This window comes from Patagioenas fasciata, unplaced genomic scaffold (assembly GCF_037038585.1).
Source record: "Patagioenas fasciata isolate bPatFas1 unplaced genomic scaffold, bPatFas1.hap1 Unplaced_113, whole genome shotgun sequence".
In the NCBI taxonomy this organism is placed as follows: domain Eukaryota; kingdom Metazoa; phylum Chordata; class Aves; order Columbiformes; family Columbidae; genus Patagioenas; species Patagioenas fasciata.
The window spans coordinates 96,940-167,600 of record NW_027288526.1 but is presented as its reverse complement, the minus strand read 5'-3'; the positions used below and the strand labels follow the sequence as shown (position 1 = coordinate 167,600).

The 70,661-nt window shown below is 52.1% G+C and overlaps 4 protein-coding genes across 4 annotated transcripts; 2 read left to right on the top strand and 2 right to left on the bottom strand.

Annotated features, from left to right (window-relative positions):
* Positions 1-22,584: 22,584 nt before the first annotated feature.
* On the bottom strand, positions 22,585-23,538 carry LOC136106414 (olfactory receptor 14J1-like). Its single transcript, XM_065846749.2, has one exon. The coding sequence runs from the start codon at positions 23,536-23,538 to the stop codon at positions 22,585-22,587; it is 954 nt and encodes a 317-aa protein (XP_065702821.2).
* Positions 23,539-33,518: 9,980 nt separating this feature from the next.
* LOC139826735 (olfactory receptor 14J1-like) lies at positions 33,519-34,478 on the top strand. The gene has a single exon (XM_071803134.1). It carries the CDS (start codon positions 33,519-33,521, stop codon positions 34,476-34,478), a length of 960 nt encoding a protein of 319 aa, XP_071659235.1.
* A 1,486-nt stretch (positions 34,479-35,964) lies between these two features.
* LOC139826734 (olfactory receptor 14J1-like) lies at positions 35,965-44,176 on the top strand. The gene is made up of 2 exons (XM_071803133.1): positions 35,965-35,977; positions 43,221-44,176. The coding sequence occupies exons 1-2, from the start codon at positions 35,965-35,967 to the stop codon at positions 44,174-44,176; spliced, it is 969 nt and encodes a 322-aa protein (XP_071659234.1).
* Positions 44,177-55,960: 11,784 nt separating this feature from the next.
* LOC136106069 (olfactory receptor 14J1-like) lies at positions 55,961-56,905 on the bottom strand. Its single transcript, XM_065846104.2, has one exon. It carries the CDS (start codon positions 56,903-56,905, stop codon positions 55,961-55,963), a length of 945 nt encoding a protein of 314 aa, XP_065702176.2.
* Between the last annotated feature and the right edge of the window lie 13,756 nt (positions 56,906-70,661).

Genomic DNA, 70,661 nt, shown 5'->3' with positions numbered 1-70,661 from the left:
CTGGTGGTGTCTGTTCTGTACTCGGTGGTGCCTCCAGCAGTGAACCCCCTCATCTACAGCATGAGGAACCAGGAGATCAAGGATGCCCTGTGCAAACTGATGACTGATATTTTCCTGAAGCAATAGTCTTCTCCTCAGCTTCTGCATAGCAGTTATAAAACAATTTACTGCATTACATCTTCTTTTTTTTTGTGTGGTTTGTTTGTTTCTTTGTTTGTGGTTTGTTTTTCTTCTTTAATTTTTCCTTTTTTTTTTTTTTTTGTGATGGTGGTTTATTTTTAGTCACTAGAATATTGTCATCCCCTTTGTAATTCACTCTCTTATGTGCCTTTCTGTCTGAGTGGATTTTTAAATAAAGAGTTGTTTTTATGTGTTTAACCATAATAAAGACCACCACAAATATTTGGGAATATTTCCTGAAATCCTTACTCCAAGGTATTTTTGGAGCTGCAGGGACAGTTTGTGCATTTGTATGGAAGGAAATAAAGTGCAGGTACGGCAGTGTCACTGGGGAGCACCATCTCTGGATCTTCGGGGGGCTGTTTTTTTTCCACTTCCACAGTTTCCTTCCCACCCCTTGTGTTGGTTCAAGGCTTGAGTGCTCTGGCAGCTTGGTCACCATCCTGCTGTGTGTGAGACCTGTAACCGCAGGGAAGGACAGGCGATGGGCACTGCTGTGACAGAGCTGGCATGCATAATGAAGGGTGATCTCCTCAGGACAGTGCCTGTATGTTTATGTGTTTTTACAGAGTTTCTCTCAAGAACAAGCCCAAGAAAGTTGCTCACGGATGCAAACACCATTGTACAGCTGAGCACTGTGTGTGTGCAGGGCTGGCACACAGCAGTGTCCCCTCACAGCCAGGCCTCCTGCCAGAGACCTGCAGGACCAGCAGAGCAGGGTACGACTGGTGCCCGTGTGCACTGGACACCCCTTTGGAAGGAGCCTCAGGTCAATCATCATGCATTGGCCCCTCAGGACTACCGTTTCTAACCCTGGCCTCCCACCTTAGCTCAGAGAGGTTGTTCTTCTTTCCATGAAGATACATTGAATGAGTAGGTCTGAAGTCCATGTTGCACTGTACAGGTGAGTTGTAAACATGCACATCATGTATGTGAGGTGAGATGAACCCAAGTGAGCACACATGCCATCAGCTGTTCCTTGGGGGTACCATGAAGGCCTGCTTCCTGAACTGGGATCTTCTTCCTTCAACCAAGGTCCATGTGTCCATTCCTCATGATGTGGGAAATCTGAGATGAGTACAGAGCAGGTGACACACCAAAGGGATGAGATACTTCCCATCCTTTGAGTGTCGTACCAGGAGGCCAGAGGGACACTGTGACTCCTGCCTCTGTGTGAAAAAGGGACAGACTCAGTCCCTGAACATCCCTGGGTGCATAAGGAGTCCAGGAGGGCAGCTCAGATGCGGATGCTTGATGGAACCCTGATATTTGTTTGTGACTCCAGGAACAAACCTCGTTGGATCAATGAGATTCATCTCAGCTATCTTGGACAGGATCATTGCAAGTGCTCCAGTCTGCTACGTCACCCTTAGCCGTGATTCCGGATTGTGCTCTCAAATGTGTCATAGAAACCAGAATGATTCTGGGGTCTTCAGAAAATGCAGACCCATCTTGAAGTAGAGCAGGAATAGGAACTCGGAGAATTACAGGCTGGCCACCCTACCTCCCTCCCTGGGAAGGGGATGGGACAGGTGGTCCTGAAGCCATTTCCAGGAATGTGAAGGACAAGGAAGGGATTGCTGAACCCAAATGGACAGGGGAAAGAAAGGCATGTTGTGTACAGGGTGTTTGCAAAGCTCAGCCATGGTCTCCTTCTGGCCAGAGTGGTGCTGATGGGGCTCAAGAAGTGGATGCTAGGTGGGATGTTGTCTGGGTGGGAAGCTGGCACAAATATCATCAGTGGTACAAAGTCCTCCATGCAGCCAGTTACTGGTGTCATCTCTCAGTGATCAGCACTTGGACAACACTGTTGAACATCTTTATTCTCATCTTCTATGATATGTCATAGAAGATGACACAGAGCACGAGAAATCACCCAGAAGGAGCATGAGATCAGTCCATCTCCTTGTGTTTCAAGGAACAGAGCATGAGAGTGGAGACACATCAGTCAATGTATGGAAATACCAGGGTGAGAGCAAGGGAAGGAAGCAAGATGGGTGTTTACAGCCCGCAGGGAAACAGAAGCAGCTGTGGGACAGTGTAGGACAACTTGTGGTGGAGATGGCAAAGGGCACTGTCAAGGTTGGATGTCACCAAGATGACCCAAGTCTTTGTTCCCTTGGCTATGGCCATCACCTCTGCCACCAAGGCCTGTGAGGAGACATGTTGTCCTCAGGCACTGGGGCACCTCATGGCCTCCTTGCACACCCCCAGTAAGGCTGGGAACTGTCACACCATTGTCCTTCACTCAGCATCACACAGCCCACATCCCCCTGGCCCAGGAAGAGCCCTGAGCAATGTGTGAGGGACAGGATCTGCCTTCCCAGGGGCTGGGGGTCAGGCCTTGACCTCTCGGCTTCACCCAACAAAACCAGGGTTTTCTCAGCACCTCAGCTGCCTGCACATTTCCCTTTGTTTATCTGCCATCATGGCCTCCAATTCTCTGCTCTAACGAGTCCCTGGGGAGGCTTTGCTGGTACTTGCCCTCAGTGGAACTCATTAATACTTCAAGGTACTTCGTACTTTTTTCTTCTGACTTTGTCTCTTTGTGTAATTTCCTTTTAGCCTTGTACAGTTAATTAAAGAGTTTTCCTAGTCTAGTTACAGAGAAAGATTTCAAAAGCCTTCTAATAAAATTATTTTTTCTTTCTAGTAAAGTGTATAGTTTATTATTTTTCAGTGTGGAGAAGAGGTGATTGCAGCATTGATGCTGATCTAGGGTCTCTCCTATGTTCTAGAGTCTTCTCCTGCAGCCTCACCTGGAGCACTGTTTGCAGGGCTGGGTGCCACAGTATTAAAAAGATATTACGTGCTAGAGAGTGTCCAGAAGAGGCTATGAACTTATTGCAGGGGTTGGAGGGGAAGCTGTATGAGAAGTGGCTGAAGTCACTTCTTTTTTTCAGCCTGGAGAAAACTGAGAGTTGAGCTCATCATGGTCTACAGCTTCCTCACAAGGGGAGGAGGAAGGGCAGGCTTTGAACTCTTGTCTTTAGTGACCAGTGACAGGACCCGAGGGAATGGCAGAATATGATCTGGGAGAGGTTTAGGTTGGACATGAGGAAAAGGTTCTTCACCCAGAAGTGCTGCACACTGAACAGGCTCCCAGGGAGGTGTCACGGCCCCAACCTGACAGTGTTCAAGAAGAGACTGGACAACGTCCTCAGACACACGGGGTGACCTGTGGGGTGTCCTGTGCAGGGACAGGAGTTGGACTCGATGAGGGTGGTCAGCAGAATTGCTACTTTGGCCTTCCGAAAGGCAGACTTTGATCTGTTCAGAAGGCTGGTTGGCAGAGTCCCTTGGGAGGCAGTCCAGAAAGACAACGGAGTCCAGGAAGGGTGTTCTCTCTTCAGGAAGGTGATCTCAGAGGTGCAGGAGCGGCTGTGCCCTTGTGCCAGAAGGCGAGCTCTCAGGGATGAAGTTCCGGCCCGGCTGAACAGAGCTGTGGCTGGAACTTGGGAATAAAAGGAGAATGTATAACTTTTGGAAGAACTGGCAGGAGACTCAAGGGGACTACAGGGATGCTTTAGCTGGGCCCAAAGAGTTGTGTTGAATGAAGTCAAATCCAGTTGGTGACCGATTATGAGTGGTGTCCTCAGGGCTCAGTATTGGGGTCAGTTGTGTTTAATCTCTTTATCAATGGTCTGGATGAGAGGATCAAGTGAATCCTCAGTAAGTTTGCAAATGACACAAAATTGGGTGGGAGTGTTCATCTGCTGGACGGTAGGAAGGCTCTGCAGAGGGATCCGACTGGCTGGAGGGTTGGGCTGAGGCCACTTGTGTGAGGTTCAACAAGGCCAAGTGCCGCATCCTGCACTTGGGTCAGAACAACCACAGGCAACGCTACAGTCTCAGGGAGAGTGGTTGGAAAGCTGCCTGGAAGGGAGGGACCTGCGGTGTTGATTGACAGCAGCTGAACATTAGCCAGTGTGTGCCCAGGTGGCCACCAGCCTCCTGACTTCTTTCAGCAATAGTGTTGCCAGCAGGACTAGAGGAGTGATCATTCCCTCGTACTCGGCACTGGTGAGGTCGCACTTTAAATGACAAGGAAGACATCGACGTGCAGGAGAAAGATCAGAGGAGGGTGACAATGCTGTTAAAGGGACTGGAGCACAAGTGTGATGGGGAGCAGTTGAGGGACCTTGGGGGATTGAGTCTGGAGAAAAGAAGGCTGAGGAGAGACCTTATCACTCTCTACAGCTATCTGAAAGGAGGTTGGAGCATGGAGGGTGTTGGTCTCTTCTGCCAAGTACCAAGTGACAGGACAAGAGGAAATGGCCTCAGGTTGTGCCAGGGGAGGTTCAGATTGGATAGTGGGAAACTTTTCTTCACCGAGAGGTTTTGAAGCAATGGAACAGACTGCTCAGAGAGGTGGTGGAGTCACCATCACTGAAGGTGTCTAAAAGACAGATAGATGAGGCTCTTAGGGACATGGTTTAGTGCCAGATTTAGGTTATGGTTGGACTCAATGATCTTGAGGATCTCTTCCAACCACAATTATTCTATGATTCTATGATAAGTCATTTTGGATATTTTCTTTCTCAGAGGACCATGCATCCTCCCTGAGAGCCAGGACTTTTCTGAGGTGTTGGAGAGATGTCTCACGGTCACACCAGCCAGTTCCACCAGCACCTGTCTGTCCCTTCCCGCACCAAAAGTTTTCTCTATATTTCAACCTTCCAGGTGAGTTTCTGGAACACAGCAAATGCTGTCCAGGTCCTCTGGGCCTGTTCAGAAGAGAGCAGCAGGCCAGCATGTTGATGGGCTCTCTGTGCACCTCAAAGCTTTCCTGACCATTTTTCTCAATGCCTCACTTGTACTCAACCTTTCTGGTCCTTAAGCTGTGGATGAGGGGATTGAGCAGGGATGTGGGGATGGTGTAGAAAAAAACCTGTGTCGAACTGTCTTGTGAGGGCTGTTTGGGCATCCCACAGTCAAGGATGAGAGTGCCGTAGAAAACAGTGGCACTGGTGAGGTTAGAGGAGCTGGTGGAGAAGGTCTTGTGCCTGTCTACACTGGGGTAGAGAGCAGTGATGCACTCATGCGATGCCCATGTGAACAGGGAGGAGACAAATGGCTCTAAAATGCAAACAGTACATGCGAGAGTTGCAGGAAATAATCCTAACATGTCTGTGAGCAGAGATGGTGCCGCTGTCAGTCACAAAACTGGGCAGCAGCTGGGTCTGGATGGTGGAGCTGTATCGGGTCTCCAGGGAGATCACACTGACCTTGGTTCAAGGAAGCACATTCCAGTACTGCATTCAGGTGGTTTCTTGGGGAAGTCAGTTTCAACATGAAGTAACATTAATACACCACCCCACAGGCCTCCATGGCCCCCACATGAATAGCTGATGGCATTTGTGCTCATTTGGGTTCATTTCTCCCCACACAGGATGTGGATGCTCACATGTCCCCTCAGTGCACACCTGGACTTCTGACCTAGTCATCTGCTGTCCTTCCATGGGGGGAAGAACAAGCTCTCTGAGCTGTGGTGAGAGGACAGTGATCAAAACGGTGGCTGCAAGAGGCAACAGCCCCAAGCTAGCACCCGGCAGCATGACAGACTGTTTCCATGTCTCTCTTGCACACACACTGTGTCCTGCTCTTCACCTGGGACATCCCATCTCCCACAAAGCCTTTGCCCAAGGAGAGTACACCTGCACTGGCCTGGCTGCCATTCCTGCCCCCTGTCCCCATGCTCCCTACAGCCCAGAGCTGGGGGTTTTGCTCTGTAGATCAAGTGGGCTGTGGTGCCCGGGCTGTGGTGACTCTGCGGGGCCATACTGGTCAGGCTGGGAGGCAGCCCCAGCTGATGGTGGTCACTGCCACTAACAACCTCCCACACAAACTCTTGGGTGGCCATGGAGGGTGCTCAGAGGGACCCTGCCTTATTCACCATCTGTGTGGGTGCTGGACACCAACAAGCGACACCTGAACAAACAGCCTGAAGTCCCTCAAAAGCCACACTGGGACCCTGATTTCATCACACGGAGTCCACAGAGAAACAAGCAAAGCAACGAGCATCTTCAGAGTCTATTCCTTAGGCATGTTCTTTAAAGCAGCTCTGGAAGAAGATCTAACCCTTCAGACACTGTACTAAGGAGATGCCCTTGCTGATGGAGATGCTGTTCTGAGGCCAGCTCTGTCACAGCAGTGCCCATTGCCTGTCCTGGTCACAGCACTGACACACAGCAGGACGGTGACCAAGCCTTGGGAGCGCTCGGGCCTTGCACCAACACAATGGCTGAGAAGGAGAGTGTGGGAGTGGAAAGAGAAGGATTCTGGAAAGAACAAGGCTGGTGCTGCCTGGCAGAGCTGCTCTGCTGGGACTGTTTGCTCCATCTTTCCACACAGAGGAAAGATCTCAGACAAACATTTCAATGCAGGGTCATTTATTTTGATTAAATACACAGAGAGCAAGACTTCTCGTTTACAAGGTCTATGACTTGAACTATAAATGTGGACAGAGAATTAGAAGTGGGATGATTAATGACATCTCTTTGTGGGCAATATGATCATAGTTTAAAAAGCAAACCAATCAATCCTTGCTCCAACTCCAAACAGTCTTCTACGACTACAAACTATAAAAAAGACAGGTAGGATTTGTCATGAGTTTTGTCATGAGTGATATGCAGAAGATGGAATGTTTAATGCCTTTGAAAAGAATCCAGTGATCAGTTTCTTCAGGACATCCTTGAGCTCCTGGTTCCTCATGCTGTAGATGAGGGGGTTCACTGCTGGAGGCACCACCGAGTACAGAACAGACACCACCAGATCCACGGAAGGAGAAGAGATGGAGTTGGGCTTCAGGTGCACAAACATGGCAGTGCTGAGGAACAGAGAGACCACGGCCAGGTGAGGGAGGCAGGTGGAAAAGGCTTTGTGCTGTCCCTGCTCAGAGGGGATCCTCAGCACGGCCCTGAAGATCTGCACATAGGACACCACAATGAACACAAAACACGAAAATGCTAAACAGGCACTGACCACAAGAAGCCCAAGTTCCCTGAGGTAGAAGTGTGAGCAGGAGAGCTTGAGGATCTGGGGGATTTCACAGAAGAACTGGCCAAGGGCATTGCCCTTGCACAGTGGCAGTGAAAATGTATTGGCCGTGTGCAGCAGAGCATGGAGAAACCCAGTGGCCCAGGCAGCTGCTGCCATGTGGACACAAGCTCTGCTGCCCAGGAGGGTCCCGTAGTGCAGGGGTTTGCAGATGGCAGCATAGCGGTCGTAGGACATGATGGTGAGAAGATAAAATTCTGCTGAAATGAAAAACAAAAACAGACAGAGTTGGGCAGCACATCCTGTGTAGGAGATGGCTCTGGTGTCCCAGAGGGAATTGGCCATGGACTTGGGGACAATGCTGGAGATGGTGCCTAGGTCGAGGAGGGCGAGGTTGAGCAGGAAGAAGTACATGGGGGTGTGGAGGTGCCGGTCCCAGGCTATGGTGGTGATGATGAGGCCGTTGCCCAGGAGGGCAGCCAGGTAGATGCCCAGGAAGAGCCAGAAGTGCAAGAGCTGCAGCTCCCATGTGTCTGTGAACGGCAGGAGGAGGAACTGGGTGATGGAGCTGCTGTTGGACATTTGCTGCCTGTGGGCGTGAGGACCTGTGCAAGGAGCAAAAGACTGTGACAAGTTAGGGGAGACATCTCTGAAGAAAATAAATGGGCTGTTTCTCATGGAAAACCTTGTCCACAATGGAGGGATGTTTCTGCTCATTCTCTCTTTCTACCAAGTGAGAAAAACAGTTCATCACAGTTTAAAATGCAGTTGGGCATGCAGTTTCCATGAACACAGCTCTGGGGCAAGACCCCCTGAGGTGGTGTCAGAACAAAAACTGACCCACACTCCCACCCCAAGCCCAGAGAGCAAGAGCACCAGGGACAGGTGGAGAAACAGGGAAGGACACTGCAGTGCTACCAGATAATAAAGCAAGGACAGAAAGGCAGACGGGCATGCTGTGGAACCTTCTCCTTACCCGGCTGTGCTGCTGCGACTCACATAATGACACTGTAGAGCAAGTACTTTTAGCACCTTATTTGTGCACCACGTTCCAGGAACCCTTCCCCTGGAGGTCCAGCTGCTGAGGTGGAGACTGGTGACCTGGACCCTATTGCTTCGGGGCAGAGGCTCTGCTGGAGAGGAGAGGAGACCAGGGGATTGCACTGGGAAATGTGTCTGCACTGCAGGGGATGTGAGAGAGGTTCCTAAATTCTGTCCCCAGCATTTCTGGTAACAGTTAATTCTCCCTGCCCATGTCTGTGCTGCCTGCAGCTGTGCCTCTGTCCCTGGATCTGCTCCCTGTCAATGTCACAGACCCCGTCCCACCCACTGGGTGCTCAGCTCTGTCCTGCTCACACCTCCTGGCACTGCCCAGGGGCAGCTCTGTGTGTGCAGGGGCTCAGGAGCAGCTCAGACAAGTCCTAACGAGAACTGGGGTCTCAATGTCTTCTCCAAAGTGAGAAATAAATCCCCATCTCCCACTGCACACCCAGACAACCAAGAGTGGGAAACTCAAAGCACAGACTCCTTCCCTTGCAGCTGTTGCTGTCTTGATGTCGTTGTTCAGAAGGACCCTCTGCCATGTCTGTGGGGTTGATCAGGAGCTCTGAGCAGCCCTGACCCACACAGCACCCTTCAACCCCACAATCTCCCTGCCTGCCCTGCCGGGGGTCGCTCCTTCCACCCACAGCTGCTGCCATGGGATCTCCCCGGTCAGGCTGAGCGCTGACCCTGGCAGGCGGCAGAGTCCCTGCCCTGTCACAGCCCTGGGGTGCAGGGACCCTGCTCTGCAGGACAGCCCTGGGCACCCCTAGGTGCACAACTTGCTTCTCAGATTTTCGAAGTTGCTGAAAAAGATCCCCGTCCTTACAGATCCCGCCAGCTGTGCCTGTGCCAGTTTGAGGAGATGCCTCCAGGAGCTACAGCTGCATTGCCCTGCACCCACAGACTTACCATGGCAAGGGCTGCAAAGGTTTCTCCTCCAGTGAGCTCTCAGTCATCCTCCCAGTCCTGACCACCTTTAATCTCTCTCTGCCTTGCTCGTCTCCCTGAGATCCCCAGGCAGAGCCCTCAGCCCTGCTGCGCTGTGCAGAGGAGCTGCTCCTGGGCAGAGCTGTCTCTCTGCAGCGCTGCCGCTTGCCAGGAGCTCCCTGTGTCCCAGGAGCCCAGCCCAGCTCAGCAGCACAGGAGCAGCCCAAGGAGCTTTAATGACCCCTCTGGTGGGTTTGGTGCTGAGTCCATGGACCTCAGACCCTGGAGGAAGATGAAGAAACTTCTCAGAAGTCAAAGTCAGATACAAGCTCCAAAGTTTCTTGTAATGTTAATGAGTCCCACTGAGGGAACCTACTGAGAAACCATATCCAGGATCTGGGTAGAGCAGAAAATTGGAGGCAGTGATGACAGGTCAGCAAAAGCAAAGTAAAGGTCTCTTTGATACTGATTAAACCTGGATGTGTTTCTTTAACCAAAGGGCCAAGACCTGACCCCAACCCTGGGCTCTTCCTGGGACAGTGTGATGTGGGGCTGTGCAAGGCCAAGGGCAGGACTATGGTCCTACACCTCCTAGGTTCCTGGCTGGGGACAAGGAGGCCATGAGGCCCCTGTGCTGGAAGGACAAGGTGTCTCCTCACAGGCATCAGAGGTGGACACAACAACCATAGCCAAGGGGAGAAGGAGCTCATGTCTGGTGGGGTTTTTGGCGTTTACATCCCTTGCTCATCTCCACCACAGCCTGTCCTGTGCTGTGGCATCCCCTGCACCTCTTTCCCTGCAGGCTGGAGACATCCCCCCTGCTGCCCCACCTTGCTCTTGTCTGAGCATCTTCCTTCCTTTGCTGAGATCTCTGCATCCTCCCCAGCTGTTCCTTGGAGCACAAAGCCTTGGGCTGATGCAGACTCCCTCTGCTGACCTGCTCCACCACAGCACTGCCCTTCCAGTCACATTCCTTTCTGCTCATCTCCAGCCTGGACCTCCCCAGCTGCTCTTTGTGCCATTATTTCTTCCTCAAGCTCTTTCCCACTATGAAGAAACCTCCACCAGCTCTGAAACCACCCTTCAAGCACTCTCAGGCTACTCCTGCACTGCTGCAGCCTCCCCAGCGCTGCTGGGCCAAAGCAGCCCAGGTCCCTCAGCATCCCACACCATGTGCACAAGGTGCTGAACCTGCCTTGGCAGAGCCCTGCACTCTCCAGTTCGTCCCTGCTTCTCCAAACTGGGAAGCCGCACACTGGCACACCCCCTTGTGTGTGGGGGGTCACACCAGTGCTGAACCGAATGGGATGAGAACTCCAGGTGTCTGGGTCCCCACACTCCTCCTCATGCAGCCCTGTGTGCAGCTGCCTTGTTCATGGTGAGCGTGCCCCACGGGCTGGTGTGGGGACCTTGGAGTGCCCAGGGCTTTCTCCTCAGGGTCACTGCTCACAGTCTCAGTTCCTGCTCTGTCCTCATGGATGGGGTTATTGTCCCACCCTGATACGGAACTGATCACTTCATCTTGTCAAAATTCAGAGCTTTCTGATGGGTAAATAGCAAATGCGAGGATCTCTACCTGGGGACAGACAATGTCAGCTAAAGGCTGAGGAGTCAGCATGGGAGGGCAGAACATCGGCAATGTTGTGGTCACTGGACATCAGCTACAGACTCACTGATCAGGAAGAGGAATTAGATGAGGCCTCCTTCAGACAAATGAAAGAAACCTCATGTTTCCAGGTCTCTGTCCCTCTGGCAGACCTGAGATATCCCAATATCTGCAAGGTACCAGCCATCCAGGAGGGGTTGGAGCTCATTGACAACATCTTCCTGACACGGGTGACTGAGGAATCAGTGGGTTGAGGTGCCCTGTCGGACTTCACACTTACAAACCAGAAAGAGTTGGTCAGGATGGAACAGTCAGGGATGGGAAAGTGGAGCTGAGGCTCCTGGGAGATGATCACAAGGCCAAGAGCAGGATTTCAGGAGAGCAAGCTTTGGCCTGCTGAGGGACCTGCTTGGGTCCTATGGCTATGACCTTGGTGTCTGCAGTGCTTTTCTCTCACATCTGCTCCCTCCTCTCTCCCACCTGCTGTTGTGCAGTGTTTTTTACCCTTTCTCAAATATAATATCCCAGAGGTGCTGCCAGCATCACTGAGTGGCTCAGATTTGGCAAGGAGTGAGTCGAACCTGGAGCCAGCTGAAATCAGCTCTGTCTGACATCCGTCAGACTCCTGTTGTCTTCTTAGAGAGGTGACAACTGTAGCAAATCCACACCCACCCCCCAGTTCCAAGAATTTGCCATGTAAACCCTGTACAGGGTTACAACATGTTGGATGTTACAAAATAATTGATGATGGAGAATAAATTGTAAAGATCTTCTTTCAGCAACGCATGAAAGTCTCCAGTGAAGAGCAGGTTCCTATGGGGCACTGCAGTTGCCGTGACAGTCACTGGCCAGGCAAAGCTGCAGGTGCCAACAGTCCAAAGGATCTTGGGCCAAATGCTTAAGAGAGCTGCCTGATGGGCCAACAAGGGTGATGCTCACCTGCATCTGGTACCAACGAAGAAGGAAGAGCTGGTGAGGGATGTGAACAGCAGTGTCCACCTTGGCTGTCGTGACGAGGGAGCAGTGGGGTCCCAGGCGCCAGAGGGAAAGGAGGAAGGTCAGCAGCAGAGCACAGTCTGGTGGGCTCCAGAGGAGAAGACTTGGACATACTCGGGGATGGCAGGTAGAGGTGGTAACATGAGAAAGTCACGGAGGGTGAAGGAGCTCAGGAAATCCGAGACGCCTTACAGGACAACCTGCTCCAAGTACAAAAATGATCTCTCCGAGTACCCGTGAAAAGAAGCATTTACCTCGTGAGGCTGCTTGTCTGAACTGATGGAGCTGCAGGGCAAAAAGGCAGCACACAGGAGGTGGAAGCAGGGGAAGCTGCAAGGGAGGAATTTGGAAACCTTGTCCATGGATGTGGGGATGATGCCAAAGCTCTCCTGGACTTGATACCTACAGGGGAGGCTGAGGGCAGCAAGATGAGCTGATACAGCTTCCTTACAAACAAAAAAAAATAGGGAGAACATGGGCTTGCTGCTGAACTTCATACGAGCAGAATCAGACAGGACTGAGGTTCTTCATGGCTTCGTTGTCTTCATCTTGAGCAGTAAGGTCTCCTGGGACTTTGTTCCTGAAGGCAGGAGTCTGGAGAACACCCAGCAGTGGATAGGGCTCAAGTCAGGGGTGACCTGAGCAAACTCAGACACCATTACAGAACAGGAGATGGCTCATTTGACCAGCTCCCAAACACAAGTATCACTGTGCTGTGGCACCTGAGATTGCCAGGAACACCCACCTCTTGGTACAGAGGAGTGTGTCTCCTCTTGAGGTGTCCTGGTCTTTCCCCTCACTCACACGGTGATTTGGGCACCCACTTTTCTGACAAATTAAGTCTTTTTCAAGAGACGCTCCACATCAATGTGAACTGAAGGCTGCTGATACCATCTCTTCTGGAAAAGGATGGAAGGGCGAGCAAGGAAAGAAATAGAACAAATTTGGCTTTATTGCTTTTTATTGTGGAAATACCCTCTGTTTGGCTATTCCTGAAATCTCTTTAATCATCAACAGTAGACTTCAAGCCTTTAGAAAAATACTGCAGAGAGCCTTGGCTTGTAAGAGCATTTTAGATGTTAGTGAGCCCTCTGCTGCCATGATCCCAAACTGCAGCTACTGAAAGAACGAACAAACCTCTAGGGAAGTGAAAGACAGAAGCAAACCACAAGTTTCTGAGGGTGTTCGGGACCCCATGAAGGGCCATCACTGACACAGCTATGAAGGAAACAACAAGTGCAGGTCCCTGTCCCTGGAGGCTGGTGAAGGAAAGACTTGGAGACACTGGTTACAGGTGGTGAGGGCCATGTGGAGGTGGCTCTGATGCCATGTGAGCCCTTGATGCTTGTTCATCACCAGAATGGCTGAGCCCTGACCCCTGGGACCTGGTAGATTTTTCTCAAATGTTTTTCAAGGCTTTTCCTGTGGTCACTGTGAGTGTCTTGTGTTTTGGGGGTGAGTTTTATGTCAAGTGCTGTTGCTTTAACTGCAAGGCCCTGCTTTCTGTGGAGTTGAAAATGCCTGTGAGTTCCTCACCACTCATCCAGCTTCCTTCATACACCTGGTGATGGTCACCAAACACCTCAATGTCCCAGTCCCAAACTTGCTTGAATCCTCTATTTGGATCCATACCCCATCACTCCAGGAGTTTCATGGATCCACCAGGTTCATGGATGATTCCTGAGGACCATCCAAGTGTGGGCAGTGGAAGAGAGGAGCAGAGCAGGGTCAGCTCATGGGCCATGACTGAGCACAAACACCCCAGCAGCAACCATTCCCCATCTCCCAGGCACAGCCATGCCCACAGGAGGGAAATGTCACTACCATATATGATTGGCCCAAGAAAGGCCTTTCTTCCTTCCATATTCCCAGGAAAATCTTCTTCCCGTTCCTCCTCCACCTGCAGACATCAACTGCTTTCCATTTCTTGGCTCAGACATGGCTGGAAGGGTTCACTAAAGCCATCAGCCATCTCATTGCTTCTCCCTGACATGCCCTGACCCTCTCCCACACCTACACATGGCCAATCACGGCTGCTCAGGGCCTCCCACTCTTTAGAAGAGACCTTGATCTTCTTGGTTCTTGCTGGTGCTTATTGTAAACTTCCTCACCCTCTCCAGAGTTCATGGTGAGCTTTCTTGTCCATAACAGCCCCTTTCCGACCATGTCTTACTAAATGGTTGTCTTTGTATGATCATTTGTGCAGAAAGGGCAGTCACAGGACAGCACCCAATGTGTCAAACTGATACTGAGTGAAATGCTGTAAAGACCTGATGAGTTCCCCCTGTGTCTGTGTCTCTCCTGGAAGGAGTCTGTCCCGAGAAGGGGATCCAGCTCCTGCCACTCTCTGCAGAGGCACATGGGCAGTGTCCCTGCGCCTGGGGACACAAAGGGTGACTTTTCCTAGACCACCCTTTTCCAAACTAAATGATTCTATGATGTTATGATTCCATGATTTGGTTTGAAACCATTTCAATTCCCACTACCCGCAGCTTTCTTCAAGGGTGGTTGTTCCGTGGCACAACTGTCCTGGCTCTCCAGGCAGGTTGGGCACTGGTTTGGTGCCTGCACTGGGAGTTTTCCCCTTCCTGGCGTAGAAGGCTGTTGAGGAGAGACAGTTGTAGAGATTTGGGTCACAGGGGTTTGGAGCAATCCTTTCAAACTCTGAGCAGGCTGAGCTTTGGAGCCAAGGGAAAACTGATATGCTCTGAAGGATGTTTTTAAACAGTGGTACCGTCACTAATAACAGTAACAGGGAACTCCTTATTCTCAACAACACTGTCACCTGGATTTCCAGTCTCTGCAGTCCCAGCTGTGCAGCAGAGTCTGGAGTTCTGAGCTCCCTTCATCTGCCCTGTGTGACACGTGGAAAATGGAACTACCCCAGTCAAATGGCTGATTTTGATTCTCTTCACAGCCTGAAGCACCACATGGGTCAGGAGATGAACCAGGATACCCAAAGAGGACTCACATGCTCTGCACTTACAGTTTAGGTGTTCCCGGGAATCTCGGCAGACATGTCACGCTGATATCTGGGTTCAAGGAGCTGGTCAAGAGCCTCGTCTGCATTTCTGTAATGGTGGCTTTGCTGCCTGGCTGACGTGCAGACTCTGTACGTGGATGCTGACACCTCTTGAACAACCTGCCCTGAAAGGGTTAACAACATGGGCTATGTGGGACAGGATTTGGCAGCCCTCAGCAAAACTCCCAGCACTTACCAACTGGTAAAAGGAGATGTGCTGGAACTTGTTGGTCACAGGCCATGGGAAGGATAGAGGCGAGAATCTTAATTGGAAGGAATGGAGAGTGTTGATTTCATATTTAGATAAGGTTCACAAGTTAATAAAGTTGTCCTGTAAAAGGGGACTCTTGTTTTTGCACAGGGAAGACTGCTTAGGTTGAGGTAGCAACAGTTTAAGAAAATGTCCTAGAACAGCCTTCTGTGAATGTCTGGTGCACAGTGTGAACTCATCAGCCTGCACCGCACGAACAGAAACACCGATCAGCTCAAAGCACGTTGCTGAGGAGAAGTATAAAAATACGTGAAGCACATGAATAAAGCGGACGTTTTGTTTGCATCAAACTGCATCCCGTCTCTCAATCGCGGCAGGTGTCCCCAGGATGTCACAACAGGGCCCTGGGGACAAGGGGGGTCCCCACGGTGTCACAATGAGCGCTGAGGACAAAGGAGGGTCCCCAGGATATCACAATGGGTCCCCAGTGACAAGGGGTTCCCCATGGTGTCAAAATGGGCCCTGGGGACGAAGGGGGGTCCTGGGAAGTGACAATGGGCCCTGGAGACAAAGGGGGGTCCCCATGGTGTCACAATGGGCTCTGGGGACAAGGGGGGTCCCCACGTTGTCACAATGCACCCTGAGGACAAGCAGGGCCCCACGGTGTCACAATGGGTCCTGGGGACAACGCGGTTCCCACGGAGTCACAATGGGCCCTGGGTACAACAGTGGGTGCCCAGGATGTCACAATGGGCCCTGAGGACAAAGGGAGTCCTGGGACATCACAATGGGCCCTGGTGACAATGGGGGTCCCCACAGAGTCACAATGGGCCCTGGGGATAAAGGGGGTTCCCACGGTGTCACTATGGGCCCTGGGGACAAGGGGGGGGCCCGAGGATGTCACAAGGGGCCCTGGGATGTCACAATGGGCCCTGGGGACAAGGGGGGTCCCCACGGTGTCACAATGGGCCCTGGGGATAAAGGGGGGTCCCCAGGATGTCACAATGGGCCCTGGAGACAAAGAGGGTCCTGGGACGTCACAATGGGTCCCCAGTGACAACGGGGGTCCCCAGGATGTCACAATGAGCCCTAGAGACAAAGGAGGGTCCCCAGGATGTCACAATGGGTCCCCAGTGACAAGTGAAGTCCACATGATGCCACTATGGGCCCTGGGGACAAAGAGGGGTCCCCAGGATGTCACAATGGGCCCTGGGGACAAAGGGGGCTCCCCAGGATGTCGCAATGTGCCCTGGGGACAATGGGGGGTCCTGCGATGTCACAATGGGCCCTGGGGACAAAGGGGGTCCCCAGGATGTCACAATGAGCCCTGGTGACAAGGGGGGTGCCCATGGTGCCACAATGGGCCCTGTGGACAAAGAGGGGTCCCCTGAATGTCACAATGGGCCCTGGGGACAAGCGGGGTCCGCACGGTGTCACAATGTGCCCTGGGGACAAAGTGGGGTCCTGGGACGTCACAATGGGCCCTGGGGACAAAGGGGGTCCCCAGAATGTCACAATGGGCCCTGGGGATAAAGGGGGTCCCCAGGATGTCACAATGGGCTCTGGGGACAAGGAGGGTCCCCACGGTTTCACAATGGGCCCTAGGGACAAAGGGGGTCCCCAGGATGTCACAATGGGCACTGGGGACAAAGTGGGGTCCTGGGACGTCACAATCAGCCCTGGGGACAAGGGGAGGTCCCCAGGAAGTCACAGTGGGCCCTGGGGACAAAGAGGGGTCCCCTGAATGTCACAATGGACGTTGGTGACAAGGGGGGTCCCCACAGTAGTCAGAATGGGCCGTGGGGACAAAGTGGGGTCCTGGGATGTCACAATGGGCACTGGGGACAACGGAGGGTCCTGGGACGTCACAATGGGCCCTAGGGAGAAAGGGGGTCCCCCGGATGTCACAATGGGTCCACAGTGACAAGGGTGGTACCCATGGTGTCATGATGGGCCCTGGGGATAAAGGGGGTCCCCAGGATGTCACAATTGGCCCTGGGGATAAAAGAGGGTCCCCTGGATGTCACAATGGGCACTGGATACAAAGGGGAGTTCCCCACGGGGCATTCCCCGCTTGTCCCCAGGGCCCTTTGTGACATTCAGGGGACCCCTCTTTGTCCCCAGTGCTTATTGTGACATCCTGGGGAGCCCCTTTTGTCACAATGGGCCCTGGGACAAGGCGGGTCCCACGCTGTCACAATGAGCACTGGGGACAAAAGGAGTCCCCACGATATCACAATGGGCCTTGGGGACAAAGGGGGGCTCCCCAGGATGTCACAATGGGCTCTGGGGACAAGGGAGGTCCCCAGGATGTCACAATGGGCACTGGATACAAAGGGGGGTTCCCCACGGGGCCACGATGGGCCCTGAGGACAAGCGGGTCCCCAGGATGTCACAATGGGCCCGGGGGACAAAGAGGGGTCCTTGGACGTCACAATGGACCCTGGGGACAAGGAAGGGTCCTGGGATGTCACAATGGGTCCTAGGGACAAAGGGAGGTCCCCTGAATGTCACAATGGGCCCTGGGGACAAAGGGGGTCCCCGTGGTGTCACAATGGGCCCTGGGGAAAAAGGGGGGTCCCCAGGATGTTCATAATTGGTCCTGGGGACAAAGGGGGTCCCCAGGATGTCACAAAGGACCCTGGAGACAACGGGGGGTCCCGACGGTTTCACAATGAACCCTGGGGTCAAAGGGGGTCCCCAGGATGTCACAATGGGCCCTGGGGACAATGGGGGGTCCTCACGGTGTCACAATGGGTCCTGGGGACAAAAGGGGCTCCCCAGGATGTCACAATAAGCACTGGGGACAAAGAGGGGTCCCCTGAATGTCACAAAGGGCCCTGGGGACAAGCGGGGAACGCACGGTGTCACAATGGGCCCTGGAGACAAAGTGGGGTCCTGGGATGTCACAATGGGCCCTGGGGACAAAGGGGGTCCCCATGGTGCCACAATGGCCCTGGAGACAAACGGGGTCCGCAGGATGTCACAATTGGCCCTGGGGATAAAACAGAGGGTCCCCTGGATGTCACAATGGGCCCTGGGGACAAAAGAGGGTCCCCTGGATGTCACAATGGGCCCTGGGGACAAAGGGGGGTCCCCAGGATGTCACAATGAGCCCTGGTGACAAGGGGGGGTGCCCATGGTGCCACAATGGGCCCTGCGGACAAAGAGGGGTCCCCTGAATGTCACAATGGGCCCTGGGGACAAGCGGGGTCCGCACGGTGTCACAATGTGCCCTGGGGACAAAGTGGGGTCCTGGGACGTCACAATGGGCCCTGTGGACAAAGGGGGTCCCCATGGTGCCACAATGGGCCCTGGGGACAAACGGGGTCCCCAGGATGTCACAATTGGCCCTGGGGACAAAAGAGGGTCCCCTGGATGTCACAATGGGCCCTGGGGACAAAGGGGGGTCCCCAGGATGTCACAATGGGCCCGGGGGACAAGGGGGGTCCCACCCTGTCACAATGGGCACTGGGGACAAAAGGAGTCCCCACGGTATCACAATGGGCCTTGGGGACAAATAGGGGCTCCCCAGGATGTCACAATGGGCTCTGGGGACAAGGGAGGTCCCCAGGATGTCACAATGGGTACTGGAGACAAAGGGGGGTTCCCCACGGGGCCACGATGGGCCCTGAGGACAAGGGGGTCCCCAGGATATCACAATGGGCTCTGGTGACAAAGGGGTCCCTAGGATGTCACAATGGGCCCTGGGGACAATGGGGGGTCCTGGGATGTCACAATGGGCCCTAGGGACAATGAGGGGTCCTGGGATGTCACAATGGTCCCTGAGGACAAGCAGGGTCTCCACAGTGTTACAATGGGCCCTGGGGACAAAGAGGGTCCCCATGGTGCCAGAATGGGCCCTGGGGACAAAGGGGGTCCCCAGGATGTCACAAAGAACCCTGGGGACAACGGGGGGTCCCGATGGTTTCACAATGAACCCTGGGGACAAAGGGGGTCCCCAGGATGTCACAATGGGCCCTGGGGACAAGGAGGGGTCCTCACGGTGTCACAATGGGGCCTGGGGACAAAAGAGGCTCCCCAGGATGTCACAATGGGCTCTGGGGACAAAGGATTCCCCAGGATGTCACAATGGGCCCTGGAGACAAGGTGGGGTCCCCAGGATGTCACAATAGGCACTGGGGACAAAGAGGGGTCCCCTGAATGTCACAATGGGTCTTGGGTACAAGTGGGGTCCCCACGGTGTCACAATGGGCCCTGGGGACAAAGTGGGGTCCTGGGATGTCACAATGGGCCCTGGGGACAAACGGGGTCCCCATGGTGCCAGAATGGGCCCTGGGGACAAAGGGGGGTCCCCTGAATGTCACAATGGGCCCTGGGGACAAAGGGGGTCCCCGTGGTGTCACAATGGGCCCTGGGGAAAAAGGGGGGTCCCCAGGATGTTCATAATTGGTCCTGGGGACAAAGAGGGTCCCCAGGATGTCACAATGGGTCCTGGGGACAAAGGGGGTCCCCAGGATGTCACAAAGAACCCTGGGGACAACGGGGGTCCCGATGGTTTCACAATGAACCCTGGGGACAAAGGGGGTCCCCAGGATGTCACAATGGGCCCTGGGGACAAGGGGGGTCCCCAGGATGTCACAATGGGCCCTGGGGACAAGGGGGGGGTCCTCACGGTGTCACAATGGGGCCTGGGGACAAAAGAGGCTCCCCAGGATGTCACAATGGGCTCTGGGGACAAAGGATTCCCCAGGATGTCACAATGGGCCCTGGAGACAAGGTGGGGTCTCCAGGATGTCACAATTGGCACTGGGGACAAAGAGTGGTCCCCTGAATGTCACAATGGGTCTTGGGTACAAGTGGGGTCCCCACGGTGTCACAATGGGCCCTGGGGACAAAGTGGGGTCCTGGGATGTCACAATGGGCCCTGGGGACAAACGGGGTCCCCATGGTGCCAGAATGGGTCCTGGGGACAAAGGGGGGTCCCCTGAATATCACAATGGGCCCTGGGGACAAGCGGGGTCCCCAGGATGTTCACAATGGGCCCTGGGGACAAAGTGGGGTCCTGGGATGTCACAATGGGCCCTGGGGACAAAGGGGGTCCCCAGGATGTCACAGTGGGCCATGGGGACAAGATGGGTCCCACCCTGTCACAATGCGCCCTGGGGACAAAAGGAGTCCCCACGGTATCACAATGGGCCTTGGGGACAAAGGGGGACTCCCCAGGATGTCACAATGGGCTCTGGGGACAAGGAGGGTCCCCTGAATGTCACAATGGGCCCTGGGGACAAGTGGGGTCCCCACAGTGTCACAATGGGCCCTGGGGACAAAGTGGGGTCCTGCGATGTCACAATGGGCCCTGAGGACAATGGGAGTTCCCAGGATGTCACCGTGGGCCGTGGGGACAAAGTGGGGTCCTGGGATGTCACAGTGGGCCCTGGGGAGAAACGGGGTCCCCAGGATGTCAGAATGGCACTTGGGGACAAACGGGGGTCCCCTGAATATCAAAATGGGCTCTGGGGACAAAGGGGGTCCCCATGGTTCCACAATGGGCCCTGGGGACAAGGGGGTCCCCAGGATGTTCACAATGGGCCCTGGGGACAATGGGGGGTCCCCAGGATGTCACAATGGGCACTGGGGACAGTGGGGGGGTATGCAGGATGTCACAATGGGTCCTAGGGACAATGGGGGGTCCTGGGATGTCACAATGCACCTTGGGGACAAAGAAGCCTCCCCAGGATGTCACAATGGGCTCTGGGGAAAAAGAGGTGTCCCCTGAATGTCACAATGGGCCCTCAGGACAATGGGGGTCCCCATGGTGTCACAATGGGCCCTGGGGACAAAGTGGGGTCCTGCGATGTCACAATGGGCCCCAGTGACAAAGGGGGTGTCCATGGTGCCACAATGGGCCCTGAGCACAAAGGGGGTCCCCAGGATGTCACAATGGACCCTGGGGAAAATGGGGGGTCCTGGGATGTCACAATGGGTCCTGGGGACAAGCGGGGTCCCCACAGTGTCACAATGGGCCCTGGGGACAAAGGGGGCTCCCCAGGACTTCACAATGGGCTCTGAGGACAAAGGGGGCCCCCAGAATGTCACAATGGGCCCTGGGGACCAGGGGGTCGCCTGGGATGTCACAATGGACCCCAGTGACAAATGGGTCCTCATTGTGTCGCAATGGCCCTGGGGACAAAGGACCCCCTTTGTCCCCAGGGCCCATTGTGACTTCCTGGGGACGCCCTTTGTCCCCAGGGCCATTGTGACACAATGGGGACCCATTTGTCATGGGTTGTTGTGACCCAAGTGCAGGACCCAGTACTTGGCCATGTTGAAACTCATACAATTGGGCTCAGCCCATCGATCCACCTGATCCAGATCTCTCTGTAGAGACTTCCTACCTTCCACAGATCAACACTCCCAACAAATTTGGTGTCATTTCAAACTTATTGAGGGTGCACGTGATCCCCTTGTCTAAATCCTTGATAAAGAGATTAAACAGAACTGGCACCAATAGTGAGCCCTGGGGACACCACTCGTAACCGGCCACCAACTGGATTTGGCTCCGTTCACCACAACTCCTTGGGCCCGGCCCTCCAGCCAGTTCTTTATCCATCGCAGATACACCATTCAGGCCATGAGCTGCAGCTTCTCCAGGAGGTGCTGTGGGAAACAGTGTCAAAGTCTTACTAAAGCTTCCCTGATCCCCTATACAGGGTGCCTTGTCATAGAGGAGGTCAGGTTTGTCAAGCAGGACCTGCCTTTCTTAAACCCATGCCGCCTAGGACTGATCACCTGGTTGTCCTGTGTCTGCCACGTGATGGCACTCAGGATGATATGATCCATACTATTCCCTGGGACTGAGGTCAGGTTGACAGGACTGTAGTTCCCTAGATCCTTCTTATGTCCTGTCTTGTAGATGGGTGTCACTTTCACCAACTTCCAGTGAACTGGGACCGCCCCACTTAGCCAGGATTGCTGGTAGATAATGGAAAGAGGCTCAGTGATCACCTCCGCCAGCTCCCTCAGCACCCTTGGTGTATCCCATCTGGCCCCATAGACTTGTGGGTGTTTAAGTGTTGTAGCAGGTCACCAACCACTTCCCTTGGATTTTTTGAGCTTCGATTTGCTCCCCATCCCTGTTTTCTGGCTCAGGGGGCTGGGGACCTGGAGCAAAACTGTTCTGACTATTAAAGACTGAGGCAAGAAGGCATTTAGTACCTCAGCCTTTTCCTAATCCTTGTCACTGTGTTTCCTCCTGCATCCAATAAAGGATGACGTTTCTCTTTACCTTCCTTGTGTGGATAATGTATTTATAGAAATATCATTTTTCCTTTATGGCACTGGACAGATTCAGCTCCAGTTGGGCTTTGGCCCTTCTGATTCCTTCCTGAACAGCTTCATGACATCCCTGTGTATCTCCTGAGTTGCCAGTCTCTCCTTCTATAGGTTTTGAATTCTTTTATTCCTGAGTTCTACCTGAAACTCTCTGTTCAGCCAGGCTGGAGTTTTTCCCTTCTGGCTTGTCTGAAGTGATGGATTAGAAAGCGGATGACAAAAATATCATGATTTATTAAAAAATAAATACCACTAACACATACACCCAGAAGTCTGGGCTTCTAATGAGTTACATTAAAACTGTTATCTGTTAGAGAGCAGTTGATGAGCACTTGAAATGCATCCCGCCATTAGTTTCCTCAGGGCATCCTTGAGCTCCTGGTTCCTCATGCTGTAGATGAGAGGGTTCACTGCTGGAGGCACCACCGAGTACAGAACAGACACCACCAGATTCAAGGATGGGGAGGAGTTGGAGGGGGGCTTCAGGTAGGCAAAGCAACCTGTACTGATAAACAGGGAGACCACAGCCAGGTGAGGGAGGCAGGTGGAAAAGGCTTTGTGCCGTCCCTGCTCAGAGGGGATCCTCAGCACAATCCTAAAGATCTGCACATAGGACACCACAATGAACACAAAACATAAAAAACGTAAGAAGACACTGACAACAATAAGCCCAGCTTCCCTGAGGTAGGAGTGTGAGCAGGAGAGCTTGAGGATCTGGGGGATTTCACAGAAGAACTGGCCCAGGACATTGCCCTTGCACAGTGGCAATGAAAATGTATTGGCCGTGTGCAGCAGAGCATTGAGAAACCCAGTGGCCCAGGCAGCTGCTGCCATGTGGACACAAGCTCTGCTGCCCAGGAGGGTCCCGTAGTGCAAGGGTTTGCAGATGGCAACGTAGCGGTCGTAGGACATGATGGTCAAGAGAGAATATTCTGCTGTAGCACAGAACAAGAAAAAAAAGAGCTGGGCAGCACATCCTGTATAGGAGATGTTCCTGGTGTCCCAGAGGGAATTGACCATGGGCTTGGGGAGAGTGGTGGAGATGGAGCCCAGATCGAGGAGGGAGAGGTTGAGCAGGAAGAAGTACATGGGGCTGTGGAGGTGCTGGTCCCAGGCTATGGTGGTGATGATGAGGCCGTTGCCCAGCAGGGCAGCCAGGTAGATGCCCAGGAAGAGCCAGAAGTGCAAGAGCTGCAGCTCCCGTGTGTCTGTGAACGCCAGGAGGAGGAACTGGGTGATGGAGCTGCTGTTGGACATTTGCTGCCTGTGGGCATGAGAACCTGTGCAAGGAGGAAAAGACAGTGACGAGTTAGAGGAGACTTCTCTCTGGAAATTAAACGTGCTGTTTCTCAGGGAAAACCCCCTCCCTGGGAGAGGTAGAGAAACAGGGAAGAACACTGCCGTGCTACCAGAAAATAAAGCAAGAACAGAAAGGCAGACGGGCATGCTGTGGAACCTTCTCCTTACCTGGCTGTGCTGCTGCCATTCACATAGTGATACTGTAGATCAAGTACTTTTAGCACCTCTTTTTTGTACCATGTTCCAGGAACCCTTCACCTGGAGCTCCAGCTGCTGAGGTGGAGACTCATGACCTGGACCCCATGGCTTTGGGGCAGAGGCTCTGCTGGGGAGGAGAGGACACCAGGGGTTACACTGGGAAATGTGTCTGCACTGCAGGGGATGGCAGGGGGTCCTGAATCCCCTCCCCAGCATTTCTGGTCACAGCTCCTTCTCCCTGCCCATGTCTGTGCTGCCTGCAGCTCTGTCCTGTCCCTGGCTCTGCTCCCTGTCAGTGTCACAGACCCCATCCCACCTGCTGTGTGCTCAGCTCTGTCCTGCTCACACCTCCTGGCACTTCCCAGGGGCAGCTCTGTGTGTGCAGGGGCTCAGGAGCAGCTCAGACAAGTCCTAACGAGAACTGGGGTCTCAGTGTCTTCTCCAAACCAGAGACATAAATCCCCATCTCCCACTGCACACCCAGAGAACCAACAGTGGAAAATTGAAGTGCAGGCTCCTTCCCTTGCAGCTGTTCCTTTCTCGATGTGGTGGTTCAGAAGGACCCCATGTAATGTCTGTGGGGTTGATCTGGAGCTCTGAGCAGCCCTGACCCACACAGCACCCTTCAACCCCACAAGTTCCCTGCCTGCCCTGCCGGGGGTCGCTCCTTCCACCCGCAGCTTCTGCCATGGGATCTCCCCGGGCAGGCTGAGCGCTGACCCTGGCAGGCGGCAGAGTCCCTGCCCCGGCACAGCCCTGGGGTGCAGGGACCCTGCTCTGCAGGACAGCCCTGGGCACCCCTGGGTGCACAACTTGCTTCTCAGATTTTCAAAGCTGCTGATAAAGATCCCTGCCCTTACAGATCCCACCAGCTGTGCCTGTGCCAGTTTGAGGAGATGCCTCCAGGAGCTACAGCTGCATTGCCCTGCACCCAGAGACTTACCACGGCAAGGGCTGCAAAGGTTTCTCCTCCAGTGAGCTCTCAGTCATCCTCCCAGTCCTGACCACCTTTAATCTCTCTCTGCCTTGCTCGTCTCCCTGAGATCCCCAGGCAGAGCCCTCAGCCCTGCTGTGCTGTGCAGAGGAGCTGCTCCTGGGCAGAGCTGTCTCTCTGCAGCGCTGCCGCTTGCCAGGAGCTCCCTCTGTCCCAGGAGCCCAGCCCAGCTCAGCAGCACAGGAGCAGCCCAAGGCGCTTTAATGACCCCTCTGGTGGCTTTGGTGCTGAGTCCATGGGCCTCAGACCCCGAGGGGAAGCTGATGAAACCTCTCAAGAAGTCAGATTCAAACTCCAAACTTTCTTGCAATGTTTATGAGTCGCACTGAGGATCACTACTGAGGAACTGATCCTGGGGTCTGGTTAGAGAAGAAAACGGGATGCAGTGACAACAGGTCAGGAAAAGCAAGGTGAAGTTCTCTTAGAGGATGAGTAAACCTGTATGTGTTTCATTAAGCAAAGGCTCAAGACTGACCCCCAGCCCCTTCGAAGGCAGATCCTGTCCACCAATGTTGCCATGCACCCATCCTGGGACAGTGTGATGTGGGGCTGTGCAAGGCCAAGGGCAGGACTATGGTCCCACACCTCCCAGGTTCCTGGCTGGGGACAAGGAGGCCATGAGGCCCCTGTGCTGGAAGGACAAGGCATCTCCTCACAGGCATCAGAGGTGCAGACAACAGCCATAGCCAAGGGGAGAAGGAGCTCATGTCTGCTGGGGCTTTCAGCCTCTTTACATCCCTTGCTCATCTCCACCACAGCCTGTCCTGTGCTGTGGCATCCCCTGCACCTCTTTCCCTGCAGGCTGCAGACATCCCCCCTGCTGCCCCACCTTGCTCTTGTCTGAGCATCTTCCTTCCTTTGCTGAGATCTCTGCATCCTCCCCAGCTGTTCCTTGAAGCATAAAGCCCTGGGCTGATGCAGACTCCCTCTGCTGACCTGCTCCACCACAGCACTGCCCTTCCAGTCACATTCCTTGCTGCTTTTGTCCAGCCTAGACCTCCCCAGCTGCACTTTGGGCCATTATTCCTTTCTCATGCTCTTTCCCACTATGCAGAAAACCTCCACCACCTCTGAAACCACCCTTCAAGCACTCTCAGGCGACTCCTGCACTGCTGCAGCCTCCCCAGCGCTGCTGGGCCAAAGCAGCCCAGGTCCCTCAGCATCCCACACCATGTGCACAAGGTGCTGAACCTGCCTTGGCAGAGCCCTGCACTCTCCAGTTCCTCCCTGCTTCTCCAAACTGGGAAGCCGCACACTGGCACACACCCGTGTGTGTGGGGTCACACCAGTGCTGAACCAAATGGGATGAGAACTGCAGGTGTCTGGGTCCCCACACTCCTCCTCATGCAGCCCCGTGTGCAGCTGCCTTGTTCATGGTGAGCGTGCACCACGGGCTGGTGTGGGGACCTTGGAGTGCCCAGGCCCTTCTCCTCAGGGTCACTGCTCAGCATGTCGGGTCCTGCTCTGTCCTGGTGGGTGGGGTAATTCTCCTGCCCTTATGCAGAATGTTTCACTTCTCCTTGTAAAACTGAAGAGCTTTCTAATGGGTGAATCCCAGATATCCTCAAAGGTGTGACTCTCCCTGGACTGAAGCTCCATTTGCTCAGCTGTTATTGTTTGCATGTAGAGGGCTTGTCCTGACGAGGGTGTGTCTCCCAAGATAACAAGATAAGGAGCTGCAGGGCACTATAAATACCATCTCCTGGAGAAACTGTGGGGTCTTGGGTCCCGGTACTCATAATGTCACGTCTGGACTCCAAGGGCAAGTTGTCCTTTATGTCAGAGAACAGCAGGAATGTATGGAGCTCTGCCTGGGGACAGACAATGTCAGCTGAACGTTGAGGAGTCACCATGAGAGGGCAGAACATCATGGGCAATGTTGTGGTCACTGGACATCAGGAAGAGGAATGAGATGAGGCCTCCTTCAGACAAATGAAAGAAGCCTCATGTTTCCAGGGCTGTGTCCTCCTGGCAGACCTGAGATATCGCAATATCTGCAAGGCACCAGCCATCCAGGAGGGTTTGGAGCTCATTGACAACATCTTCCTGACATAGGTGACTGATGGGTCAGTGGGTGAGGTGCCCTGTGGGACTTCACACTTACAAACCAGAAAGAGTTCGTCAGGATGGAACAGTCAGGGATGGGAAAGTGGAGCTGAGGCTCCTGGGAGATGATCACAAGGCCAAGAGCAGGATTTCAGGAGAGCAAGCTTTGGCCTGCTGAGGGACCTGCTTGGGTGCTATGGGACATGACCTTGGTGTCTGCAGTGCTTTTCTCTCACATTTCCTCCCTCCTCTCTCCCACCTGCTGTTGTGCAGCTTTTTTGACCCTTTCTCAAATACAATATCCCAGACGTGCTGCCAGCATCACTGAGTGGCTTAGATTTGGCAAGGAGTGGGTCCATCTTGGAGCCAGCTGAAATCCGCTATGTCTGACGTTGGTCAGACTCCTGTTGTCTTCTCAGAGCGGTGACAACTGTAGCACACCCACACCCACTCCCAGTTCCAAGACTTTGTCATGGAAACGCAATACAGGGTGAAAACCTGTGGGGTGTTACAAATGAGTTGGTCATGGAGAAGCAATGGAAAAGGTCTCTGTCAGCAACCTGAGAAACTCTCCAGTCAATGAGCAGGTTCCTATGGGGATCTGTAATTGCATTGAAATTCACTGGCTAGGCAACCTAGCAGGTGCCAACAGTCCAGAAGATCTACTGACAACTTCTTAGTGTGGCTGCCTGATGGGCCAACAAGGGTGATGCTCACCTGGATCTGGAACTGTGAAACAAGGAAGAGCTGGTGAGGGATGTGAACATCAGTGTCCACCTTGGCTGTTGTGACCAGGACACAGTGAGGTCCCAGGCACCAGAGGGGAGGGAGGAAGGACAGCAGCTGAGCACAGGCTGGTGGGCTCCAGAGGAGAAGACTTGGACATACTGGGGGATGGCGACCAATAAAGGTGGTGACATGAGAAAGTCATGGAGGGTGAAGGAGCTCAGGAAATCTGACAAGCCTTACAGGACAGCCTGCTCCAAGCACAAGAATGATCCCTCCGAGTACCCATGAAAAGAAGCATTTATCTCGTGAGGCTCCTCCTCTGAATTGATAGAGCTCCAGGGCACAAAGGCAGCACACAGGAGGTGGAAGCAGAGGAAGCTGCAATGCAGGAATTTAGAAACCCTGTCCATGGATGTGGGGATGATGCCAAAGCTGCCCTGGACTTGATACCTGCAGGGGAGGCTGAGGGCAGTAAGATGAGCTGATACAGCTTCCTCACAGTAAAAGAATAGACAGGGCCATCATGGGCTTGCTGCTGAATTCATACGAGTAGAATCAGACAGGACTGAGGTTCTTCATCGCTTCCTTGCCTCCATCTTCACCAGCAAGGTCTCCTGGGACTTTGTTCCTGAAGGCAGGAGTCTGGAGAACACCCAGCAGTGGATGGGGCTTAGGTCAGGGGTGACCTGAGCAAACTCAGACACCATTACAGAACAGGAGATGGGTCACTTGACCAGCTCCCCGAACACAAGTATCGCTGTGCTGTGGCACCTGAGATTCCCAGGAACACCCACCTCTAGGTCCAGAGTTGTGTGATTCCTCTTGAGGTGTCCTGGCCCGTCTCCTCGCTCAGGTGGTGATTTAGGCACCCACTTCTCGAACACATTCAGTCTTTATCAGGAGATTCTTTAGACCAATATTTATTGGAGACTGTTGATATCAGCTGTTCTGGAAATGAGGTCTTTGGGAGGGGGACGGAGATGTAAGATATTTGCATTTATTACTATTTATTATGGAAATGCTCACTGTTTGGCTACAGTTCAGAAATCTCTGAAATCATCCACACCAGACTTTAAGACTTTTGGAGAGTGCTGCACAGAGCCTTGGCTTGTAAGAGCATTTTGGATGTTAATGAGCCCTCTGCTGCCATGATCCTGAACTGCAGCTACTGAAAGAATGAACAAACCTCTAACGAAGTAAAAGATGGAACCCAGCCCCATGTTCTGAGGGTGTTTGGGAGCCCAGGGAGGGCCATCACTGACACAAGCAGTCCCTGTCCCTGGAGGCTGGACAAGGAGAAGCCTGGAGACAATGGTCAGAGGTGGTAAAGGTGATGTGGAGGTGGCTCTGGTGCCCTGTCAGCCCTTCATGTTTGTTCATCATCAGAATGGCCAAGTCCTCACCCCAGGACCAGACAAAGGAGACCCTTTCAGTCAAATGCTTCTCAGGCTCTGCCTGTGGTCACTGGGAGGGTATTTGTGTTTTGGGGGTGGGTTTGGTGCCAAGTGCTGTTGCTTTAACCACAAGACTCTGGTTTTCTGAGGACTTGGCAATGCCTGTGACGTCCCCCAAACCCATTCAGCTTCTTTCACAAACCTGGCAATGGTCACCAATCACCTGAGCTGTCCAAGTCCCAAACTTGCTCGAATCCTCAATTTGGATCCATGCCCCAGCACTGAAATGCACACGTTCCTTCTGCTGCTGCCCTAAAATAAAAAGAAAAATTAATCTATTCCACATTAGCATGACCAGCCCATGGTCTTGAGGTCTTCTTCTTTAACACAGTTACTGCTACACGTAGACCACTCTCTTCCTGCACTCCCATGTGTCTCACAAACCTTTCACTCTTGTCCACCAGTAATGGGCCAACACTCCAAGATGTTGGTGCTTCCTTCAGACTCATGGATGATTCCTGAGGTCCATCCAAGTGTGGGCAGTGTAAGAGAGGAGCAGAACAGGGCCAGCTCATGGGCCATGACTGAGCACAGCCACCCCAGCAGCAGCCATTTCCCATCTCCCAGGCACAACCATGCCCACAGCATGCAAATGACACTGTTATATATGACTAGTCCAAGAGAAGCATACCTTCCTTCCTTATATAACTCCCCCAAAATCTTCCTCCTATTCCCCCTCCACTCGCAGACATCAACCACATTCCACTTGTGGCTCAGACATGGTTATAAGGATTTGCTGAAGTCATCAGCCATCACCCTTTTCTACCCCACATCCCCTGACCCTCTCCCACACCACACATGGCCAGTCACTGCTGCTCAGGGCCTCCCGCTCTTCAGAAGAGGCCTCGAGATTCTTGCCTGGTGCTTGTTATAATCTTCCTCATTACCTCCAGATCTCACGATGAGATTTCTTGTTCATGACAGGACCTTTGTAACCAACTCTTATGAAGCTGTTGTCTTTCTGTGATCATCTGTGCAGAAGGAGTGATCACAGAAAAGCACCAAATATGTCAAATCTGATACCAAGTGAAATGCAATAAAACCTTGTTGAGTCACCCCAATAGCTGTGTCTTTCCAGCAAGGAGTTTCTCCTGAGAAAGGGATCCAACCTCTGCCACTCTCTGCAGAGGCACATGAGCAGTGTCCATGCACCTGGGGACACAAAGGGTGACTTTTGCAAGACCACCCTTTGTCTGAACCACTTAGATATGTACCTATGGATGGGGTATCAAGCCTTATAGTGCAGCAGAGACTGGAGCTCTGAGCTCCCTTCATCTGCCCTATGTGACACACGTAAAATGGAACTACCCCAGTAAAAAAGTTGGTTTTGATTCTCTTCAATACCTGAAGAACCACATGGGTCGGGAAACAAACCAGGACTCAGGGCTTCATCCAAACAGATCTTGGTCGCTTTCTTGGACAGTGTGAGTGCGCACTCCTAGGAAACACCTTCCAGTGCTGGACTGTCCTCATCACTGGAAAGTTTCTCCCTTTCTATCGCACCTTTCCAAGCCCAACCATCCAGATTGTTTACTCATCTACTTGCGCACTGACACAGATCATGATATCCTACCTTGGACGCAAGAATATTGTGGGGGATGATGCTGAATGCCTTGCTGACTTCCAGGTAATAGATCATCAATGTTCTCCCTACATCCACAACCCTGTCCTTTCCTCACGGAAAGCAAAGAGGATGGACAGGCAGAACCTGCCCTGGGTAAACCCCGTCGCCTTCTCTTCCAGTCACCCAGAAATGGGGTCCCAGTGGACATGTTCTGGGGCACAGCCCTTAGTTCCCCTGCTCACACACTGACCATTTTGAAAAGTGCACACACTGTGTGAGAGCTGCCAGTGGTCAGGGAGTCCCCCCAGTCTCCATGAGCTTTCCAAGATGGTGGAGAGTGACCTCCCTGTGACATCGTCCTGCTGTCTCAGCTCCTGGGATGCTGCCCCTGCTGTCCCATAGACTGGAAAGGATTGTGTTAGTTCCAGTGACCCCTGACTTGATCCCTATCAACTGCTGGTTGTTCTATCTCCAGTCACAGAGACCTGGGAGACCTTGCTGGTGAAGAGGGAGGACAAGGAGGACACAGAGATTCTCACCTCTTACTCTTATTATATTCATCAGTGGCCACACTGTGGTTTTATTTCTGCTTTAACTGTTCCTCCTGTAGTAATAGCTCATTATGGGAACTTGAATTGCCTTACAGGTCTAGACTGAGTTTTGATCTGGGCTGTTCTGTGCTTGGAGGCTGCTGTCCTTGCAGACCAGATGAACTCACTTCTGCCACCCTGCCTGGCAGTTCATTCCATCCGTGTCACAGCTCTGTCTGCAGCACTGACAGCTCCAGCTCCCCAGTCAGGTCCCTGGCTGAGGCCATTGCCTCACATCTGGGCTGAACCACCCCAGCTGTGGCACCAGCCCAGCTCTGACCTGCCACAAGAAACCTGGTACCAAGTGTCCAAGAGCCCATGTGAGCAAAGGCTTTGCTTCAGAGCACAGACATGACATGGCCAAAGATTGATGAATGTCTCTCTAGACTGAGGATATAAAACCAGAATAAAATGCCTGAACTCATTCAACTGAAGATATTCCTCCCCCAGCCTGGAGAAATCAGATACTTTGCTGTAATATTCCTGTTGTCCTGTCTAATGATGGGACAAGAAAAGATGATTCTCATACCGATTTATTTTTAAAATGAAAAATACAATGCTGGCAAGAAGTGTCTCTGAAGAGGAGAAAGAATCAACATCACTGATTACTTGAGGTTTTTTCAAAGGACGTGCCCCTGGAGCCCCAGGGACCCCTGGAGGGAGCCCAGAGAGGACAGAGAAAGGGACATCATGGGCTGCTCCTGTGCTGCTGAGCTGGGCTGGGCTCCTGGGACAGAGGGAGCTCATGGCAAGCGGCAGCGCTGCAGAGAGACAGCTCTGCCCAGGAGCAGCTCCTCTGCACAGCGCAGCAGGGCTGAGGGCTCTGCCTGCAGCACCGAGGGCACAGGAGCCAGGCAGAGAGAGGGAAATGCAGTCTGGGGAGGGAGGATGCTGAGAGATCACTGAATGAGAAATCTTCTCAGATATTAAAGCTGTGGCTGCAGGGCATTGCATCTGCAAATCTGGGCAGGATCTCAGACAGCTGTCACATTGCAGAGCCTATGAGAGATGTAAGTACAACTCTCAGAGATTCTCTGATCAGAGGAGAGGATGTGCCGCAGAGCAGGGATTGCCTTCTGCACTGTCAGAGTGATAAGACGTGAATGCTGTGTTGTCCCCAGGATGGCTGTGGGGTTTAAATGTAAATGTGCAGGCAGGGGTGCCCAGGGCTGTCCTGCAGAGCAGGGTCCCTGCACCCCAGGGCTGTGCCGGGGCAGGGACTCTGCCGCCTGCCAGGATCAGCGCTCAGCCTGCCCGGGGAGATCCCAACAACACTGAGAGGAGAAGCTGTTGGGGGAAGGAGTGACTCCCATCAGGTCAGGGTCCTTCTGCTGCTGGGTTCTCCGTGTGTCAGGGCTGCTCACAGCTCCAGCTCACCCCCAGGACATTTGCAGAGGTTCCTTCAGGAGACACTGAGGCAGCATTTATCTGATAGGGAAGATTTTAAGGTTGGAGTTTTTTTGATTCTTCGTTGGGTGAGTGGGCAGTGGGAGATGGGAATTTATTTCTCTGTCCTGGAGAAGCTCCTGACACCCTAGTTCTTTTTAGGAGTTCTCTGAGCTGCTCCTGAGCCCCTGCACACACAGAGCTGCCCCTGGGCAGTGCCAGGAGGTGTGAGCAGGACAGAACTGAGCACACAGTGGGTGGGACAGGGTCTGTGACACTGACAAGGAGCAGACCCAGGGACAGAAAAACAGCTCCCAGCAGGGACAGCTCCAGGCAGCAGAAACACAGGCAGGGAGAGGGAGCTGCAACCAGAAATGCCATCCCCTGCAGTGCAGACACATTTTCCAGTGCAACCCCCGGTCTCCTCCCCAGTAGAGCCTCTGCCCCAAAGCCATGGGGTCCAGGGCATGAGTCTCCACCTCGGCAGCTGGACCTTCAGGTGAAGGGTTCCTAGGATGGGGTACACAAAACAGGTTGTAAAAGCACTTGTCCTATAGTGACATCATGTGAGTGATGGCGAGCACAGCTGGGCAGGGAGGTTTCCCAGCATGCCCATCTGCCTTTCTGTCCTTGCTTTATTTGTTCTGTAGTACTATCATTTTCTTCCCTGTTTCTTCACTTGTCCCTGGTGCTCTCACTGTCCAGGGTTTGGGTGGGGATGTGGGTCAGTTTTTTCTCAGACACCAACACTGGGAGTCCTGTCCCAGAAGTATCCTCAGGGAAACTAGATGCTGAAGCTACTTTTTTATACTGTGAAGAACCATGTCATTCAGTTGGCAGTCAAGTAGAATAGGTGGAATTTTTGCTCATTCAGGGAGGGGATTTTCTATGAGAAATGACCTTTTTTCTTCAGAGACGTCTCACCTAAACTGTCACTGTCTTTTCTTCTTTGGACTGATCCTCAGGAGAGGCAGCAAATGTCCAACAGCAGCTCCATCACCCAGTTCCTCCTCCTGCTGTTCACAGACACACGGGAGCTGCAGGTCTTGCACTTCTGGCTCTTCCTGGGCATCTACCTGGCTGCCCTCCTGGGCAACGGCCTCATCATCACCACCATAGCCTGGGACCAGCACCTCCACACCCCCATGTACTTCTTCCTGCTCAACCTCTCTCTCCTCGACCTGGGCTCCATCTCCACCACTGTCCCCAAGACCATGGCCAATTCCCTCTGGGACAGCAGGAACATTTCCTACACAGGATGTGCTGCACAGCTCTTTTTTTTGTTTGTTTTCTGTGCTACAGCAGAATATTTCCTTCTCACTGTCATGTCCTACGACCACTACGTTGCCATCTGCAAACCTCTGCACTACGGGACCCTCCTGGGCAGCAGAGCTTGTGTCCACATGGCAGCAGCTGTCTGGGTTACTGGGTTTCTCAATGCCCTGCTGCACACAGCCAATACATTTTCGCTACCACTCTGCAAGGACAATGTCCTGGGCCAGTTCTTCTGTGAAATCCCCGAGATTCTCAAGCTCTCCTGCTCACACTCCTACCTCAGGGAACTTGGGCTTATTGTGTTTAGTGGATCTTTAGCTTTTATCTGCTGCGTTTTCATCCTGCTGTCCTATGTGCAGATCTTCAGGGCCGTGCTGAGGATCCCCTCTGAGCAGGGACGGCACAAAGCCTTTTCCACCTGCCCCCCTCACCTGGCTGTCATCTGTCTGTTTGCCAGCACCTCCTTTTTTGCCCACCTGAAGCCCCCCTCCATCTCTTCCCCATCCTTGGACCTGGTGGTGTCTGTTGTATACTCACTGATACCTCCAACATTGAACCCCTTAATTTACAGCCTGAGGAACAAGGAGGTCAAGGATGCCCTGAGGAAACTAATGGTGGGATGCATTTCAGAAATAATAAAGTGTTCATCATCTTCTCTTTAACAGATAACAGCTTTAATGTAACTCATTAGAGGCCCAGACTTTTGTGTGTGTGTCTGTTGGTGGCGGTTTTTTTTTAATCAGTCATGATATTTTTGTCATCCTCTTTCTAACTCCTTGTCTGCTTTTCTTTTCAAACCCACTGGCTGTGTAAATATGGAGCCATGCTCTCTGTGTATTTAAAGAAAATAAATGGCTCTGCAGTGGCTTTTTTTTTCTCTGAGATTCCTCCTCCAAGGCTTATTTTGAGCTAGAGGGACTGTCTCTGTGTCTATGGGTGTAGGGAAAGGTGTCCAGCCTGGCAGCACTGCCAGGGAGCACCAGCGCTTGGCCTTCCAGAGGTCTTCTTGTTCCACTTCCACACTCTCCGTCTCATCCCTTGTGTTGGTGCAAGGCCTGAGTGCTCTGGCAGCTTGGTCCCCGTCCTGCTGTGTGTCAGTGCTGTGACCACACGCAGGGACAGTAATGGGCACTTGTGTGACAGAACTGGCCTCAGAACAGCCGTTCCAGATAGAAAGGTGATCTCCTCAGGGAAGGGCCTGAAGGTTTAGGTCTTCTTCCAAAGATTCTCTCAAGAACATGCCCATTACAGTGACTGAGAGATTGAACAAGCTAAAAAATATAGGCCTGTAGGTTTGGGGCATTCAGCAGCATCCTCTCACAGCCAGGCCTCCTGAAAGAGACCTGCAGGACCAGCAGAGCAGGGGCTGGGCTGTGCCCCTGTGCACTGGACACCCCGTGGAAGCTGCCCCAGGGCAATTGTCATGGACTGGCCCCTCACAACCACCATTTCCACCACTGGCCTCTCTCCCCAGCTCACAGAGATTGTTCTTCCCTCCATGGAGGAACACTGAATGAGCAGGTCAGAAGTCCGTGTTTGCATTGTTCAGATGAGATGTGAGCATGCACATCATGTATGTGAGGTGAGATGAACCCAAGTGAGCACAAACACCATCAGCTGTTCCTGGGGGTTCCATGAAGGCCTGTGGGACAGACAGTGTCTTGAGGTCACTTGGAAGTAACAGCCAATGGGAAACCACCCACTGGGATCTTCTTCCTGAATCTGTGATCCCCGCATCCATTCCTCACAACATGGGACATCTCAGCTGAGTCCAGAGTAGGGTGACACATCACAGGGCTGAGGTGCCTCCTGTCCTTTGGGAGAGGCAACAGGAGGCCAGAGGGACACTGTGACTCCTGCCTCTGTGTAAAAGGGACAGACTCTGTCTCTGAGCATCCCTGGGTGCATAAGGAGTCCATGAGGACAGCTCGGATGTGGACACCTGACAGAACCTGACATTTCTGTGTGTGACTCCAGGAACAAACAAGACAGACCCAATGAGACTGATCTCAGCTGCCTTGGACAAGATCATTGCAAGTGCTCCAGTCTGCTCTGTCACCCTTGCCTCTGTTTCTGGATTGTGCTCTCATAAGAACCAGGGTAAATAGAGAGGTTCTGGGGTCCTTGGAAAAGGCAGAAATCAAAGCCATGTTCAAGAATGGTAAGAACAGGCATTGGGAGAATTGCAAGTGGGTCAGCCTGCCTCTGTCCCTGGGAAAGGGATTGGATGCGAAGGTGGGTTGAGGCCTTGAACAACCTCCCCTGGTTCACCTGGCCTTGAGCAGGACAGTGAGATAAGATGAGTGAGACATGGTGGCAGTAGACATTGGTTACTGAAAGTGACCAAGATGTGTTTGGATAAAGCCCTGAGTAATCTGGTCTGACCCTGCTTTGAGCAGGAGGTTGGTCAAGACACCTCTCAAGATCCCAACCAGCCTGAATGACACTGTCCTTTCATCCCCTTCATGTTTTCAATTTAGACAAAGCTCTCAGGTTCTCCCTGACCATAGGAATAATTCACATGAGGTGCAGGGCTGCTTTGCAAGTGCCCCCAATCAGTCCAGACCACATCTTTTGCACCCCTTTTCATTTGCCCCAACCCAGGTTCTTTTTTGCTGTCTTAATACCCTTCCAGAAAGAACAGCCCCCTTCTTCATCCTTTCAGAGCAGGTTGTTCAAGAGGTGTCAGTCTCCATGTTCAGAGTCTGCACATCAGCCTGGCAGCAAAGCCACCGTTACAGAAATGGTGACAAAGCATTTGACCAGCTCCTTGAACCCACGGATCAGTGTGACATGTCTGCTGAGATTCCAGGGTGCTGCAATGAGAACGATTCTTACAGACACAGACAGAGACACACAAGCACAGGGTTCTTGTTAGCAGTGAGAGCAGAGCCAGGCAGAGGTGAACTCTCTTTTATTAACAGTTCTCAACTTATGTGTTTACAGATACAGGGCTCGGCCAAGAGGCTGAACAGTTTTTTCAATAAATGTTATTGTAAACACACCACTCTCATGCTGTGAGTCTTTTCAGTCACGTTCCCATGCATATCTTGTGGGCGACATTCCGACCCACTCATCCACGTGCCCAGGGCCAACATTCACACATCGTACATATGGGGTGGTTTTCCAACCCGAGATGTCATTCTCACTGTCCTGGGCTATCACTTCTTACACTCATAAAAAAAAAAAAAACAACACATACTTTTGTATAATCTGTTCAACATCCTTTGGCTGGAACTGCACATCCTACCGTTCCCACACCTGGGAACACCTAAACTTGATGAGCAGAGCATGTGAGTCCTCATTGGGAATCCTGGCTTGTCTCCTGACCCATGTGGTGCTTAGAGCTGTGAAGAGAATCAAAACAAACTTTTTGACTGGGGTAGTGTATTTTACAGACTGTCACACAGGGCAGATGAAGGAAGCTTAGAACTCCAGTCTCTCCTGCACTATAAGGCTTGATACCCCATCCACAGGTACATATCTAAATGATCCAGATAAAGGGTGATCTTGCAAAAGTCACCCTTTGTGTCCCCAGGTGCATGGACACTGCTCATGTGCCTCTGCAGAGAGTAGCAGAGGTTGGATCCCTTTCTCAGGAGAAACTCCTTGCTGGAAGGCACAGCTATTGGGGTGACTCAACAAGGTTTTATTGCATTTCACTCTGTATCAGAGTTGATATATTTGGTGCTTTTCGGTGATAACACCTGCACAGATGATCACAAAAAGACAACAATTTCATAAGAGATGGTTACAAAGGCCCTGTCATGAACAAGTAATCTCACTGTGAGATCTGGAGGGAGAAAGACTATAACAAGCATCAGGAAGAGCCAAGAAGTTCAAGACCTCTTCTGAAGAGCGAGAGGACCTGAGCAGCGGTGACTGGCCATGTGTGGTGTGGGAGAGAGGGGACATCAGGGAACATGGGGTAGAAAAGGGTGATGGCTGATGACTTCAGCAAATCCTTACAACCATGTCTGAGACACAAGTGGAATGTGGCTGATGTCTGTGGGTGGAAGGGGAATAGGAAGCATATTTTTGGAGGTAGGTTTCCCTCGGACTAATCATATATGGCAGTGCCATTTGCATACTGTGGGCATGGTTGTGCCTGGGAGATGGGAAATGGCTGCTGCTGGGGTGGCTGTGCTCAGTCATGGCCCATGAACTGATCCTGCTCTGCTCCTCTCTTACACTGCCCACACTTGGATGGAGCCTCCTGGAGTGTTGGCCCATTACTGAACGACAAGAGTGAAAGGTTTGTGAGACACATGGGAGTGCAGGAAGAGAGAGGTCCATGCGTAGCAGTAAGTGTGTTAAAGAAGAAGACCTGAAGAGCATGGGCTGGTCATACTAATGTGGAATAGACTGATTTTTCTTTTTGATTTTAGGGCAGCAACAGAAGGAACGTGTGCATTTCAGTGCTGGAGCATGGACCCAAATTGAGGATTCGAGCAAGTTTGGGACTGGGACAGCTCAGGTGATTGGTGACCATTGCCAGGTCTCTGAAAGAAGCTCAATGGGTTTTGAGTATCTCACAGTCATTGCCAAATCGTCAGAAAACCAGAGCCTTGTGGTTAAAGCAACAGCACTTGGCACCAAACACACCCCCAAAACACAAAACACTCACAGTGAGCACTGTCAGAGCCTGAGAAACATAAGACAGAAAGGGTCTCCTTGGTCTGGTTCTGGGGTCAGGGCTCAGCCATCCTGATGGTAAATAGACATGAAGGGCTGACATGGCATCAGAGCCACTTCCACATCAACTTCCCCACCCGTAACCAGTGTCTCAAGGCTTTTGCTTCACCAGCGTCCAGGGACAGGGACCTGGACTGGTTGTTTCCTTCACAGCTGTGTCAGTGATGGCCATTCGTGGGGTCCCACACACCCGCAGAACTTGGGTTTTGCTTCTGCCTTTCACTTCATCAGAGGTTTCTTCATTCTTTCAGCGCCTGCAGTTCGGGATCACGGCAGCAGAGGGCTCACTAACATCTAAAATGCTCTTACAAGCCAAGGCTCTGTGATCACTTTCCTAAAGGCTTCAAGTCTGGTGTGGATGATTAGGGGGATATCAGAAACAGCCAAACAGTGAGCATTTCCATAATAAACAGCAACAAAGCAGTATTTCCTCTATTTCATTCCCTGCTCACCCTTTCCTCCTTTCCCAGAATGGGTGGCATCAGCAGTCTCCTGTTCATATTGATCCGGAGTGTCTCCTGATAAAGACTGAATATATCGGAAAAGCGGGTACCTAAATCACCACGTGGGTGAGGAGACAGACCAGGACACCTCAAGAGGAGTCACACTCCTCTGGACCGAGAGGTGGGTGTTCCTGGGAATCGCAGGTGCTGTGCACAGTGATACTTGTGTTCAGGGACCTGGTCAAATGACCCATCTCCTGTTCTATAATTTTGTCTGAGTTTCTCAAGTAACACTTGACTTGAGCCCCATCCACTCCTGGGTGTTCTCCAGTTATGTACAAGACTTCTCTGGATTCCACCAGCCTGTGCTCTGCTGCTGGCCTTCTTCCCTCCTCTCTGGTGCCTGGGACCCCACTGTGTCCTGGTCACAACAACCAAGCTGGACACTGATGTTCACATCCCTCACCAGCTCTTTCTTGTTTCCCAGTTTCAGAACCAGGTGAGCATCACCCTTGTTGGCCAGGCAGCCATGTCAATAAGATAACTCAGCATCCTGGACTGTTGTCACCCACTGCTTTGCCTGGCCAGTGAAAGTCAGGGCAATTATAGTTCCCCACAGGAACCTGCTCACTGACAGAAGACTTTGTCAGGTTACTGACAGAAGATCTTTTCCATTTCTTCTCCATGATCAAGTAGTTTGTAACATCTGACACATTGCCACCCTGTACTGGATTTACATAGTCTTGGAACAGGGGGTGAGTGTGGCTGTGCTACAGTTGTCACCTCTCTAAGAGGACAACAGGAGTTTGAGCAATGTCAGACAGAGTCGATTTCAGCTGGACCCACTCCTTGCCAAATTAGAGCCACTCAGTGGTGCTGGCAGCACCTTTGTGATATTGTATTTGAGAAAGGGTAAAAAATGCTGCACAACAGCTGTGCTCTTTGCCTTGTGATCATCTCCCAGGAGCCTCAGCTCCACTTTCCCATCCCTGACTGTTCCATCCTGACCAACTCTTTCTGGTTTGTAAGTGTGAAGTCCCACAGGGCACCTCACCCCACTGACTCCTCAGTCACCCGTGTCAGGAAGATGTTGTCAATGAGCTCCAACCCCTCCTGGATGGCTGCTACCTTGCAGATATTGGGATATCTCAGGTCTGCCACAAGGAAACGGCCTGCAAACATGAGGCTTCTTTCATTTGTCTGAAGGAGGCCTCATCTAATTCCTCTTCCTCATCAGAGATCCTCCAGCTGATGTCCAGTCACCACAACACTGCCCATGTTGTTCTGCCCTCTCATGCTGACTCCTCAACCTTCAGCTGACATTGTCTGTCCCCAGGCAGACCTCCACGCATCTGGTATGTACCCATCAGATAACTCTGAATATTGACAAGATAAAGGGACCAGTGCTGTATCAGGGTGGGACAATAACCCCATCCATCAGGACACAGCAGGACCTGACACACTGAGCAGTAACACCGGGGAGAAGGGCCTGGGCACTCCAAGGTCCCCACACCAGCCCGTGGTGCACGTTCACCAGGAACAAGGCAGCTGCACACGGGGCTGCATGAGGAGGAGCGTGGGGACCCAGACACCTGGAGTTCTCATCCCATTCGGTTCAGCACTGGTGTCACCCCACACACACGGGGCTGTGCCAGTGTGTGGCTTCCCAGTTTGGAGAAGCAGGGAGGAACTGGAGAGTGCAGGGCTCTGCCAAGACAGGTTCAGCACCTTGTGCACATGGTGTGGGATGCTGAGGGACCTGGGCTGCTTTGGCGCAGCAGCGCTGGGGAGGCTGCAGCAGTGCAGGAGTAGCCTGAGAGTGCTTGAAGGGTGGTTTCAGAGGTGGTGGAGGTTTTCTAACTAGTGAAAAATGGTATGAGAAAGAAATAATGGCACAAAGAGCAGCTGGGGAGGTCCAGGCTGGAGATGAGCAGAAAGGAATGTGACTGGAAGGGCAGTACTGTGATGCAGTAAGTCAGCAGAGCGAGTCTGCATCAGGCCAAGGCTTTGTGCTTCAAGGAGGAGCTGGGGAGGATGCAGAGATCTCAGCAAAGGAAGGAAGATGCTCAGACAAGAGCAAGGTGGGGCAACAGGGGAGATGTCTCCAGCCTGCAGGGAAAGAGGTGCAGGGGATGCCACAGCACAGGACAGGCTGTGGTGGAGATGATCAAGGGATGTAGACGCCAAAAACCCCACCAGACATGAGCTCCTTCTCCCCTTAGCGATGGTTGTTGTGTCCACCTCTGATGCCTGTGTGGAGACACCTTGTCCTTCCACCACAGGGGCCTCATGGCCTCCTTGTCCCCAGCCAGGAACCTAGGAGGTGTAGGACCATAGTCCTGCCCTTGGCCTTGCACAGCCCCACATCACACTGTCCCAGGAAGAGCCCAGGGTTGGGGTCAGGTCTTGGCCCTTTGGTTAAAGAAACACATCCAGGTTTAATCAGTATCAAAGAGACCTTTACTTTGCTTTTGCTGACCTGTCATCACTGCCTCCAATTTTCTGCTCTACCCAGATCCTGGATATTGTTTCTCAGTAGGTTCCCTCAGTGGGACTCATTAACATTACAAGAAACTTTGCAGTTTGAATCTGACTTTGACTTCTTGAGAAGTTTCTTCATCTTCCTCCAGGGTCTGAGGTCCATGGACTCAGCACCAACGCCACCAGAGGGGTCATTAAAGCCCCTTGGGCTGCTCCTGTGCTGCTGAGCTGGGCTGGGCTCCTGGGACAGAGGGAGCTCCTGGCAAGCGGCAGCGCTGCAGAGAGACAGCTCTGCCCAGGAGCAGCTCCTCTGCACAGCGCAGCAGGGCTGAGGGCTCTGCCTGGGGATCTCAGGGAGACGAGCAAGGCAGAGAGAGATTAAAGGTGGTCAGGACTGGGAGGATGACTGAGAGCTCACTGGAGGAGAAACCTTTGCAGCCCTTGCCATGGTAAGTCTGTGGGTGCAGGGCAATGCAGCTGTAGCTCCTGGAGGCATCTCCTCAAACTGGCACAGGCACAGCTGGTGGGATCTGTAAGGACAGGGATCTTTTTCAGCAACTTCGAAAATCTGAGAAGCAAGTTGTGCACCCAGGGGTGCCCAAGGCTGTCCTGCAGAGCAGGGTCCCTGCACCCCAGGGCTGTGCCGGGACAGGGACTCTGCCACCTGCCAGGGTCAGTGCTCAGCCTGCCCGGGGAGATCCCATGGCAGCAGCTGTGGGTGGAAGGAGCGACCCCCGGCAGGGCAGGCAGGGAACTTGTGGGGTCGAAGGGTGCTGTGTGGGTCAGGGCTGCTCAGAGCTCCTGATCAACCCCACAGACATTGCAGAGGATCCTTCTGAACAACGACATCAAGACAGGAACAGCTGCAAGGGAAGGAGTCTGTGCTTTCAGTTTTCGACTCTTGGTTGTCTGGGTGTGCAGTGGGAGATGGGGATTTATGTCTCTGGTTTGGAGAAGACACTGAGACCCCAGTTCTCGTTAGGACTTGTCTGAGCTGCTCCTGAGCCCCTGCACACACAGAGCTGCCCCTGGGCAGTGCCAGGAGGTGTGAGCAGGACAGAGCTGAGCACACAGCGGGTGGGACGGGGTCTGTGACACTGACAGGGAGCAGACCCAGGGACAGAGACACAACTACAGGCCACATAGACATGGGCAGGGAGAGGGAGATGGACCAGAAATGCTGGGAAGGGGATTCAGGAACCCCCTGCAGTGCAGACACATTTCCCAGTGCAACCCCTGGTCTCCTCTCCTCCCCAGCGGAGCCTCTGCCCCAAAGCCATGGGGTCCAGGTCCTGAGTCTCCACTTCAGCAGCTGGACCTCCAGGGGAAGGGTTCCTGGAACGTGGTACACAAGACAGGTGCTAAAAGTACTTGCCCTACAGTGTCATTATGTGAGTGTCAGCAGTACAGCTGGGCAACGAGAAGGTTCCACGGCATGCCCGTCTGCCTTTCTGTCCTTGCTTTATTTTCTGGTAGCACTGCAGTGTCCTTCCCTGTTTCTCCACCTGTCCCTGGAGCTCTTGCTCTCTGGGGTTGGGCTGGGAGTGTGGGTCAGTTTTTGTTCTGACACCAGTTCAGTGGATCTTGCCTCACAGGTGTGTCCATGGAAACGAGATGTCCAAGCTGCATTTTAAACTGTGATGAACTGTTTTTCTCAGCTGGTAGAAAGAGAGAATGAGGGGAAACATCTCTTCATCAGGGAGGGGGTTTTCCATGAGAAACAGCACATTTAATTTCCAGAGAGAAGTCTCCTCTAACTCGTCACTGTCTTTCCTCCTTGCACAGGTCCTCATACCCACAGGCAGCAAATGTCCAACAGTAGCTCCATCACCCAGTTCCTCCTCCTGCCGTTCACAGACACACGGGAGCTGCAGCTCTTGCACCTCTGGCTCTTCCTGGGCATCTACCTGGCTGCCCTCCTGGGCAACGGCCTCATCATCACCACCATAGCCTGGGACCAGCACCTCCACACCCCCATGTACTTCTTCCTGCTCAACCTTGCCCTTCTTGACCTGGGCTCCATCTCCACCACTGTCCCCAAGTCCATGGCCAACTCTCTGTGGGATTCCACAGTCATTTCCTATGCAGGATGTGCTGCCCAGGTCTTCTTTGTATTTTTCTTGTTTGGTGCAGAGTATTCTCTTCTCACCGTCATGTCCTACGACCGCTACGTTGCCATCTGCAAACCCCTGCACTACGGGACCCTCCTGGGCAGCAGAGCTTGTGTCCACATGGCAGCAGCTGCCTGGGCCACTGGGTTTCTCCATGCTCTGCTGCACACGGCCAATACATTTTCACTGCCACTGTGCAAGGGCAATGCCCTGGACCAGTTCTTCTGTGAAATCCCCCAGATCCTCAAGCTCTCCTGCTCACACTCCTACCTCAGGGAACTTGGGCTTATTGTGTTTAGTCTATTAATAGGATTTGGGTGTTTTCTCTTCATCGTGCTCTCCTATGTGCAGATCTTCAGGGCCGTGCTGAGGATCCCCTCTGAGCAGGGACGGCACAAAGCCTTTTCCACCTGCCTCCCTCACCTGGCCGTGGTCTCCCTGTTTATCAGCACTTCCATGTTCGCCTACCTGAAGCCCCCCTCCATCTCCTCTCCTTCCCTGGATCTGGTGGTGTCTGTTCTGTACTCGGTGGTGCCTCCAGCAGTGAACCCCCTCATCTACAGCATGAGGAACCAGGAGCTCAAGGATGCCCTGAGGAAACAGATGACTGGATTATTTCTGAAGCTATAAACTGGCTCTATCTTGTTCTATATAAGAGTTATAGTCTAACTCATTGTAGATTCATCCTGTCTGCAGCATTTTTTGTTTCTCTTTGTGTTTGTTTATTATGAAAATATTTTAATTCCCTTTGCAATTCGCTGCCTGCTTTTCTTTTCTCACTGAGTGGCTGTGTCAGTGAGGAATTTGTGTTCTCTGTGTTTAAGCAAAATAAACGACCTTCAACAATTTTTTTTCTACTGGCATCTTAACTCCAAGACCTTTCTGGAGCTGCAGGGACAGTTCCCGTGTGAATGGGTGGAAGGGAAAAGAGCTCTCTCATGGCAGCAGAGCCAGGGATAACCAGTACTTGGCCTTCCAGAGCTGTTCTGGTTCCACTCCCACACTCTCCTTCTCACCCCTTGTGTTGGTGCAAGGCCTGAGTGCTCTGGCAGCTTGGTCCCCGTCCTGCTGTGTGTCAGTGCTGTGAGCGCAGGCAGGGACAGGCAATGGGCACTGCTGTGACAGAGTTGGACTCACAACAGCCTTTCCAGATAGAAAGGTGATTTCCTATGGGCAGGGCTTCAAGGTTTAGGTCTTCTTACAAAGATTCTCTCAAGAACATGCCCAAGAAAGTGACCCACATATGAAACACCACTGTTCAGCTGATCAGTGTGTGTTTGCAGGGCTGGCACACAGCAGTGTCCTCTCACAGCCAGGCCTCCTGCCAGAGACCTGCAGGACCAGCAGAGCAGGGGCTGGGCTGTGCCCCTGTGCACTGGACACCCCACAGCATCTGCCCCAGGGCATCGTCATGGTCTGGCCCCGCACTACCAGCCCTGGCCTCTCTCCCCAGCCCACAGACTTTGGTCTTCCCTCCATGGATGGACACTGAATGAGCAGGTCAGAAATCCATGTCTGCGTTGTAGAGATGAGATGTGAGCATGCACATCATGTACGAGAGGTGAGATGAATCCAGGTGAACACTAACGACAGCAGCTGTTCCTGGGGGTTCCATGAAGGCCTGTGGCACAGACTGTGTCTCAAGGTCACTTCACATTGGGAGTAACAACCCAGGGGAAACAACCCACTGGGATCTTCTTCCTTGAACTGATGTCCCCGTGTCCATTCCTGATGATGTAGGACACCTCAGATGAGTGCAGAGCAGGAGGCACAGCACAGGGCTGAGGTTTCTCCCATCCCTTTGGAGTGGCAACAGGATGCCAGAGAGAAACTGAGACTACGGCCTCTATGTGCAAAAGGGTCAGACTCTGTCTGTGAGCATCCCTGGGTGCAGAAGGAGTCCTGAGACCAACTCAGATATGGATGCCTGATGGAACCGTGGCATTTCTGTGTGTGATTCCAGGAACAAACCTCAGTGGCCCAGTGAGATTCATCTCAGCTGCTGGGACAGGCTCATTTCAAGTGCTCTGTCGCCCTTGCCCATGATTCTGGATTGTGCTACCAAGAGTGACAGCAGAATCAGACAAGTTCTGAGGTCCTCAGGAAAGGAAGATGTCAAATCCATCTTCAACAAGGGCAGGACGGAGAATTTGAAGAATGAAGGGGTGGTCAGCATACCTCTGTCCCTGGAAAGGGGATAGGCCATGTCTTCCTGCACCAGTTTCCAGGAACCTGAAGGACAAGGAAGGGATTGCTGAACAGAAATGAGCGGAAAACCCAATGAGTCCCAAGAAATGCTCTGGACCCATTCCAGAGCTTGAGACCCCCAGGAAAGAGCTCAGTGACAGTGCAGCCCATCCAGCTGCATCTGTGTCCCTCACTGAGCAGCACAACCAGTGTGCAGTCACCCCATGGTTCTGCAACCAACCTGCTCTGCAGAGCATCAATGCCGGTTTTGGGCCCTGTGGGGAGAACAGGATGGGACCAGGAGCACCAGAGCAGATCCGAGGAGGGATGGGGGAGATCACACAGGAGCTGACCTGGGCTGGAAATTGCCTTGGAGAGAAAAATACTGGTGTTCACCTGCCCCAGATTATTCCCAGAGTTTAGGGTGCAGGGGCAGAAGTTCTTGCTGTCCTGGTGCTTCACCAGGCTTGGGAAGTAGCTGGAGAAGGATTGGTGTCCCCCACTTGCCATCTCTTAGTGCCTCATCCCTCATAAAGGGTGGCATGGAAAGCAAGTCTGGGACCCTGTGTCAGGATGTGCACTGAAGAAAGTATTCACCCAGAAGCCACATCATTTTGCTCTGGTACTTCAGTCCTGGTGCTCATCACATGTTCTTAAGACAAACTTATGCATCCCTCTTGTGAACCTTACCCAAAAGTCACCCCTAGACAAGGCTCCTGAGCTGGGGCTGAGCTGGAGAACTGGGGTCGAGCTGTGACCAGAGGAAGGACAAGGCATGTCCTGTGTCCCCTAAAGGACTGGCAGCCTCTGTGGCCTCTACCAGAAAAGGCAGCATGTAGGAAACTGTAGGCCATCCCCAAGCCCTTTGGAGGCCCTTAGAAAGAGTTCCTCTCTCCAAACATTCAGCACAGCTTATTGCTGCATGAACAACCACGAGAAACTGCCCAGGACCCTCATTCCAGTCCCTGTCTCCTCCACCCAATACAGGAAGTGCTCTCCCCCTTGTCACTGAGGTGGTTCCAGAGACCCAAGAGACACCTGTGGGGAGGAGATGTTGGGTAGGGATATGATGTTCTTCAGTGCTCCTCATGGTACCTTCTGCTGGGCTTTGTGCCACTGCTCACAACCCTCTGAGCCTGGATGTTCAGCCAGTTCTCAGTGGTGCTAAACAGGAATATGCCCATGAGCACACTGGGCTGCACTGGGAGGGGCGTGGCCACCCAGACAAGGGCACTTATTGTCCATCGTGCCTCAGCACTGGTGTGGTCACATCTGGAGCGGTGTGTCCCAGTGTGAGGTTCCCCATTCTGGAGGAACGGGGAGGAGCTGTCGTGTGGCCAGAGAAAGTCTGGGTCATGTGTGGAGATGCTGAGAGACCCAAACTCTTTAGCCTGGTGAAGGGGAGGCTGAGGAAACGTGCTGGTTTTACTGAAATTGAGTTAATTTCCTTCATGCATTTTGAACCTCTGTCCTTCACAGCCAGTACAGTCTTTTGTTTAGATTTACTATGACAATAGTGAGATAATGACGTTTCTTCCCTGGGATAGAGTTAATTCTGTCTTTCAGCAGCTTTACAGTGTTTGCCATTGGCTATGAAAGGAATGTCAGAATTCACTGAGATCTCAGCTGTTGTCAGGAAAACCAAGGACTTCTTTGGCCATCCAGCTGGGGATGCAAATTGGCAAGACAGGTCACAGACAGGACAGCACCTTGATTGACATCCGGGTCAATCAACGAGCTGTTCTCTACCATTAGTGTCATGCTCGGTATAAAGCTGGAGATGCCCTTTCCAGCCAGTTAGTTTTGGTTTGCCGGCTACTTTGGTTGGCTCTGTTTGGAAGTTCCATTCTATTGGGAGTTCAGTGTTAGTGCAGTTTTATGATGTTTTCCTGATTCTCATTTGGCCCTTGGGCCTCTCTGCCTTTTGCACTTTTACTTTGTCTTGCTGGGATCAGCTGTTCAGGAACAGGGTGCTCTCTTCTTTGGGGCTGCCTGCTCAGCACAACTGGAGTTACGTGGGGGATTGCACTGAGTATCATATATTTTACTTTATGTGTTTTTTAGTATAAGCATATTAGAAGTAGCAGTGTATTATTTTCATTGTCTTATTATATTTTTTTATAAACTCACAGGTTTCTCTCTTCCCTTTCAGTTCTCTCTCTTATCCCACTTGAGGACTGGGAGCAGGATGTGAGCAGTTCTCATGGTCTTAGTTGGTGGCTGTGATAAAATCATGACAAGAAAAGGTAGTAGTAGCTTCAGAAATGTTGAAAATCACTTTCCAAGATGACGGCACTTTTTCTTTTTAGTAGATGGAAACAGCATGAGAAAGGAAAACCATCAGAAACTGCAGCTCTGGAGGTCCAGAGTGGAGCTCAGGATAAAGAAATGTCATTCTGAACACATGGCTGTGGTCATTGAGATGGACTCTGGATCAGCCATGGCTTTGTGTTTCAAGGAACAGCTGGTGAGGATGGAGAGACAGCAGCACAGATGGGGACACACTAGGGTGAGAACAAGGTGGGGAAGCACATGGGGTGTCTGCAGCCTGTGGGGAAACAGCCACAGGCCTGGGACAGTGCAGGATGGACCATGGTGGAGATGGCCAAGGGCACTGGCAAGGCTGGATGTCCCTGAAAGAGCCAAGGTCTTCATCCTCTTGGCTTTGGCTTGTGTCCCAAGGCCTAAGAGGAGACACATGGTTGTCATGGCCATGGCAGCCATTGCCTCCTTGCACCCCCAGGGAGTGTCACACCATTGTCCTGCACTGGGCATCGCACTCCCCATATCCCCAGGAAGAGTCCTGAGCCACACGTGGAGGACAGGATCTCCCTTCCTAGGGGCAGGGGCTCAAGGCTTGGCCATTGTCCTTCATGAAACAAACCAAGGGTTTTCTCAGCATCAGAGCTGTTTCACTTTGCCTTTGCTTGATGCAAACACAGCCTCCAATTATCTGCTCTAACGAGTCCCTGGGGAGGCTTTGTCAGTAACAGCCCTCAGTGGGGCCCATTAATGCTTCAAGGTACTTTGGAGTTTTCTCTGACTTGGACTTGTTGAGCAGATTCTTCAGTCTGTGCTTGGTATCTGAGATTCATGGACTCAGCACCAAATACGCCATGGGGCTCATTAAAACACAGAAAGCCATAACGAGCGATGTTTCTTTTGACAACTTCATTCAAATCTTCCAGACCTGTAGAACTAACTGGAGAGGTTTCAATGGGACGCTTGCTGATGAAGATTTCAAAGAAGATCTCATAAAGGAGGTTTTTTTCTTTCAAGGGTGTTTTCTGTCATTTTTCAGCGTATAGAAGAAGTGACAGCAGCGTTCTACACTGGACATTGATCCCAAGGGTCTCCTGAAGACATCTGGACAGGCAGGAGAACAGTGCCTTGAGGCTGGACACTGTATGGACAACCTCGCTCCTCACCCCCCACCCCCAGTCTGCCGGTTCCCTCATTGGCCACCAGAGACTGCATCACTTTTCCTCACATCAGACTTCTCCACTGAGCTCTGCAGGAGATGCTGCAGCTCCTGTGCACCAGCTCCACCTGCTCTCCTGTGCAAACACTGCACAGTTTAACAAACAGTAAAACACTTTCCTCAGCTGTGTGTGTAAGCTGGATCTGATGAGGTCCACCATCCACAAGGGACATCCACACAAGAACTGGTTTAGACAGAGACACATGAAAGCATAGAAATAAACACAATGAACGTGTTGACTGCCATGTTAATTAGAGCTCTGAAGAATGGGGCAAGTTCGTAACTCCCTGAAGCTCAAAGCAGAAACCAGACAGTTGAGAGGAACTGAATGACCAAAGAGCAAGTGGAGGAGAAACCTGAGAGCACTGGGAAGGGCAAACATCCAGACAGTGCTGGAAAGTTGTCCTTTGACAGGGACATTTAATCAGGAGAGGTGGGAACTCCTGAATGATGAGGGAGATGAAATAATAGAGTGCTGGTAGTAGAAGTACAGGGGAAGACCAATATTTCTTCTCCTATCCTTCGTACACTTCTTCTGAGTGCTGAGGGAGCTGGCTGAGGTCATTGCTGGGTCGCTCTCCATCATCTGCCATCTTTTTCCTTCTAAATTTTAATATGTTTAAAAAACAACTAAACAAAAATATCCAATAAAACAAACAAACAAACCAAACAAAAGAAACAGAAATCCACACAAAACCAAAGCAAAACCCAAAGCAACCAAACAATAAGAACAACCAAAACAGCAACAACAACAAGAAAACAAACCACAAACAAAACAACAATAATGTACACCTTTCCAGACAAACATCAGTCATCAGCTCTCTCACCATAATCAGATAGTGCCATTTTAGGGGCCCCAGTGTACCTGAGGTGCTGGCCTGGGACTGGCATCTATCACACAGGACCTGGGGAGACCAGAGCAACTTGCAATGCAGGTGGAGCCTGGGCAGGGGTTCCCAGGGCATCCACACTGCCACCAGGTGTTTGTGTCCCTGCAGCTGAAGACAATTGTGTCCTAAACCCATGCCCAGTTCTGGAAAACTCTTTTCCTTTTCAAAGAAAAGAAACCCCCCAAAAGAAAACAGAAAAAGTAAAGAAAAGTATGTTGACACCTTCCTTTGCTTTGGATCTTTGTCTTCAGTTCTTCTTATTCTAATTTTCATTGACACTAACTGACATCAGATGGGCCTGTAAGCATGAAGTCAAGATCACTTTGTCTCTTGCATAGCGCCCCATGCCCCCTAAACCTTCCCTGCCCAGGATTCCCCACACTTTGCCCAGAGCGAGTCACACTGAGGTGTTGGCTGGTTCACTGGCTGAGATGTTGGTTTAGATGGTCACCTACAGCACAGGTGGATCCTGCCCCATCATCGTCTGCTCTGCTCCAGTTAGAAACACAGCCCAACATCACAATGGGACCATAGGAGAACTGAGGTTGAAGGGACCTCAGGAGTCTGCAGTCCAACCTGTCACCAACTGGGTCACACCGAGGTGTTCAAGCCTTGATTCAACCCGAGTTTCAGCAGGACTAATGCAGTGATCATCCCTTTGTACTGGGCACTGGTGAGGCTGCACCTTCAATCCTGGGGTCAGTTTTAGGCCCCTCATGACAAGGAAGACATTGAGGTGCTGGAGAGAGTTCAGGGGAGGGTGACAAGGCTGGTGAAGGGTCTGGAGTACCAGTCTTGTGAGGAGCAGTTGAGAGAGCTGGGGTTGTTCAGCCTTGAGAAAAGGAGGCTGAGGGGAGACCTTGTCACTGTCTACAACTGCCTGAAAGGAGGTTTTCTCATGGTCGTGTTGGTCTCTTCTCCCAAGTAGCAAGTGATATGACAAGAGGAAATGGCCTCAAGTTGCACATGGGGAGGTTTAGATTGGATATTAGGAATAAATTCTTTGAGGAAAGGGTTTTGAAGCAGCAGAACAGACTGCCCAGTGAGTTTGTGGAATCACCATCTCTGAAGGTGTTTAAAAGACATACAGATGAGGCTCTTAGGGACGTGGTTTAGTGCCAGAATTAGTTTATGGTTATACTCGGTGATCTTAAGGGTCTCTTCCAACCGCAACTATTCTATGATTCTGTGATAAGTCATTTTTGATATTTTTTTTTTCTCAGAGGACCATGAAAGTTCCCTGAGAGCCAGGACTTTTCTGAGGGGTTTGAGAGATGTCTCACGGTCACACCAGCCAGTTCCACCAGCACCTGTCCGCCCCTTCCCAGAACAAACCTTTTCTCCATATCCCAATCTTCCAGGTGAGTTTCTGGGACACAGCAAATGCTGTTGAGGTCTTCTGGTCTTGTTCAGAAGAGAACAGCAGGCCAACATGTTGATGGGCTCTCTGTGCACTGGGAAGCTTTCCTGACCATTTTTCTCAATGCCCCACTTGTACCCAACCTTTCTGGTCCTTGAACTGTACATGAGGGGATTGAGCAGGGATGTGGGGATGGTGTAGAAAAAAGACTTTGTCAAAGTGTCTCATGAGGGCTGTTCTGGGCATCCCACAGTCAAGGATGAGGGTTCTGTAGAAAACAGTGGCATTGGTGAGAGGAGCTGGTGGAGAAGGCCTTGTGTCTGTGTACACTGGGACAGAGAGCAGTGACGCATGTAAGAGATGCCCATGTGAACAGGAAGGGGACCAGTGGCTCTAATATGCCCTCCAGCCAGTTCTTTACCCATCGCAGATAAACCATCCAGGCCATGAGCTGCAGCTTCTCTAGGAGATGCTGTGGGATACGGTGTCAAAGGCTTTACTGCAGTCTAAGGACACAACACCCACAGCCTGTGTGGTGGATTCACTCCCCACGACAGACTTTCCGTCATCTGCTCAGCCATTCACCTTGTCATAGAAGGAGATCAGGCTGGTCAAGCAGGACCTGCCTTTCACAAAGCCATGCTGATTGGGCCCGATTGCTCGTCTGGTATGTGTGACCTCACAGTCCTTTCCCAGCCATGATCCTGCTGTTGGCCTATTCCCTGCAGAGGCAGAAGTGACCTCACAGTCCCCTCCACAGCCATTGACTTCCTACTGGACTATGAGTTCCTGAGACACAAGTGACCACATGGCATCGTACCTAGCCATCACACTCTTTGTGGTCCAGTGTGTGAGCAGATCAAACTCAGCTGCTTTCATTGAATTTATCCAATAGATTTCCTATCAAGGGTTTGAGTGGAGAAATGTTCCTCAGAGGAGCTGCTGTATTTACACTGCTTCTGACTCTGTTTTTTTCTTCATCTTCCTTTGTCTCTTCTGACGTGAAAGAGATCTCCAAGGAAAAGATTAATGGAATCCTACAATAACGCAGGTTGGAAGAGACCCCTGAACACCATCTCTGTCCCACTGACCTTTATGGCACCCCAAGGAATAGCTGACAGCATCAGTGCTCCCTTGGGTTCATCTCACCACATGCACACAATGGACATGCACACGATGTGTATGGTTACATCTCATCTGTGCAATGAAAACATGGACTTTTGACCTATTATTTCATAGAATCACAGAATGTCCGGAGTTGGAAGGGACCCACAAAGATCATCGAATCCAACTCCTGTCCCTGCACAGGACACCCCACAGTTCACACTATGTGTCTGGGGACGTTGTCCAGTCTCTTCTTGAACACTGTCAGGTTGGGGTCGTGACACCTCCCTGGGAGCCTGTTCAGTGTCCAGCACCTCTGGGTGAAGAATCTTTTCCTCATGTCCAACCTAAGCCTCCTGTGGCACATCTTCTGCCATTCACTCGGGTTCTGTCGCTTGTCACCAGAGAGAATAGATCAGTACCTACCCTTCCTTCTCCCCTTGTGAGGAAGCTGTAGCCACCATGAGGTCTCCTTTTAGTCTTTTCTTCAGCTTTGGTGCTGAGAAACCCCTTGGTTTGCTTTCAAAAATTGAAAGGAGAAGCCATGACCTCCAGACAATGGGAAGGGGGATCCTGTCCCTCACACACGGCTCAGGGCTTTTCCTGGGACCGTGGGATGTGGGTGTGCAAGGCTGAGGGAAGATCAGCACCCTCACTGGCTGCTCTTTGGAACACAAACCATGGGCTGATCCAGTTCCTTCTGGGTGACCTTTTGCACCACAGCACTGCCCTTCCACTGACATTTCTTCCTCCTGCTATCCAGTCTCCATCATTCAAGTTGCATTTTGTGACTTTTTTTTTTTTCTTCTTCTACTAAGGAAAACTCAACCATCTCTAAAAATTGTTCTTCATGCAGGGAACCCAACCTGTTTGTCTTCTCGTGGTCTTTTACCTGACCGGAGAGAGGTCACCACACCATGATCTCCTAAATCCCATTATTGCTACTGGCTTTTCAGCTCCTCTGACAGACATGACCATGTTCCTGCTGCTGTCCCGTCGTGTTCTCAGGTGGGATGGACATGACAACCCGTCTCCAAGGCCTTTTCCTGGGTAGTGCCTGTGGGCACTTAGGCAGAGGTTCTTTCCCAGCCATGTCCCTGCTGCCTGGCTGTCACCTCCAGAGACAGAACTGACCTCACTGTCCCCTTCACAACCACATCATTCTGACTGGATTATGAGTGTCTGAGACACAACTGAACTCATAACACCCCACACCCATCCATCCCTCTCCTTATGGCCCAGGATCTGACCTCATAAACATATGTTTGTTTATCAAATTCATGTAATTTATTTCCTGCTACTGTTTTGAGCGGAGAAATATTCTTCACAGGAAGTGCTGTATTTATGTTGAAAACTTTTAGATTTCCTCCTCTGCTTCTTTAAATTCTTTTTTTCTTCTACCGCTACCTACTCTTTCTTCGAAGACTTATCCAAGACAAAGACTCGTTGACTCACAGAATAACTCATCTCATTCTCCTGCTCAAGGAATGGTGAACCAGGTGAGGTTGGTCAAGGTGTCTGCCCAACTTTGTATCATCCACGAAGGAGCTGAAAGTGCACTGCGTCACATCATAGAGGGGGAGAATGAAAACATTTGTCAAAGTGCTGGTCATTGAGCGTTGTCACTAGTAAATGGCTGCACAGAGGACTTTGTACCACTGGTGACATGTGGGCTTGATTGTTCAGCCAACTTCCCACCCAGCGTCCACTTCAGCCCAGACAGCACCGATCTGTCTATAAGGACATCACAGGAGACCATGTCTGAGGCCTTGCAAAATTCCATGTCCACAACATGCCTTTCTTTCCCCTGCCCATTTGGGTTCAGCAATCCCTTTCCTGTCCTTCAAGAGCGTGGCAATGGCTACAGGAGGACGTGTCCCATCCCTTTTCCAGGGATCAGCCCGTAATTCTCCCAATTCTCATTCCTGTCTTTTCAAAGAAGGGTTTGACATCTACCTTTGCCATGGACCCCAGGACCTCTCTGATTGTTGTGGCACTTACAGAGCACAATCCTGAATCGTGGGCACAGGTGATGTAACAGACAGGACCACTTGCAATGAGCCTGTCCAAGGCAGCTGAGATGAATCTCACTGGGACACTCGTGCTTTTCTGGAGTCACACACAGAAATGTCAGGGTTGTGTCAGGTGTCCCCATCTGAGCTGGCCTTGTTGTCTGCTTATGCACCCATGATGTTCAGAGACAAAGACATTCATTTTGTCTAAAACGGAGAGGCAGGAGTCACAGTGTGTCTCTGGCCTGCTTTTGCCACTCCCAGAGGAGGGGAAGCACCTCAGCCCTATAGTGGGTCACCCTGCTCTGCACTCATGTGAGGTGCTCCACGTCATGAGGAATGGACACAAGCACTTCCCAGTGCTGCATTCAGTGAGTTTCTCATGGGATTTTACTACCAACATTAAGTGATCTCAAGACATTTTCTGTCCCACAGGCTTTCATGGAACCCCAAGGAAGAGTTGATGGCGTTTGCTCTCATTCAGGCTTATTTCACCTCACGTACACGACACGCCTGCTTAAAGCTCATCTGTACAGTGGAGTCATGGACTACTGACCTACTCTTTCAGTGCATTTCCATGGAGAGACAAAGAACATCTGCAAGCTGGGGGAGAGGCCAGTGCTGGAACTGGTGGTTGTGAGGGGCTGGTCCACGATGGGTGACCTGGGGCAGAACCTGAGGGGTGTCCAGTGCACACCTGACCCTGCTCTGCTGGTCCTGCAGGTCTCTGGCAGGAGGTCTGGCTGTGAGAGGACACTGCTGTGTGCCAGCCCTGCACACACACACTGTTCAGATGTACACCAGTGTTTCAATATGTGGGCCACTTTCTTAAGCATGTCCTTGAGAGAAGTTTTGGAAGAAGACCTAGGCCTTCATGCACAGCCCTGAGGAGATAGCAACTATTCTGAAGGCCACTTCAGTCACAGAGCGTCCATTGCCTGTCCCTGTCTGCGCTCACAGCACTGACACAGCAGGACGGTGACCAAGCTGCCAGAGCACTCAGGCCTTGCACGAACACAAAGGATGACAAACAAAGTGTGGAAGTGAAAATACAGAAGGTCTAGAAGACCAAGTGCTGGTGCTCCTTGGCAATGCTTCCGTTCTGGACTCTTTTCCTCTCCTCCCATGCACACAGGAATTGTCTCTGCAGCCCCAAAAAAGTCCTAGAAGAATCTCAGAACAAAAATGTCAATGCAAGGCCACTCACACAGAGTAAGCAGAGCTCCTTATTTACACAGGAAAAAAAACCAAACAAAAAAAAGATTTAATTAGAAATGGAACGACCACATTTATCACAATTCAAAACCAATAATAACAAAAACAAATACAGAAGACAGACAAGGCCTCTAATGAGTTACACTATAACTGCTGTCCAGAAAGTCATGGGCAGTTTATAACTTGAGGACAACATCGAGTCATCAGCTTCCAGACAGCAGCTTTGAGCTCCTGGTTCCTCATGCTGTAGATGAGGGGGTTCACTGCTGGAGGCACCACCGAGTACAGAACAGACACCATCAGGTCCAGGGATGGGGAGGAGATGGAGTTGAAATTCAGGTAGGCAAACATGGCAGTGCTGACAAACAGGGAGACCACGGCCAGGTGAGGGAGGCAGGTGGAAAAGGCTTTGTGCCGTCCCTGCTCAGAGGGGATCCTCAGCACAGCCCTGAAGATCTGCACATAGGACACCACAATGAACACAAAACACCCAAATGCTACTAAAAGACTAACCTCAATAAACCCGACTTCCTTGATGTAGGTGTTGGAGCATGAGAGCTTGAGGATCTGGGGGATTTCACAGAAGAACTGGTCCAGGGCATTGCCCTTGCACAGTGGCAGTGAAAATGTATTGGCCGTGTGCAGCAGAGAATAGAGAAACCCAGTGGCCCAGGCAGCTGCTGCCATGTGGACACAAGCTCTGCTGCCCAGGAGGGTCCCGTAGTGCAGGGGTTTGCAGATGGCAACGTAGCGGTCATAGGACATGATGGTGAGCATAGAATATTCTGCTGTACCACAGAAAAAGAAAAAAAAGAGCTGGGCAGCACATCCTGCATAGGAGATGGCTCTGGTGTCACAGAGGGAGTTGGCCATGGACTTCGGAAGAGTGGCAGATATGGTGCCCAGGTCAAGGAGGGCAAGGCTGAGCAGGAAGAAGTACATGGAGGTGTGGAGGTGCTGGTCACAGGCTATGGTGGCGATGATGAGGCTGTTGCCCAGGAGGGCAGCCAGGTAGATGCCCAGGAAGAGCCAGAAGTGCAAGAGCTGCAGCTCCCGTGTGTCTGTGAATGGCAGGAGGAGGAACTGGGTGATGGAGCTGCTGTTGGACATTTGCTGCCTGTAGGCATGGGGCACTGTCATAGAAGCAAAAGACAGTGACAAGTTAGGAGAGACTTCTCTGAACAAAGCAAAGCCATTTCTCAGACACCCTCCCATTGTTCCACACCCCCTTGTCCTTTTGCAGACCTTCCTCCAGCTCCGTGTCTGAGCTGGCTGGGGGTGCCGTGAGGAGCAGGGCCTGTGCCCGCTGGCTGCCGGGGAGTCAGCCCTGCTCTGCAGCAGGGGGCATGGGTACAGGGGGCAGAAGATTGACCTGGGGTTCAGCTTTGTTGGATGGAACCAAAGCATGTCTCATCCTTTCCTAAAAAGCATTTTCTCACTTGCAGCGTCCCTGCACTTCTCTGTGGGACTTTCGGATAACACACAGATGCTGTAGGACAGGTTTGCATCCTGCAGGGAACCTCACTGTTTGGAAGAAAACCTCAATAAGACAGACAAGGGTCCTAATAACGACATTTGACTGGGGGAGACTCAGCTCATTCCCCAGCCACCCAGACTGCATTGCCTACGGCCCCACAGGTCAGAGCAAAGCTAGGACACGTTTTCCCATGGACACACCTGCAGGAAAGGACCCACAAGATCAGGCTGTGACTCTGCAGCTGAAACTGCCATCCCCAGAGAGCCTGAGAGCAAGAACAAGATCCCAACAGCAGTGACCCAGAGCAGGAGAGCAAGAAGGACAATGCGGTGAGGGTGGATGTGAGAGAGGCCAGGGTAGAGGCAGCCGGGCACTCAGACAGCGTCACCCTTCCCCAGCTGTGCAGCCACCTCCCAGACACCAGCATTGCCGGGCAGCTGCTCTCAGCCCCTGTGCTCTGCAGAGGAACTGGAGCTCTGGCTGCACAGGAGCTGCTTCATGCCTTGGAGCCCCCGGCCCTGAGGGCAGAGGCTTTGCTGGGTGGGACAGGAGGCCAGGGGGCTGCTCACAGGAGGGATCTGCACTGCAGGGGGTCACAGGGACTTTTCTCTGTTCTCCCTCCCATAACAATGCCAGGTTTAGTTTCCTCTCATTTCTGATCATTTCCCTGCTGCCTGGAGATTCTCCCCCTGGGAGGTGTTTCCCTGTCCATGTCTCTTCCCTGTCAGTGCTCACAGACCCCATCCCACCCTCTGTGCCCTCCCCCTGGCCCTACAGATCCTGCCTGTTCACAAGGCACTGCCTGGGGGCATCTTCCTGTTTGCAGATTGGAAAACAGGACAGGTCAGACTAGGCTGACGGGTCCAGCCAAGGTGATGCAGGTGCTGTGCACAGGCAGAGGGGTGGTGAAGGGATGTTATGAGCCTTCTGGCAGATGTACTGATCACTCAGAGTTTCAGTTCAGGAGTCTCAGTGACTTGTTTAAGCATGAGTGCTCATTTTCATTTTATGTTTTCCTGCACCACCCACGCCTTGATAGAGGAAAATGAAAAGACAGGCTCAGTAAAGCTCCTTTTCTGTCTGGTAATCCTTGCATTGATCTTCTCCTTGAGTCATCCCTTTGGAAAAATGCTGGGGTTGTTCTGGATCTGTGAGCAGCCCTGACCCACACAGAACCGCAGCAGAAAAGCATTTCCTGCCCTATAGAGTTTACTCTTTCACCCACATTTTCTCTCCTCAGTATTGTTGGGATCTACCTGGGCAGGCAGAGCGCTGACCCTGGCAGGCAGCAGAGTCCCTGTCCTGGCACAGCCCTGGGGTGCAGGGACCCTGCTCTGCAGGAGAGCCCTGGGCACCCCTGGGTGCTCACCTGGCTTCACAGCTGTTCAACACTGCCTGACAAGAGCCCCCTCCTTACAGATCCCACCAGCTGTGCCTGTGCCAGTTTTAGGAGATGCCTACAGGAGCTACAGCTGCATTGCCCTGCACCCAGAGACTTACCATGGCAAGGGCTGCAAAGGTTTCTCCTCCAGTGAGCTCTCAGCCATCCTCCCCATTCTGACCACCTTTAATCTCTCTCTGCCTTGCTCGTCTCCCTGAGATCCCCAGGCAGAGCCCTCAGCCCTGCTGCGTGTGCAGAGGAGCTGCTCCTGGGCAGAGCTGTCTCTCTGCAGCGCTGCCGCTTGCCAGGAGCTCCCTCTGTCTCAGGAGCCCAGCTTTGGTGCAGAGTCCATGAACCTCAGACCCTGATGGCAAGTTGCAGAAGTCAAACTCAGATCTAAACTTCAAAGTTTCTTGTGATGTTAATGAATCCCACTGAGGACACAACTGAGAAACCATCCCCAGGGCAGCTGGGACAGAAAACTTGAAGCAGAACAAAGGGTAAGCAAGTGAAAGGTGGCTCTGATGCTGAATAAACCTGAATGTGTTTCATTATCCAAAGGGCCAAGCCCTGACCCCCAGCCCTGGGAAGGCAGATCCTGTCCCTCCCACGTTGCCCAGGGCCCTTCCTGGACAGTGTGATGTGGGGCTGTGCAAGGCCAAGGGCAGGACTATGGTCCCACAGCTCCCAGGTTCCTGGCTGGGGACAAGGAGGCCATGAGGCCCCTGTGCTGGAAGGACAAGGTGTCTCCTCGCAGGCATCAGAGGTGCAGACAACAGCCATAGCCAAGGGGAGTGGAGATCATGTCTGGTGGGGCTTTCAGCCTCTTTACATCCCTTGCTCATCTCCACCACAGCCTGTCCTGTGCTGTGGCATCCCCTGCACCTCTTTCCCTGCAGGCTGCAGACATCCACCCTGCTGCCCCACCTTGCTCTTGTCTGAGCATCTTCCTTCCTTTGCTGAGATCTCTGCATCCTCCCCAGCTGCTCCTTGAAGCACAAAGCCTTGGGCTGATGCAGACTCCCTCTGCTGACCTGCTCCACCACAGCACTGCCCTTCCAGTCACATTCCTTGCTGCTCATGTCCAGCCTGGACCTCCCCAGCTGCACTTTGGGCCATTATTTCTTTCTCATGCTCTTTCCCACGATGCAGAAAACCTCCAATATCTCTGAAACCACCCTTCGAGCACTCTCAGGCTACTCCTGCACTGCTGCAGCCTCCCCAGCGCTGCTGGGCCAAAGCAGCCCAGGTCCCTCAGCATCCCACACCATGTGCACAAGGTCCTGAACCTGCTTTGGCAGAGCCCTGCACTCTCCAGTTCCTCCCTGCTTCTCCAAACTGGGAAGCCACACACTGGCACACCCCCATGTGTGTGGGGTCACACCAGTGCTGAATCGAATGGGATGAGAACTCCAGGTGTCTGGGTCCCCACGCTGCTCCTCATGCAGCCCCGTGTGCAGCTGCCTTGTTCATGGTGAGCGTGCACCATGGGCTTGTGTGGGGACCTTGGAGTGCCCAGGCCCTTCTCCTCAGGGTCACTGCTCAGCGTGTCAGGTCCTGCTCTGTCTTGATGGATGGGGTTATTGTCCCACCCTGATACAGCACTGGTCACTTCATCTTGTCAAAATTCAGAGTTATCTGATGGGTAAATAGCAGATGCGAGGAGCTCGGCCTGGGGACAGACAATGTCAGGTGAAGGTTGAGTAGTCAGCATGAGAGGGCAGAACAACATGGGCAGTGTTGTGGTCACTGGACATCAGCTACTGACTCACTGGTCATGAAGAGGAATGAGATGAGGTCTCCTTCAGACAAATGAAAGAAACCTCATGTTTCCAGGGCCGTGTCCTTGTGTCTGACCTGAGATATCCCAATATCTGCAAGGCGCCATCATCCAGGAGGGTTTGGAGTTCAATGACACGGGTGACTGAGGAGTCAGTGGGTGAGGTGCCCTGTGGGACTTCACACTTACAAACCACAAAGAGTTGGTCAGGATGGAACATTCAGGGATGGGAAAGTGGAGCTGAGGCTCCTGGGAGATGATCACAAGGCAAAGAGCAGGATTTCAGGAGAGCAAGCTTTGGTCTGCTGAGGGACCTGCTTGGGTCCTATGGGATATGACCTTGGTGTCTGCACTGCTTTTCTCTCACATCTCCGCCCTCCTCTGTCCTGCTTGCTCTTCTGCACCGTTTTTTACCCTTTCTCAAATACAATATCCCAGAGGTGCTGCCAGCATCACTGAGTGGCTCAGATATGTCAAGGAGTGGGTCCATCTTGGAGCAGCTGAAATGGGCTCTTTCTGACGTTGGTCAAACTCCTGTTGTCTTCTCAGAGAGGTGACAACTGTAGCACACCCACACTCATCCCCAGTTCCAAGACTATGTAAATCCCGTACAGGGTGACAACGTGTTGGGTGTTACAAACTACTTGATCATGTAGAAGCAATGGAACAGATCTTCAGTCAGCAGCCTGAGGATGTCTCCAGTCAATGAGCAGGTTCCCATGGGGAACTGCAGTTGCCCTGACATTCACTGGCCAGGCAAAGCAGTGGGTGCCCACAGTCCAGGATGCTGAGTTATCTTATTGAGATGGCTGCCTGGGCTAACCAGGACACAGTGGGATTTGGTGGGTGACTGGACTGTCATGACTGGACACAGTGTGGGTTTGGTGCCAAGTGCTGTTGCTTTAACGACAAGGCTCTGGTTTTCTGAGGATTTGGCAATGCCTGTGACATCCCCCAAACCCATTCAACTTCTTTCATAGACCTGGCAATGGTCACTGATCACCTAAGTTGCCCAGTCTCAAATTTGCTCTAATCCTCAATTTGGATCCATGCCCTAGCACTGAAATGCACATATTCCTTCTTCTACTGCCCTAAAATGAAAAAGAAAAATCAATCTATTCCACATTAGCATGACCAGCTCATGCTCTTCAGGGCTTCTTCTTGCCTTTAATACAGTTACTGCTACACATAGACCACTCTCTTCCTGCACTCCCATGTGTCTCACAAGCCTTTCACTCTCGTTGTTCTGTAATGGGCCAACACTCCAGGAGGTTCCTGCTTCCTCCAGGCTCATGGATGATTCCTGAGAACCATCCCAGTGTGGGTGGAGATTGGCCTCAATCCATGGGCAGAGAAGGAGTTTAGCACTGTTGCTAAGTACAAAAGATGGTTCCTGGCTGAATATCATAGAGATCTCTCCACCAAAGGATCATGGATCATGACAGAGGACCGGCAGGATGCTGTTTGGGACCTGGGATAATAGGGACGCCTTTGGACCTGTGGTGGTAGCTAATCCTCTTTCCTCCTTATTTTTTTCTGTTTCCCTTTTCTTGACTTTCTCTATCACTTGCCTCTTTATGGGCAGAATAATAAAGTTACACTGTTAGATTGAATTATACCCCCTTGGCATTTTGATCGCCTTAATTTTGCGTTTCAAGGTAAATGAACCAAGACGAGTCCATCACAAAATGGACCATGACAATGTGGCATGCTGATTCCTGTATTCAATGAGCTGGTCAAGAGCCTCATCTCCATTGCTGTAATGGTGGCTTTCATGTCTGGCTGATGTGCAGGCCCTGTACATAGATGCTGACAACTGTTGAACAACCTGCTCTGAAAGGATTAACAAGGTGGGCAGTTCCTTCTGGAAGGGTATTAGAACAGCAAAAAAGAAGAACCTCGCTTGGGACAAATGAAAAGGAATGCAAAGGTTGTGGTCAGGGCTGTTCACGGTTACTTGTAAAGCAGCCCTGCACCTCATGTGAATTATTTCTGTGATCAGAGAGAACCTGAGAGATTTCTCTAAATTGAAAACATGAAGGGGATGAAAGGACAGTGCCATTCAGGCTCAAAGGGACCTCAGGAGGTGTCTTGACCAACTTCCTGCTCAATGTGGGGTCAGATCAGATTACTCAGGGCTTTATCTTCCCTTGGATAAAAAATATTGCAGGGAATGATGCTGGATTCCTTGCTGACTTCCAGGCAACAGACCATCAATGTTGTCCCCACATCAATCCTGTTCTTTCCTCACGGAAAGCAAAGAGGATAGGCAGGCACAATGTACCCTGGGTAAACCCTGATCTTCAGGGTCTTTTCCAACTTAAATGATTCTCTGATTCTGTGATTTCAGTCAGAATCATTTCAATTCTCATCACCTCCAGCTTCCCTCAAGGGCGGCTGTTGTGTGGCACAACTGTCCTGGCTCTCCAGGCAGCTTGGGCATGGGTTTGGTGCCTGCATTGGGAGTTTTCCCCTTCTTGGGGTAAAAGACCTTTGATGGGAGATGGTTGTAGAGATCTGGGGGGCAGAGGTCTGAAGTTGTCCTTTCAAAATATGAGCAGGCTGGGCTTTGGAGCCGAGAGACAACAGAGATGCTCTCAAAGATGTTTTTCAATAGTGATACTATCACCAGTAACAGTCACATGGAGCTCCTTATTCTCAGTGATGATGATAATGATGAACCAAACTTTTTAATTTCATTCCCAACAGTCATTCTTGCTTCTCAAAAGAGCTGCTACATTTCAGAAGCTGCCCTTCTGCATGAAGTTCTTAGACCAGTGCTTTTTCTCTCTCTTCTACCTTTTTTATCCTTGAAAGAGTACACATCTTGTGCAGACTTTCCCCCACATCCTCCTTCTTCCATACCTGTTCTCCTTTTTCTGGTTTGAGGCAGAGGTGGCATAGGGAAGTTGTTTCTTTTTTAGCCAAAGAAACTCAAGGAACAGAGAACAGGTCAGTTCAAAGGCACAAATGAAGACAGAAGGTGTCTTGACCAACCTCCTGCTCAAAGCAGCCTCAGACCACATTACTCAGAGCTTTATCCAAACACATCTTGAACACTTTCTGGGGTCAAGTGGATGTGCACTCCTGGGAAACAATTTCCAGATTGTTTTTACCCATCTAATTGCACACTGACAGAGGCTATAATATCCTGTCTTGAACACAAGAATATTGTGGGGGATGATGCTGAATGCCTTGCTGACTTCCAGGTAACAGACCACCACTGCTCTGCCCACGTCCACAACACTGTCCTTTCCTTACAGAAAGCAAAGAGGATGGACAGGCACAACCCGCCCTGGGTAAACCCCGTCACCTTCTCTTCCAGACACCCAGAAATGGGGTTCCAGTGGACATGTTCTGGGGCACAGCCCTTAGTTCCCCTGCTCACCCATTGGCCATTCTGAAAAGTGCACACACTGTGTGAGAGCTGCCAGTGGTCAGGGAGTCCCCCCAGTCCCCATGAGCTTTCCAAGATGGTGGAGAGTGGCCTCCCTGTGACATCGTCCTGCTGTCTCAGCTCCTGGGATGCTGCCCCTCCTGTCCTATAGACTGGAAAGGATTGCAATAGTTCCAGTGACCCTTCATTTGATCCCCATCTGGTAAACAGGGAGGACAAGAGGACACAGAGATTCTCACCTCTTGCTCTTATTAAGTTCATCAGTGGCCACACAGTGCCTTTGTTTGTCCTTTAACTGTTCCTGCAGCAGTAACAGCTCATTATGGGTCCTTGAATTGCCTTACAGGTCCAGACTGAGTTCTGATCTGGACGCTTGCTGTGTTTGGAGGCTGCTGTCCTTGCAGACCAGATGAACTCACTTCTGCCACCCTGCCTGGCAGTTCATTCCACCCGTGTCACAGCTCTGTGTGCAACATCGACAGGTCCAGCTCACCCAGTCAGGTCCCTGGCTGAGGACATTGCCTCACATCTGGGCTGAACCACCCCAGCTGTGGCACCAGCCCAGCTCTGACCTGCCACAAGAAACCTGGTACCAAGTGCCCAAGAGCCCATGTGTGCGAAGGCTTTGCCTCAGAGCACAGACATAACATGGCCAAAGACTGGTGAATGTCTCTTTAGACCGAGGACATAAAACCAGAATAAAATGCCTGAACTCATTCAACTGAAGATATTCCTCCCCCAGCCTGGAGAAATCAGATACTTTGCTGTAATATTCCTGTTGTTCTGTCTAATGATGGGACAAGAAAAGATGATTCTCATATCGATTTATTTTTAAAATGAAAAATACAATGCTGGCAAGAAGTGTCTCTAAAGAGGAGAAAGAATCAACATCACTGATTACTTGAGGTTTTTTCAAAGGACGTGCTCCTGGAGCCCCAGGGACACCTGGGGGGAGCCCAGAGGGGAAAGAGAAAGGGACATCATGGGCTGCTCTTGTCTGCTGAGCTGGGCTGGGCTCCTGGGACAGAGGGAGCTCCTGGCAAGAAGCAGCGCTGCAGAGAGACAGCTCTGCCCAGAAGCAGCTCCTCTGCACAGCGCAGCAGTGCTGAGGGCTCTCCCTGCAGCACCGAGGGCACAGGAGCCAGGCAGAGAGAGGGAAACGCAGTCTGGGGTGGGAGGATTCTGAGAGATCACTGGAAACCACATCTTCACAGACATGAAGCCAGTGGCTGCAGGGCATTGGATCTGGCAATCATTGTAGGCTCTCAAAAAGCTGTCACATTGCAGAGCCTGCAGGAGATGTAAGTACAGCTCTCAGAGATTCTCTGATATAGAGGAGAGGGTGTACTGCAGAGCAGGGATTGGCTTCTGCACTGTCAGAGTGACCAGATGTGAATGCTGCGTTCTCCCAATAATGGCTGTGGGGTGTAAACGTAAATGTGCAGGCAGGGGTGCCCAGGGTTGTCCTGCAGAGCAGGGTCCCTGCACCCCAGGGCTGTGCCAAGGCAGAGACTCTGCCACCTGCGAGGGTCAGGTTCCTGGGGAGATCCCCACGGTGCTGTAGGGTGAAACTGTGAGTGTAAAGAACAAGCACTCTTGGGCAGGAAAGGTTCTTGTGCTGTGGAGAGGGTGCTGAGTGGGTCAGGGCTGCTCACAGATACACATCACCCCCAGGATTTTTCCAAGAGGATGCCTCAAGGACAAGATCAATGCAAGGATTACCAGACAGATAAGCAGCTTTCCTGAGCCTGTTTTTTCAGTTTCCTATCCCAAGGGGTGGGAGGTGCAGAAAAGGATAAAATGAAAATGAGCTCTCATGCTTAAACAAGTCACTGAGACTCCTGAACTGCAACTCTGAGTGATCAGCACATCCGCCAGAAGGCTCATAACATCCCTTCACCACCCCTCTGCCTGTGGACAGCACCTGCATCACCTTGGCTGGACCCGTCAGCCTTAGCCTGACCTGTCCTGTTTTCCAGCCTGCAAACAGGAAGATGCCCCCAGGCAGTGCCCTGTGAACAGGCAGGATCTGTAGGGCCAGGGGGAGGGCACAGAGGGTGGGATGGGGTCTGTGAGCACTGACAGGGAAGAGACATGGACAGGGAAACACCTCCCAGGTGGAGAATCTCCAGGCAGCAGGGAAATGATCAGAAATTGGAGGAAACTAAACCCGGAATTGTTATGGGAGGGAGAACAGAGAAAAGTCCCTGTGATCCCCTGCAATGCAGATCCCTCCTGTGAGCAGCCCCCTGGCCTCCTGTCCCACCCAGCAAAGCCTCTGCCCTCAGGGCCGGGGGCTCCAAGGCATGAAGCAGCTCCTGTGCAGCCAGAGCTCCAGTTCCTCTGCAGAGCACAGGGGCTGAGAGCAGCTGCCCGGCAATGTTGGTGTCTGGGAGGTGGCTGCACAGCTGGGGAAGGGTGACGCTGTCTGAGTGCCCGGCTGCCTCTGCCCTGGCCTCTCTCACACCCACCCTCACCGCATTGTCCTTCTTGCTCCCCTGCTCTGGGTCACTGCTGTTGGGATCTTGTTCTTGCTGTCAGGCTCTCTGGGGATGGCAGTTTCAGCTGCAGAGTCACAGCCTGATCTTGTGGGTCCTTTCCTGCAGCTGTGTCCATGGGAACACGTGTCCCAGCTTTGCTCTGACCTGTGGGGTGTGGGCAATGCAGTCCGTGGGGATGGGGTGTGAGCTGAGGCTCCCTGAATCAAATGCGTTCGTTAGGACTATTGGCTGTCTGCTTGCGGTTTCGTTCCAAGCTGTGAGCTTCGCTCCAGGATGCAAACCTGTCCTACAGCATCTGTGTGTTCTCTGAAAGCATCATAATGAAGGCAGAGGTGCTGATCTCAGCAGTGTCTGCGGGCTTTTCAGGGTAACATGGGAGTGTGATCAGTCTCCATCTCAGAAAGGTGCCAGCCCAGGGCAGCTGGAGCAAGAGAGAAGGACAGAGCAGCTGCCCTCACTCTGCACTGACCCACAGGCATCCTCTGGTCTCACAGGACTCGCTCTGGTCAACCTGAGTGCAGCAGAAATGCTGAGGGTTTCCGATGCCCAAGAGCACTTCCCAGGGTTGCAGGGCAGAAGGAGCTTTAGAAACACCAAACCTCTCCAACTCAGTTTCTCAGGCCTGGGGGTACAGATGCTGACAGTCCCTTCTGCACCAGGAGCAGTTCCAGCTGACACAGCTGAACCCCAGGACTGGCCCCTGCCCCACTCAATCACACAGGGTCAGGCTGACTGCTCAAGAGCCCCTGGACAGAGACCCTGCTCTTCATTGCACACTCATCAAGCACCGACGAGGGCTCCAGCCAGGACGTTCTCCTTGAAAAAGAAAAGTGTCTCGTTGTGTGATGGGCTGTTAGGGTCTGTGAGTCTTAGGTAAATCTTCACTATCTTTTCCTTCTATGACAGGTCACATACCCAGAGGCAGGAAATATCCAACAGCAGCTCCATCACCCAGTTCCTCCTCCTGCCATTCACAGACACACGGGAGCTGCAGCTCTTGCACTTCTGGCTCTTCCTGGGCATCTACCTGGCTGCCCTCCTGGGCAACGGCCTCATCATCACCACCATAGCCTGTGACCAACACCTCCACACCCCCATGTACTTCTTCCTGCTCAATCTCGCCCTCCTTGACCTGGGCTCCATGTCCACCATTCTCCCCAGATCAATGGTCAGCTCCCTCTGGGACACCAGGAATATTTCATACTTGGGATGTGCTTCACAGCTCTTTTCATTTGTCTTTTTCATTTTAGCAGAGTTGTATCTTCTCACCATCATGTCCTACGACCGCTACATTGCCATCTGCAAACCCCTGCACTATGGGACCCTCCTGGGCAGCAGAGCTTGTGTCCACATGGCAGCAGCTGCCTGGGCCACTGGGTTTCTCACTGCTCTGCTGCACACGGCCAATACATTTTCACTGCCCCTGTGCAAGGGCAATGCCCTGGGCCAGTTCTTCTGTGAAATCCCCCAGATCCTCAAACTCTCCTGTTCACACTCCTATCTCAGGGAACTGGGGCTTATTGTGTTTAGTGTCTTAATAGGATGTGGGTGTTTTGTGTTCATTGTGGTGTCCTATGTGCAGATCTTCAGGACCGTGCTGAGGATCCCCTCTGAGCAGGGACGGCACAAAGCCTTTTCCACCTGCCTCCCTCACCTGGCCGTGGTCTCCCTGTTTGTCAGCACTGGTGTGTTTGCCCACCTGAAGCCCCCGTCCATCTCCTCCCCATCCCTGGATCTGGTGGTGTCTGTTCTGTATTCGGTGGTGTCTCCAGCAGTGAACCCCCTCATCTACAGTATGAGGAACAGGGAACTCAAGGAGTCTATAAGGAAACTGATGAGTCTTTGCTTTTCAAAACTAGTAATGAACTGACCTCCCTCTTCTGCCTGTCACTTGTAATATAACTCATTACCACTTCAACCTGAGTTTTGTACGTTTGTTTTGTTGTTTTTTTTTTTCTCTTTTCCTTTGCTTTTAGCTTTTCTTTGTTGTATTAATGCTTCCCACAAGCAAAATTATTTGTCATCTTATATCTATGTCCATATCTACCTGTCTGGTGTGACCCACAGTCTTTGTGTAAATAAGGAGCTGTGCTCTCTGTGTATACAAAGTGAAACAAAGGACCCTGAACTGCCTTGTTTGCCCAGAATCCTCTCTCTGAGATCTCTGCAGATGCAGAAGCCATGTCTGTGTGCTGAGTGAGGAGGAGCCACCCTGAACTGGGTCTTTCTCCCATCCTGACCAGCATGAGCCTGCGGACTCACCCCATGGCCCTGGGCATCACAGCCCACTTGCTCTGCAGAGCAGCACTGCCAGCTCGGGGCTGTATGGAGCATGGGAAAGGGGTGCAGGAACATCTGGCCAGGTCAGCACAGATCAGCTCTCTTGGGAAAGGGCTCTATGGGAAAATGGGATGTTCCAGGAGAAGAGTGGGGCACTGTATGTGTGCAGAGAAGACACGGACAGAGAAACCCTTTGCTGCAGGTGGCAGCTTGGGGCAGGCGTCCCTGGCACTGTGGCAGCAGGACCTTCCTGAGGTTCCCCTAGGCCAAATGTCTCATGCTGTCCTGGGGAGCAAGTCTGGACCTGGGTCTGCCAGCTGCCTGGGCTGGAGATCTGCTCAGCATGCCGGCTGGATGAACATTCTCACTGTCCTTCATTCTCACTGGTCCCCACTGCTGTGGCACCAGTTCCAGTGTGGCTGCTCTGCCGAGCTTGGCTGGGGAGAGGGCAGGGAGGGGCACAATTCAGGCGGGGGTGGGAGGGCTGAACTGGCAAATGCTCCAAAGAAGAAAACACCAGTGAACAGCTGAAGTGTGTGAGTGTGCAGGGCTGGCACACAGCAGTGTCCTCGTCCAGCCAGGCTCCTGGGAGAGCCCTGAAGGACCAGCAGAGCAGGGTCTGGTGTGTGCTCATGTTCATGGGACTGTCCTGGGGCAGCTTCCCCAGTCATCACCGACCAGCCCTTCAAAACCACCATTTCCTGCACTGGCCCTTCACCCCAGCTGAGAGAGTTTGTTCATCTCTCAACACAAGGACACGAAGTCAGAAGTCAGTGTTTTCATTGTATGGATGAGATATGAGCATACATATCACGTACATAAGGTGAACCCGACTCAGTACAAATACCATCAACTGTTCCTGCAGGTTCCATGAAGGTCTGTGGGACAGTCAGTCACAAGGTCACTTCATGTTGCCTGTAACATCCCATTGGAGACCAGCTGAATGCAGCACTGGGATGTGCTGCCTTGAACTGAGCTCCCCATGTCCAATTCTCATGTCCCATGTCATGGGACACCTGGATCATTGGACTGAGGACAATTATATGAGGTTTAACAAAGCCAAGTGCTGGGTCCATCACTTGGATCACACCAACCCTGTGAACGCTCCAGGCTCAGGGAAGAGGGGCTGAAAAGCTGCCTGTAGGAAAGGGATCTGCGGGTGTTGACTGACAGTTGCTGAACATAAGCCAGAATGTTCCCAGGTGGCCAAAAAGGCCACCAGCATCCTGGTTTGTATCAGGAATGGTGTGGTCGGCAGGACTAGAGAAGTGATTGTGCCACTGTTTTTGGCACTGGTGAGGCTGCATCTTGAATCCTGTGTTCAGTTTTGGGCTCCTCATCATAAGAAGGACATTGAGGCACTAGAGAGAGCACAGAGGAGGCGTCGAAGCTGCTGAGGGCCTGGAGCACAAGTTTGATGAGGAGCAATTGAGGGAACTGGGGCTGTTCATCCTGGAGAACAGGAGGCTGAGGGGAGACCTTCTCACTGTCCACAACTGCCTGAAAGGAGGTTGGAATATGGAGGGTGCTGGTCTCTTCTCCCAAGTAGGAAGTGATGGGACAAGAGGAAATGGCTGCAATTTGCACCAGGGGAGGTTTAATTGGATATTAGGAAAGAATTCTTCCTGGACAGGGTTGTCTGGTGGTAGAACAGACTGCCCAGGGCAGTGCAGGAATCACCCACCCTAGAGGGGTGTAAAAGACATTTAAACGAGGTCCTTAGGGACGTGGTTTAGTGTGAGAGCTGGGTTATGGTTGGACTCAATGATCCCAAGGGTCTCTTCATATCAAATTATTCTATGATTCCATGATTCTACCTCACATGAGAGTCCACAAAGTCAACTCAGTTGTGGACGTTGACAGAACCCTGACATTTCAGTGTGTGACTCTGGGAACAAACCCCACTGACCCTGTGAGATTCATCTCAATTGCCCTGGACAGGCTCATTGCAAGTGCTCCTGTCTGTTACGCCACCCTGGCCTGTGATTCTGGATTGCGCTTTCAAAATGACAGTGCAGCTGAGGAGGACCTGGCATCTGTCAAACCCATC

Excerpts from the sequence above, each read along its gene's own strand:
- LOC136106414 (XM_065846749.2), bottom strand. The coding sequence starts at position 23,538 with ATGTCCAACAGCAGCTCCATCACCCAGTTCCTCCTCCTGGCGTTCACA.
- LOC139826735 (XM_071803134.1), top strand. The coding sequence starts at position 33,519 with ATGTCCAACAGCAGCTCCATCACCCAGTTCCTCCTCCTGCTGTTCACA.
- LOC136106069 (XM_065846104.2), bottom strand. The coding sequence starts at position 56,905 with ATGTCCAACAGCAGCTCCATCACCCAGTTCCTCCTCCTGCCATTCACA.